Source organism: Stegodyphus dumicola, chromosome 3 (assembly GCF_044657685.1).
Source record: "Stegodyphus dumicola isolate Sdum_Otavi_A_Nest chromosome 3, ASM4465768v1".
Lineage (NCBI taxonomy): Eukaryota > Metazoa > Arthropoda > Arachnida > Araneae > Eresidae > Stegodyphus > Stegodyphus dumicola.
The window spans coordinates 275,716,150-275,788,238 of NC_140770.1; the positions used below are offsets into that span (position 1 = coordinate 275,716,150).

General features: G+C 35.2%; 1 protein-coding gene and 1 non-coding gene across 3 annotated transcripts; both read right to left on the minus strand.

Moving 5' to 3' along the window:
• Nucleotides 1–25,460: 25,460 nt before the first annotated feature.
• On the minus strand, nt 25,461–59,146 carry LOC118183075 (uncharacterized). Of its 2 annotated transcripts, none has more exons than XM_085814194.1 (5): nt 59,023–59,146; nt 38,595–38,703; nt 35,034–35,164; nt 32,855–33,008; nt 25,461–25,807 (listed from the first exon to the last, which is right to left on the minus strand). In XM_085814194.1, the coding sequence occupies exons 1-5, from the start codon at nt 59,075–59,077 to the stop codon at nt 25,582–25,584; spliced, it is 675 nt and encodes a 224-aa protein (XP_085670320.1). In that variant the 5' UTR covers nt 59,078–59,146; the 3' UTR covers nt 25,461–25,581. The 2 variants fall into 2 exon arrangements, with proteins under 2 accessions (XP_085670320.1, XP_085670319.1); XM_085814193.1 differs by lacking the exon at nt 59,023–59,146 and adding an exon at nt 55,593–55,746.
• Nucleotides 42,705–42,776, minus strand: TRNAT-GGU (transfer RNA threonine (anticodon GGU)). The gene has a single exon. It is a non-coding gene; the product is annotated as a tRNA-Thr (tRNA).
• Nucleotides 59,147–72,089: the final 12,943 nt, after the last annotated feature.

A 72,089-nucleotide genomic window follows, 5' to 3' on the forward strand; every position in this document is an offset into this window, starting at 1 on the left:
GCTGACTTTCGAGTCAGGTCGGTTAGGCTAACTTAACTCCATTTAATTTCAAGTTACTTGTTACCTTTCTGTTAGCACGAGTCTTTGCCATCTCTGAATTTTTAAATTAAATTTTTAATTTTAATAAAGGGTTATTTGCACCTTCTTTGGATTCTGTCGTACTCAAGACTTACGGATAACTCCCTACACAGTCTTCTAACAACTAGTTAGTAAATCAAGCTATCTTAGAATACGATACGTTGTAGTGTATTCCTCTCATCGCGGAAAACGATGGCACCTACAGCCATCAAATGTTTAACATTTCTAGCCCTTGGCACGAACACATGCATCTGGAAGCCAGAATTTTGAATTTACAACTTTTTTCTTTTCTTTTGTACGAATTTAAATAATATTTGATTAACAAACCCAGCGATCTGAAAGAGAGAAGTGACAACACTGTTCGAAGTAACACGTTTATCTGTACGACACGTGACTGCTGCCGTTCGGCAAAACGTAAAGAAGTAAAAATACAAGAAGTGACTCCTGTGCGCCAAAAATTGACTGGGATAATTAATTTCAAAAATAGCAATTTTGGATGCCATTTTCTACTTTTGTTCTGGGACGGTTATAATCATTCGAGGCAACAGGTTTATACTGTTACGAAATGCCCAACCGCTATAAGGTAGCTTCCCCGCAAGGCGCGCTTAGGGTTACCAGAAAATAGAAAGGAAGGAGGATTGCCATATTTGGCGCGAAAGCTTTAATTTGGTGGCATTTAGTTGTAGAGTCATTAGGATATTTTTATAGCAGGAGTGATGAAAAATGAACAATGCCCTCGCCGGGAGTCGAATCACGGACCTGTGGATATGCGCCCAGCGTGCAGACCACTACACTACGGAGGCATGCTAAAAAGGCGGGAGAAATACCTTATATTCTTCCTCTTTTGAAAGACGACTGGCCTTTTTAGGGTATCCAATAGCCAAATCCTGAGTGTGGAGAATCATCATCCACCACCCTTTTAGTTAGGGCGCTAATGTAGACATTAGGTATTTTTGGAAGCAGGCAAGATGAAAAATGAGCAACGCCTTCGCCGAAATTCGAACCACGGACCTCTGGATGCGTGCCCAGCGTGACCACTACACTACGAAGGCATGCTAAGGAGGCGAAAGAAATACCTTATATAGTGACAAAATTGGTGATATGCCATGGACGAAGAGAGAACATTCTAGAATGAATTCTTATCGGTTTACCCCAGCGTGTTCTCGGAGGCATGTCAGAAAGATATATAAGGTTTGCCTGTATGCTGAGTACAGGGGTATCGTCGAGTTTTATCTGGAGTGTGTTGAGCTTGGAGACCGATCGACCGAGCCGGGAGCTGTATTTAGTGTTTTGCCGTGAAGCTGTTTTTACCGTCATAGCCCAATGGTATGAAGACTGTGTTGCTGATTGTTTCAGCGTGTTTGTCGCAGTTTTCCGACAGCTGTAACGCATTTTTCGATCTGTCCCGAGTAATACTGGCTATTAAATTATGTTTTCAGTCTTCATCAAGTGTTGTCGTATCACTCCAAATCCAAGAAGCCTTAGAAACGCAACAATATGAAGAACAGCAAAAATGCATACAATCTAATAGGCCATACAAGGAAAGTCGTTGTGACCACATCAGATTTTGTATTATAATTATTAAGCGACTAGTGTTGTGTCAAACAAGTAGACTTGCAAACGATAAATAGCCGTAAATCCTTTAAAATTCCCAGCATCTAAACATAGCTTTTTGGGGCTGATGTATTAATGAAGTAAATATTTCAAATCTTACCTTTTAACGCATAACCGTAAGTATGTGGCAAGTCGATGAAACACCTCTAATTTTCTCGTGAAACTTGTACCTAACAATGAATTTTACTCGACGCTACGCACACTTCGAGTGAGAAAGACTGCCATCTTTCTCACCGGTTCCGCATTGGAACCGAAAATCAACGTCACGCACAACACCAAATCTGTCAAAATTAGAATTAACCGGACAAGAAGTGTCATCAGACCGTGTAATGAATAAGATAGACACTTATGCCTTGAAAGAGTAATTAGTGGAACTTCGAGCAGCCCTGGCTTCATCCATTAACTTCTGCTTTCACGCCCACCATTCCCCTTCCTCTCTCCCTCTCTCTCTCTCCAAGGAAAATACGAGTTGAGACGTTAATTTTGACACTTTTTTACCCCTCGCCGCTCCGCCAAAGGAAGACATCGATCATATGAATTTAAATTTGCGTGACTTGGCAACACACAGGATTCTGTCACAGCTTGCACTCGAGCTAGCGGGAGTTTACGCTTAAGGGAGTAGAGGCATTTTAATAAAATAACTTTGAAAGTCGAGATTTACCGAAAACGTTTGCATTTAGTATATGACTAGCGGAAGTACCCGATGCCAGTTAAGTTAGATTGAGGGTAATGCATCTAACATTTAGTATATGACTAGCGGAAGTACCCGATGCCAGTTAAGTTAGATTGAGGGTAATGCATCTAACAACGGAGAGAACGATGCAATCCTTCTCGAATAACCATGCAAAAAATACGATTCATACTCCGACATTTTTCACTGCCATGCGATATGGAATCCACATAAAAAATTTCGACAGAAAAATAAACTAATTCTCTGTCACTATACCAGCAACAATAACACGCAGTTTCTAATGATTTCCGTCTTTCCAATCAAATGATCGTTGGTCCGAAAGTTGCTTCCAATATTTCACCTATATTCAATTTTAGTCCATTAAATGTGGCAAAAAAATGGATCATAATTGATCAGAAATCAATAACACCAACAATCACACATACAGGCATTCTTCCTTACATAGAGAGATTTAGTAAAACTTACAAATTTTTTATTAATAAACACTACGATTTGAAAGAGAGCAGAACGAACACGTTTCGAAATAAAGTATTTTTGTCTCTAACGCGTGAGACTGTTGCCACTCGAAAAAATGAGTGCATTTAGAATTTTTAATTAATATCTCAGCTGATTAACCCTTTGCGGCACAGTGTGTCCGGTCTGGATACACCTAAAAATTTCCTTCTGTACGCACAGAAAAATTGAATGAAAAAGGATTTATAGATTACTCTGAACCTTCTTTATTTATAGTAGATGGCAGCTCAACACAAACCAGTCCATAAATTTTAGCCATGTTTAGTTCTTTAAGACCTTCATTTTTCAAAGAAATCTTCCAGATTTTTTTAGGGTATAAAAGGAACTGTTTGAAAAGAAATTTCTATGTTATTTTTTACGCTGTATGCTAATCTCCTTATTCTATATTAGATTAAAATTTTACGTGGAAATCTTGCCTAAAATCAAACGGCGAACCCTAGGTGAGCCCATACCGGGCTCACCGATCATCTAGGACAACTGAGAGTCTGTATTCTTTGTTTCTCCGCATCTCATCGGTCAGTTCATTGACAACAAGGCTCGTTTCAGCACTCCTTTCGAAGCTGTATTCCAGTCATTGTGCCCACTTTGGGCACACCCACAGAATTAAAACTATAAGTGCTATCTTCACAAATTTAGACTGCCTACATTTTTTTTTTAAACCAAAATTCCAACTTTAAAAGGTAGCGTGCCGGAAAGGGTTAAAGTCTTTCGATGATTGTAATAGTCGAAATTTCTTCCCACATATTTTTGGAATCGGAAATAATGTATTTAATGTTTAGCAATTTCATTTTTATTTCATCGTAATACTTATAAATCTTTCATTATCAAACTCTACGATTTAAAAGCGAGCAGTGGCAAAGCTTTTCGAAATAAAGTGGAATTTCATCTCCAGCGTGCGAAACCGTTGCCACTCAGAAAAATGAGTGAAAAAATTAGCTTTCTCTGAATTTTTAACTAATATTTCTGATTTCAGCTATTTTTTGTTTGGGAAAAAGTAGACGTCGACGTTTTCCAGGACCCAGAAAAGAATTGTAGAAAGTTTGGTGACGATAGTCCATCCAAAACCTTGGTTCACATTTGTAATTCTTTTCTAAAGTTTGTTCGAGATCCAAAAAGTTCGTAAATCGAAATTGGTTTTCGTATGTAGAATGATGTAAAACAGATTACATTGCCAAATATTATATCGGAAATCTTAAAGATACTTTGTTTTTAAACATTTTGTGATTTTGCTACATGTGGAGTAACTGCAAAGAAAATAACGTTTAATACACAAAGTTAAAAAGACAAAAAAATTTACGTAGGTCATTTTGTTAAGAAAACTGAGCATTGGTATAATTAAATTAAAATTTCTGATGTGGACACTCCATGACTTCTCTATATGGCCTTCTTTGTATGAATTCATTTCATTTAATATTAATAATTTCCTCGAATTTCATTAGAGATATATTTCTCATTCAATTATTTCAGTTCTGAATTTGCGGAAAGAGAAAAATACATGAAACCTCGAAGCATCTTCTTTAAAAATTGTAATATGTATATATCTATACAGAAAGAGAAAGAGAGAGAGAGAGAGAGAGAGAGAGAGAGAGTTATACGAGATAGCATACGACCATACGTACAGATGTCAGGAAAAAAAATCCATTTTGAGTCTATTTTACAATCTGTTTTGAAATAAACAGGTTTTTATTTTGCCCGTACGTACATATGTTATGGAAAAAATATCTGATGTGTACGCCACATGACTTCCTTGCACGGAATATTAAATAATACGCATTTTTCTTGCATTTCATTTAAAGCTATTGGATTGAATTAAATCTACTTCGTCGACAGCGCATAAACCACAATAAAATAAACGCACTTTTTAAAATTCACTACATTTGTTTACCAAAGTGACATTCTGACTCTAAGTTCACGTTCATTCATTTTATAACTCAGAATGCGCAAAATTTATATCATCTAAAGAATTATCTAACCGCTGTCATTCTTGCATAACTTCTTGCATTCTTCAAATTCGCATTTCTTCAAAATTCTTGCATTTCATTTAAACTTACTGGATTGAATTATATCTACTTCGTCAATAGCGCATAAACCACAATAGAATAAATACACTCTTTAAAATTAACTATATTTGTTTACCATAGCGACACTCAAGTGCTAGGTTCATTTAACAGCGTTATATTTCATTCACTCAGAATGCACAAAATTTATATCATCTAAAAAATTATCTAATCGTTGCGACATGTTCTATTTAAATGCTATAGTAAATTTAAATCGATGTATAAAAAAAGTTAAGCAAACAACCACAACAAAACACAAAGAAACAGTTTTTCACAGACGATTCAGTATTTCTCATTCAATTAATTCAGTTTTCACTTCGCAACAAGGCAAAAATACATAAAATCTGTAGTGAAAATTATGAAGTAAAAAATATCTGTAGTGAAAATTATGAAGTAAATCTTAAAAACTTTTTTCCTCGAATAAATTCCAAAATGGAATATTCATGATTTAATTTGCAATAATAAAAGAAGGCTTAATCTTTGTTATTGCTAAGCTTACTTTCTCTAGATTGGCAACAAATCTACTATTCTGCTGTTTCAAATGTAAACAAACATTTACTCTATTCCAAAAATAATTATGCTTAACGGTACTTAAGAACTTTTAAATTGGTAATAATTCTAAAAATATTGCATGCAGATTTACCAAAGACATGAAAACCTTAACCGGAAGATAAGAACAACATAATTTAATCGTTTTTAAAGCAAACTGTGCAAAATTTACAAACATATGAGACTAAAGAAACTGAGATCACTGAGCCGAGTAACAGAGTGGATATATACATATATTTATATACTTTTTGGTGCGGCCGATAGCAACTAAAGTACGAGGTGCACATCTACATGTTATAGCAGCCCTATGTACAAAATTTCAACGTTCTGAGGCTACTCGTTTTTGAGTTATGCGAGATACGCATACATGTACGTACGCACAGACGCCATGAAAATGTCTCTTCAGAATTCATTTTAAATCAGTTTTATAATTTTTTTGGGGGGACAAGAGCCTTTTATTCTGTCTTTACGTACGGATGTCACGCAAAAACATCTTTAAATTTCATTCGATAGCGGTCGAAATGGATATTTTCGTTGAAATATGATGCCTGAAGTTTTTTGCGATTACAATACTTCCTTTTTATTTCGTACAAGGAAGTAGAAATAGTGAAAACTCATTCAGAAACGGTATCAAAATAGGCATTTCCATTAATGCGTGATATCAGTCATTTTTCTGGATTTAAAATACTTCCTTTACTTCGTATAAGGAAGTAAAATTGATTAATTTCATTTTACGTTCTCGGAACGGATGATTTATTTAGTAGTTATTTAATTTCACTACACTGTACTGTTTACATCAAATGCAACTCGACAGACGAAGAGCTTTAGCCACGTACAGTCGATACAGTTATCAACTAAAATAGTTTATTTCAAGTTTCTGGATACGAAAATATTTCAAAATACTAGATTCTTAAACATCTTTATCTCCTTCAAAAAGAGAACCGGGAAGGAAGAAAGCAAAAGATTATCTACACCATCAGGGGCCATTCACGCGAAAAACTTCGTTGCATTCTGAATAATAACCACACGGATGTCAAAAGGATTTCCCCCTCTCTCTTTCTGGAATATAAATCCAGATATCGGGGCGGTTTGCAAAGCTTCCAATCTAATAAGCCTTTTCAAAATTCCACTTTAGCATTGACTGAGAGGTGGTAGAAGGATATTATATAAATTTATACAATGAGGAATTCTCCTTGTATCCTGGAGTTTTTTTATTTCTTTATTTTGTTCTTTCCTCTTTCTATCTTACTCATTCTTTGGGTTTGGAAAGCCCTTCTCAAAATCTCATTGGGCTTCGTTGTGCTTTTCGTTTTTTTCTTTTGGAAGTTATTGATCGGTCGTGAGGGGTGAGAGAACTGGCGATGGTATAGTTGTAAAGTCGGAAGTATGTATAGCCTCCGGGTAATATTTTCACTGCTCTTTATTCTATTTTATTTATTTTGGTATATCGGAGAAATCCTAGGTTTATGTTTGATTTTAAAACGAATATAAAAAAGAGAGCAGTAGGTTAGTTTTTCTTTCATTCATAATTTCGTGACTCATGAAAATGCAATAAAGTATCTGTAGAAGGGAGCGTGAGATGTCTTCTGGGAATTTTTTTTTTATCTGAGTGCGGGGATTGGTATTGCGGGTGCCATGTTTATTACATAACGCCGAACGCTTTTATGTATTGACTAGTACACACCATAGGAAACGTAAAGATATAACTATGCCTATGAAAGAAGAGGTGCTACGAAACTAGGAAAACCATTCATGCAACACTTTCATTCTAAATATATTTCAACATATCATTTTCATTCAGATAAAAGGAATATTTTGTTTCTTTTATCTGAATGAAAATGGTATGTTAGAAATGGTATCATAAAAAATGTACTCCGTAGTTACGAAAACTACTCATGCAGCACTTTCATTCATAATATTGTTACGAAATGTACAGGCACGGTAAGAAAGCTTCTCCGCAAAGCAGGTTTAGGGTTGCCATAAAATGGCAATGGAAGGTAGGGTTGCCACATTCGGCGAGAAATCACCCATTTGGCGACATTTGGCGGTATACCATGGACGGATGGAGAACTTTCTGGAACAAATTCTTACCGGTTTAGCCCGGAATGTTCTCGAACACAAACCAAAACTATATAAACCCTGCTGGTACGCGGAGAGTCAGTATCGAGTTGGTGTCTCGTCTAGCGAGTCAATCCCTGCGGAGTCGATCGAGTTGACAGCCGGGCAGCGAGTGCCGAGTGGGTCGTCGAGTGCACCGAAAGAGTCTCGTAGTGTATCGCGATTAGTGCATTGTCGAGAGAGCGTGTTGATCTCTGGGAACGACTGAACCGAAGAGTCGGGAGCTGTGCTCTGTGTGTCGTCGAGTGCATCGCGAGTCGTAGCGTGGAGAGTCTCGAGAGTACGTGGAATTCCGAGAACGATCAAGCAGAGTCGGGAGCTGTACTCTACTGCTTTACCGTGAAGCTGTCTTCACCGTGATAGCCTGATAACCTGGAGGTTGTGTCGCTGATCGTGTCAGCGTATTTATAGTAGTTCATCGACGATTGTAAAAACGTGTTTTGGAGCTGTCCTGACAATACTGGACAATGAAGTGTGTTTCGATACTTCATCAAGTAGTATTGTCATAATTCACTCCAAATCCTCACGAACGAAGAAAATAACGTAACAACTAGTGTCAGAAGAAAAACGTAACAATATACTTTCACATATAATTTTCATTTAGATAAAAAAAATGAAAAAAGAAAGATAAAGAAAGAAAGCTATTCAGTCCGGTAAAGGAAGATAAATTAAAGATAAACAAAGATAATAAAAGAAGAGAGAAAGATAAAGAAAGAGGTAATTCTGGTAGAAGTACAACGTTTATGATATAACGCTGAATGCTTTTATGTATTGACCAGTACACACCATTAAAAACATAAAGTTATAAATATGCGTATGAAAGAAAATGTACCCCGAAGCTAGGAAAACTATTCAATGCAACACTTTCATTCATAATATAGTATTTCAACATATCATTTTCATTCAGATAAAAGAAACATAAATTAAAGATAAAAGAAAGATACAGAAAGAAAAGATAATTCAGATAAAAGTACAATGTTTATGTTTATGCCGAACGCTTTTATGTATTCACTAGTACACACCATAGGAAACATGCCGATGATAGAAAATATGCTCCAAAGCAACGAAAACTATTCATGCTTTATTTTTATTCATATATTTCAATACATCATTTTCATTCAGATGAAAGATTTTCATCAGGGATAATAATAACAATTTTTGGACAAATGTTTGTATATTTAAATGCATTTATGATGCCTTGATTGTAAATTTTCTTTATACTTCCTTGTGCAAACTAAAGGAAGTATAGTAATCATGAAATTTTCAAGTATCATATTTCAACGAAAATATCCATTGTGACAGATCTTGAATTAGTTTGAACGATGCTTTCCAATGACATCTCTGTTCGTCCGCACAGAATAAAAGACTCTTTTTTCCAAAACGGATTGTCTAATGCATTTAAAAGAGACTGAAAAAGGATTCTTTTGTGACGTCTATACGAAATTGTACGTACGTATTTGTATGCATCGCATAGAACTGAAAAACATTGAAAGTAGTAGCCTTACACGATGAAATTTAGTGTATGGGACTGCTATAACATGTAGTTGTGCACCTCCCTTTTTGGTTGCAATTGGCGCAGCTAACGTACATATGTAACCCTTCCGTTACCTAGCTCGGTATGTTTTATGTTTCTAAATTGTGCACTTTTTGCTTTGAAAGTGATTGAATTATATTGTTCTTAATTTCCGGTTGAGATATTAATTCCTTTAGTTAATCTGCATGCAACAGATATAGAATTGTCAACAATTAAAAGTTTGACGTCTGTACACATGTACCTCGCATAACTTAAAAACGATTAGCTATAGAACGTTGAAATTTTGTATGGGACTGCTATAACATATAGTTGTGGATCTTCCTTTTTCGTAGCAATCGGCCGCAGCAAACGTGTATATATATATATATATATATATATATTCACCCTGTTAGACGGGTAGTGATCTCAGTATTTTATTCTTATATGACAGTAAATTGTGCATTTTTTGCTTTAAAATAATTGAATTATGTTATTCTTATGTTCCGGTAAAGGTTTTTATGCCTTTAGTCATTCTGCATGCTGTAATTGTAGAATTATCAACCATTTAAAAGTTCTGCTAACCCTAACAAGGCCGCCATTTGTTTACATTTGAAACTCTTAGTGAAATAGTTAATTAAGTTAGTTTATAAGGTATTTATCCAGCATTCCTATCTATCCAGCTTCCAAAAATTACCTAATGTCTCTACAGTGGCGCCCGAACTAAAAGGGTGTTGGATGAGGATTTTCCACACCCAGGATTTGGCGATTGGGTCCCCTAAAAATCCAATCGTCCTTTAAAAAGGGGAGTATATAAGGCATTTCTCTCGCATTCCTAGCGTGCCTTCGTGGTGTAGTGGTTCTGCACGATGGGCCGGTATTCCAGAGGTCTGTGGTTGGATTTCCGGCGAAGGCGGTTGTTAATTTTTCATCTCTCCAGCTTCCAAAATTTACCTAATGTCTCTAAAAATTGATGAACGAACTTCGTGTCTTTTTGCCCAGTAAGACCAATAGTTAACTTTCAATTTTCTGCACCAAAAATTTTGTCTTACGGACCGCTGGCTGAATTGCTTGTTGTGCGTAGAAACTCTAATTTTAATTGTAATTTTTTTCAAAAGCTTTTTTTTTTTAACTGTATTTGGTATTTTAGGTTTTTCTGTATTTTACAATTTTTAATGAAGGTGTTTTGAATTGTTATGCGTTTTTACCTTACCACGAAGTGAGAACTGAATTGATTAAATGAGAAATATATCTCTAATGAAATTCGAGGGAATGAGTTTAAATGAAGTGGAGCAAAAAATGTGTATAATTCAATAGGCTCTACAAGGAAGTCATGTGGCATCCCCAGCAGATATTTTTATAGTATAACTGTTCATTCATCATTTGATAAATATTCGCCAGTTTTGTTGATTTTATAACAAAACAGACAAATATTTTATCGCAGCTATTCTTCTGTTGCAATTTTCCTTCATGCCTTCGCATAGACTTTCAACGTTCTACAGCTCCTTTGCGACTTCTCGCAAAGGCTCGAACTTGAACACAACAAGTGTAAAAGATCGTTTTATTGAACATAATATTTTACATACGGCATGGATCTACGTGCTTACAGTGACCGAGCACTAGCGACGAGTGACTTTCGGCGGCAAGAATGCGAAGCCGATGTGCACACTTAACAGCTGGTAGAAATAACAACGTGCGCTTACAGTAGCGAAATCACACGAACTAAATTTTCGCTACGTCAGTTTAAATACACTCGCCCTCCCTAATTTGCACACTGGGAAAGAAATGACAGGGAAATAAGAGAAAACAAAAACGGCTAAAAATTAAAGTAACAATTAGCAATAAATTCTAGCTGGCAGAATTTAAATATCAAAAAGTAGTTAAAAACATCTGAAAGCTTTCAGATAGTATATTTTGCCTAAAGGAGCATTTTTTAATGTTCTGTGTGTTACTTTTTAAATATCATGTCCTTTGCAGTTAAACATAAACTTCAATTCAGTAGCAATATCACAAAATATTTAAAAGAGCATATCTTTAGAATTTCCGATACACAGTATCGCTCTGGAGATAAAAATATTTTTTTCTTTCCGTACACTGTTGCCATTGCTCGCTTTAAAATCGTTGAGTTTCTAAGTCAAAACCTTATAAATGCTTTACAAAATATGAAACAGATAATAAAATAATTTCCGTATTCCAAATTTGGGCTTCCAAATGCCCATATTCGAGTGGAAATGTACGTTATTCAAAATTGGATGGCCCCAGGTCCCGTTGTTTTATTACAATGCGAGAAACATGCGAACATTTATGCAGATTCTTCATTATTTAATTTCTTTAAATATAACGCAGGGCGATAATATTAGATAGCAACAATTCGTAAAGGGATTCGGACTTTTAAGGACAAAACGAAATTAATAACCTTTCTGGGCTAACGTCCTTTGGGCTAAAAATAAATAAAACCTTATCTAATTTATTAAATTTTATCAATACTTTCATAAAAATACTCGTGATTTACAAATTTTCTCATACGTGCGTATGCTGATCCAAGTAATGAAATTATAATTCATTGAAGTTAATAATTACTTTCTCAGTGACTCGTCGTCAGATTTTCATATTGAAAATCAGATTTTCATACTTCGCTTCTATATTGAAATCATCATGCTGTTTACACGTACTAAGTTTAGTAATTGCTTATTAGTTAGTTAAATTATTTACATAAGAGCAAAGTGTTATCAGTTAATTTACGTTTGGTTAAGAAGACACCAGTATTTTACAGTTCTCAATTTAACATTTTTATTGATATTTGTATGTTATGTTATTGAAATAAAATATATTACACATTTATTAATTTCTTGACAGTATCTATTCTTGTCTCTAAGTTGAAAAATGTGCACTCCGAGGGGGGGGGCGTGAGCCAGTTCTATATCTCCCGTTCTACTGTGCCGATTGACGAAATTCAACTTTCATTTTTCAATTCTCGAAAGCGAGACTTAGGATATCTTTAAAAATTATATATAGTATATCATTTTTCTAATATGGGTATTTTGACAACAAGTCGGACTTTTTCTGAAATTACACACCACATTTTTTCTATATTTCGGTTCGACGACTCAAATTACGCCAAAGTGTGAAGTTTTCCAAAAAAACACACGAGTAGTTTTTAAAAAGTTAGCTCTCAAAGCTTTAGCTCCTCCATGTTGATTGAATATGGTATATATTTATTAATATCTCTTTTTTATTAAACTTGTTTTATTAAACTTTCCTTTCATATTTCGCAATTTAAGTTTATTCCAAATAAAATTCGCCCATTTTTATGATTTATTTTTAAAATTTGTATTTTTAAATATTTTGGATAAATTTTTCGAACTAATTTTTGTATTATAACCTATGAAATTTTTAATATCATATTAAAGTAGACGTATTTCTAGGCCCACTTGCAAAAAAATTGTGTTTTTTATTCAAAATTTTTTAAGCTATACGTGAATTTATATACTGGCGCGTTTTAAAATTTGGCATATTTGTTTAAAGCGATAAATCATCAAATGTGGTTTAAGCAATTTGTTAATATATTTAGAGAGTAGGAACGATGTGACGTTTTCTCCCTCGCGCACAATGTAAAAAAGGGAAAAGGAAAATTGCTTGCCATAAATTAAGAATTTCGCCATGTGAATTTATTCTTGGCGGAAACTGGAAAAATGCGCCAAGTTAAATTTTTGAATTACTCTGTAAATTTCGGCCCACATTTTGCAAAATTTAATATTTAGGCATAAGTGGTGTCGTAGAATCGAAATATGGGATAACATTGGCTTGTCACTTCAGAAAAAGTCCGATGTTGTGTCAAAATACCTACGTTAGATTGATGCTATGTGTATATGTAATACATATCCTAAGTCGCGCTTTCGAGATACGAGAAACGAAATTTGAATTTCGTCAATCGGCGAGATATAGCACTATCCATTTTTTTCCTTAGTGTATCTGATATACCTATTTATTCGATTTCAGATGCCAAATAATTTCTTCAAGCAAGATACAACTTTAATTTCTCTAAAAGATGAGAGAGCAGCATATCCTGATAGAGGGGTGCCTTTGTGGAGAATTTTACTTGACTGCTTTCTCATTCGTGCTTACGTTTCACGGGAGGATGCCGACGGAAAATTCTAATGTAAAGAAAATCTGGACGTGCAGCCATAGATCTTGTTCAAGATTCGGCCACTGACAAAAATGCTTCGGAAAAGAAAAGTTATAGAGACCCTTAGACCGTTTAGAGCAGAAAATGTGAAGTCAATTATGTGTTTGCCGTAAATGGAATAAAGGATCTTCTAACCGCGAGATGAACATGCTGAGGTTTATATCACCAAAAGCCTGCATGGGTGAGTACGATAATTTTTTTTAAGGAAACAAACATGCTTCAAAATTATGTTTTCGGTTAATTAAGTATGGTACTTTTCCGTTTCGCCGATGCAAATCTCGCCAAGCAGATTTTATTGACGACAACATACAATATACACAAATAAAAAATGTTAGCGAATGTTAGTTCTAAGAAGTTTTTATTTTGAAGGCATAAACATTTTAATATCGTTTAAAAGTTTGTGAAAAGTCAATAAATAAAGACATTAATTTACTATGTTTTCATGGTACAACATTCTGATTCGCTATTTCATATCACGTGATTCCTGGTGAACTCATCTCACGTGAACTACCCTACAAAAATCTGATTTTCTCAGTAATTGTCTACATTAATTCCAAATTAAATCTTAATTTGGAATACAAGTTTAAATGCAAGAATTATTTCAATACATACGAATAGCTATAACTCAGGAAATATGTAAAACCGCAGTGCTTTACTTCGCTAGTACATTTTCATTAGAACTGATAAATTTAACCCCTGACTTTGCCTTCGGGTGAGCGGTGTGATTGCATCCTAATTGACTTAATTACCGCGAATGGCCTTAGGCATAAAACTGAACTATCTGGAAAACATTCTATGTAATTGTATGCCAGTATTGAAAGAAACAATCAATCTGATAAGAAATGGCTGCGACTTGTTTTGAAAATGAAGCGTAGAAGGTTACCAGTGAAGATATTCCGTTTGGCATCAGTTGTACCATTATTGGCGACTTTATTGTTTGCGCCGGCAAAACGAAAAAGTACCTTAAGTATTAATACGAATTTAACTTTTATATACAGCTTTTATTCGTTCTTGAAAGACGTTTGTCAACTGAAATGTTCGTAAACAGAAAACAGTTTCTCCGTAGGAATAAAGGCAAAATTAATTAATTCGTTCCTGGACCACAGATGATTACTTATTAGGTACTCACGTGCTGTCACAACCACCTTAGCAGAAGTCGTCAAAATTTCCAAATGTGCCAAACTATGGCAGCCATGTGCATAACTAACTAGTTATTCAAGCAACCATATTCATAACAGTCCTTCAGTCAGGCAACTCCGCTATTTTCGTATGCCTTCTTTTCGATGTATACCAAGTACCTATAGCTTTTATAGAGGAATAGAGATATTTTTTGGCTTAAACTTGATTTTGAAACGGCGGTTGTGGAATTTGTCAGCAGTGGAAGAAACTGCGGTAAACTCTCTGCAGGAATTTTGCCAGAATTTCTAAAGGGAACACCGAAGAGATGCGTTTGGTAGATATACTGTGTACTTGAGGAGAAGAATAGCAGTAAACAATTACAGAAAGATATGGGGAAGAATGTCAGTGTTTTATTTTTAATGTGCCACGTGATCCTTATTTAATAGATAAAATTTGTATTTTAGATTGCTGAAGTATTTTTTTAATATGCTGATAATGTTTGCCGACTTGCGATAAATATCGTTTGTTTGGAAATCTTTTTAAAATAAGTCGCAAAATCCACCAGCTTGAACCCAATAAGTAACGTTTATCTTCTCATCTGTGAAAAATCTTCATATTAGGCCAAAATGATTGAGTTAATACGTAAGTATTGGTTTTAATCTTTACTACAGTGTGTTTTGCACAAGATCATAACCAAAAGCTCTTAGACATCATTAAACATGAAGCAACAAAAACAACAAATAAACACAATATTAAGCAGATAAAATAGGCTAATAGATCTTTCGTGGGATTTTCCTTTTACCTTTTCTTTGCTCTAAGGCCTACTCGATTGTACTTGAGACTTACTAGTCTTCTGTTTCACTCAAAATCGCAGATAACAATTTTGTACTTTGGCTGGAATTTCGGTACTTGCGAATGATTTGTCGAGCGCGAAAGTTGGCTGTCACCGAGCTATGCTAGGTCACTGTTTTTAAGAGATTGGCCTATTTCATTGTCATTTTTTTATATATATTTTATATATATTTTTATATATATTTTATTGATTTTTTTTTGATAAAGTTGTTCTGCAGAGTAAAATTCTGCGCGGAATTTTTTGCTTTTTGAGTTTCTTTTATATTATGTTTTGCTTATTTCACTATTCGTAAGATATTGAAAAGTTTTGCATGATTTTTTTCCTTCAACGGAAAGTTGGTTAATTTTTTTATTAGGATAATTAATATTTGTATTAAGCGATATAGCTTATTTCATTGTAATTTTTTTCTCCTGAAAATATAAGATAAAATATCATTAATTATACTTTGCTTTTCAGAATGTTTTGTTTTTTGTATTCTTTTATGTTATTTCACTGTCTTTAAGATATGAGTGATTTTTTTAGGAAACAAAGTTCTTAACCTCCTTTATACCATTTGAGTTCTTAAGATTTTGCAAAGGGAAGTTGATTAATTTATTTATTAGGATAATTAATATTTTTATTAAGGGATATTGTTTATTTCATTGTAATTTCGTTATACGTAACAACTTTTTTTTTTATGAAGTTGTTCTGCAGAGTAAAATTCTACGCAGTTTTTAAATTTAACGTTTGGTGTTCCCTTCAGCCATTTTCTCGGTATATTTAAAAGCCAGACGAAGGCTGGCAGCGAAGCTGCTAGTAGCTAATGTCTTTTTTTGTGATGGAAAGAAAGACAGGTTCCATATTTAATAAATTTTTCTGAATGAATCAAAAATACACTAGTAACAATTAATTTGTATCTTTATTCATAAAAAATAAATCGTCGATTATCGAGAATCAATCGAAGATACAAGAAATGAACCGCAGATATTATGAATGTGTTGTGATTTAACGCTTATCCATATCTGGCGCTAAATCCCGTTGATTGGCGATAGTTTCATGCTCGACGGGTTAATGCATAAGTACCAAATCTCCTAAGTGTCAAAGCGTTCGAAGTCTTCGTTTCCAACCCAATTTGGCCATAATTTTTCTCCAGGGCGAATTTACGATACTGTTAAGCCACTTTCTGCCAGATTTTTTTAATGAGAGTTAAGCAATGAAAAAAGTTGAAACGATCCCTGAATCCCTGAATGTCACATATGTGGGATAGGTTATCTCAAAATAGCTCTGAAAATCATAAGTTGTGGACATGAGCGTTCATAACATCTTCCGTCATTTGAGGCGTTTATGGTTCAATTAATTTATTCGTGAAGGGAACCGTTCTCGAAGTGAAACGTTCGTGATCCGAGGTCTCATTGTAATAAAAGTATTTTACAATTATCAGTTTGTAGGGATTGTGCCTGTAATTAAATGTACACTGCGGGTAGGGAAAAACAAAGACAGTTTTATATCTCTCGTTCTACTGCGCCCATTGACGAAATTTAAATTGCTTTTTTCATGTCTGGAAAGCGCGACTTACGATATGTATTAGATTTATATATAGCATTATTCTAACTTAGTGATTTTGACACAAAATCGGACTTTTTCTGAAACGACATGCCAATTTGTTTCCATATTTCGATTCTACGACTCAAATGATGCCTAAATATTAAATTTTGTAAAATTTGGTGAGAAAGTTACGGGAAAAAAGCCATCGTTCATACTTTCAAATATTGTTAACAAAGTGCGTACACCACATTCGTCGTTATTATTACTCAACAAAAAGATGTTGTTGAGTATCAAAACGCTCCAATATGTAAATTCACGTATACGTCAGAAAATTTCGAATAAAAACCGCTAAACTCTAACTCTAAACTCTGGTAAATAAACTCTGGTAAACTCTGGTAAATAACTCTAAACTCTTTCTAATTTTTTTCAGGTGTGCCTAGAAATACATCTACTTTAAGACGATGCTAAAAATGTTATAGGTTATAATGTAAAAAGTTTTTCGAAGAATTTATCGAATATATTTTAAAACATAAATTTAAAAAATAAATCATAGAAAATGTTCGAATTATATTTGAATTAAGCCTAAATTTCGAATTCTGGAAGAAGGAATCAAGTGAGTTTAATGAAAAAAAAGAGGCATTAATAAATATATATAAAATTCAATTACCATTTACTATTGAGGAGCTACAATTTTGCGAGATAATCTTTTAAAAACTACTCGCGTGAGTTTTTACAAAACTTGGCAGTCTAGTATCATTTGAGTGGTGGAAACGAAATATTGGCATGTCGTTTCAGAAAAAGCCCTATTTTATTTCATATTACCTGTATTAGTACAAAGCTATATTTAAATCTGACATATATCCTAAGTGTCGCTTTCGAGACATGAAAAACGCGAGTTGAATTTCTTCAATCTGCTCAGTAGAACAGGAGATATAGAACTGACCCTGTGTAAAAATTGTTGTTTGCACATTGTAACATGTGGCAAATTCTCCAATAGACGTGTAAGCGAAGTATCGCTTTGTCTGAGATGAAATAAAACTTGAGAAGGATTACCCTTCTATCTGAAACTAAGTACGTTGAACCGAAGGCACATCTGGGCGTTACAAACAAGCTAACATTTATGGCGTGAGCTCAAAATTAGAATTTTTAATTAAAACTGAATCTAAGTATTTATTAGCCAAAGGTTACGGAGAGATTTAAACTCGGAAATCAGACTTTAACCTACACCAGCGTGACAGCAGTTCCGGCAGAATAAAGCAACCGAATACGGAAACGATTAACGTAGACTAACACCTAGTAACGTGGCTTTCAGCAGGTAGAACATACTCTGACTAAAACAATCTGAAACTCTCAATTGAATACATGCCAGCTAATTTGCTTTCTGGCAGGAAAACAGAAAGAAAGAAGTGATAGTATAGATTCGAAACATAAAATATCTAGTTAATTAACATAAAAATAAACACTGCAAGTTGTAATAGGAAATTCAAAACAACACGTTGTAAGGTTTATCTATTTATTTTAAACTAATACTTCTTTTTTGCGTACTTTCCTATTACTTTCTTTTCACCTACGCTTTTCATGCCTGAATGTAAATCAGACGGCGATCGTTTATTCAGATTAAGGTAGAAAGAAGTGCTATTTAAGCAAGGGTTTCGGAAGTTAGTTTTAGAGCGTGCCTGTTTATTCCAGGCCACGTTGTGCCGCCGTGATTATTAGAGACTTGATCTAGCGGCGTTGAGTGCTTCTAGCCATTTAGCTTTGTTTCGCCGGTTTTCTACCAACCAGAGCCTGGCCTGCGCGTTAATTTATCTTTTGAGCAATTAGGCTTACCTACCACATTTTGAATTTGTTCAAAACGTCACCTATTTCTGTCAAGCCAGAAGTGCTTAAACTGTGTAAATCCAAGTTGGGTAATTGTTACTTTTATGTTCGAATAAAAAGGTCTTGTACTCTCTTCTTCTGACTTTTTGTCACAAGGCTAGTTGTGCTGTTTTGTGTCACAAAGCTAGAAGATAGTTTTCTCAACAGTCCTTTTAAAGTGTATAGTGTAAGCTCCCCAGGAGGCATAGATTTTATAACGTATGGTGATAAAATGAAGATGTAGATGAGAAAGCTGAAAGTTCTTATTTTAATTAATGTGCTCCCGAGCCAGGAAAAGCAAGATATATATTTGTATCCGTCAGTACCATCATCCAGCTATCTGTAATGGTTAGTTCTATTATAGCCAAGGGAGCAATATATCTTAACACTTAATTTATCAACGTCACGATTGTTGAGTCTTCTCTTACATTTCCGGTGTACTGACATAAACCTTAATCCTCTGACTTCTGTTTTTGTTTATATGCTTCCAGGCGTAAACTACTTGACTGAATTATGTAAGGAACATATCTGGCAGAAGACATTCCTATCCGTTAATTACCGTATGTAATAAATAATTCCCGTGCCCAGTATTTCAGTGTATCTGCATAATGTTTAAATATACATATCCATTTCTGCTTTTTACCCCAAATGCGCTATTAATTTCGTTTTGGCATTTTGTGACGTTTCAAATTTTTGCCATCAAATATTTTCGATGTGCATTATATTTGAAGAAATTAAATTATGAAGATTATTAAATTAAATTATGAAATTAAATTATGTGCATGAATGCATGAATGTTTCTCGCATTGTGAAAAATCAACGGCATCTAGAAACATAAATTTTGTATAACGTACATCTCCACTCGAATATTGGCCTCTGGAAGCCCAAACTTGGAATTTATTTTATTATCTATTTCATATTTTGTAAAACTTTAACAAATTTTTTACTAAGAAACTGAACGATTTCAAAGCCAGCAAGGCACACAAACGTTACTGCATTTATTTCCTGCTTGGAAGTCCAGTAGTTGAGATGTATATGAGTATACAAAATCGTTGCCTGTTACCTATGCGTTTATTGGTGTACAGTCCCAATTTAGTCATTAGTGAACCAAGATAAGGAGATCTTTGAAGAGAACCCTCTCATTGCATAACCAAAATCTCCACCCTAGACTCTGATTGCAAATGTTTGGATTATTATTATTTTTTTTTTTTGATTTTTTTTTATTTCACCTGGATGATATTTCTCTAAAAGGCGCTAGAAATTCTTAAATTTGGAAAGCTTGGACTTTATTGGAGACCGGATAACAGTTCCTCATTCATATGTTCTGATAACGGCCGATCGGGGCTGCGCTGTGACCTGTTAAAATAAATCATTGTAGTTCCACGGTCTACGGGATAATAATAAGGAGACCGGAAAGTAATGTTGTTTTCTTACATTAAATTCAAACGAATACATTTTTAACAAGTTTTTATTTTTAAACAGTAATATACTTACCCTCGTTATCAAAAACCTTTTGCCATCTAATGTGCAGATTTTCAATCCCGGACCGATAAAAATCAATTGGTTTTTGAGTAAAATATCTCGAGAGGACATTTTGGACATCATCCAAATTTTCAAATTTTTTGCCACTAAGAAACTGTTGTAGGGATCCGAATAAATGGAAATCCAATGCTGCGATATCGGCCGAGTATGGTGGGTAAGTATGGCAGTACCTCCCACCCCAATTCATTCTTTTTTTCCAGTGTTCGTCTTGCACAGTGCGGTCTTGCAGTGTCGTGTTGCAGAATGACGTCTTTTCTGTTGACAATTGATATTCTTCGATTAAAGATTGGTTCACTCCATCCAATTGTTCACAATAAAGGTCTGCATTAACAGTTTGTCAGGTTTCAGCAATTCAAAATGAACAATTCCGCGAATACTCCATCAAACACCCAGAAGCGCCTTTTCTTGATGTAAACCCTTTGAAACTTGAAATGTTCTTCGATGGTCGACCAAGGTTGGTGGATTTGCTTCTACTTCTGCCCTTAGCATGTTGTTGTCGACATGCGCAGAAACGACATTACTTTCCGAACCCCCTATTTCGTTAAAAGATATTTTCTCCCCCCTTTCTGCATGCCTTTGGTAACGGTAGTACACTCGGGGCGTATTCGAGAGGTTCAGATTCGAGTCCCGGCGAGGGCATTGCTCATTATTCACGTCTTCCGGATAAAAAAAAAAAATTACTCGACAGTGGCGCCCGAACTAAAAGGTAGTGGATGATGATTCTTTACCACCAGGATTTGGCAAATGAGTCCCGTAATCCCCAGTCGCCCTTTACTAGGGGGAGTATGTAAGGTATTTTGTCATTGCATGCCGTCATGGAGACCCGAACGGTAGCAACACGTTCGGGTCTCGGCCAGGACATTGAATATTTTTCATGTCTCCTCCTTCCAAATAACCTAATGTCACTGTGAAGTAAGCACCTAGTTTTTTCTTACAGATTTGGAATTTCGCTATAGCCGGTTAAAATAACATTAAGTGTATACCAAATTGGATGGGACCAAAAAATCCGTTCTTTCATTGTAAATCGCGCCTGTTTATGACAAATGAATATTGTGGTCTAGTTGATTCATTTGATTATGGTAAAGGTTACCAGAGGGTTATATGCTTAAGCGGAGGGATGCCTTCTGGTAAACTTTCTAAGGGGAACTGGCTCCTATACACGTTACAGATAGGCAAGATCACGAAAACGCCCTTGCAGCCAGCCCGTTCGCCGAGGTTTGAATCCCGGAAGCATGTTTCACAAGTGCACATCAGCGTAGCCACTAAGGGAGGAGTTTCGAAAATGGACCAATGAGCTGCTATTGCTCTTTTGACGCTAAATCTTCTTGCATGTGAGCATATGTCGTTTACGTTTTGATTTGCATTTGTTTCGCAGTTATAAATATATGGCGTAATAGTAGAAATCTTGTAGTGCTTTCGTTTTCTGAGTTTAATTAATCGCTGACAATTCACTTTCGCGATTTTTATCACGCATTAATAGTTGGATTGATGTTCACTGCATATTATTAAGAGAATTCAAGTGTATATTTTTTTAATTGAGCTGAGAATGACTGAAAGGTTTGCAACGAATCTAATGTTTTCTTATTTCAGTGCTTGCATTCTTTTGATTTTGAAAGTGTAAGATTCAGAATACATATAATCTGATGATATCCATTGCTAACATTAAAAATTATATGTAAATAAATTGAATATATTCGTTGTGAGTAAGATAAATTCACTCTGTTTGATGAGTATTATTTCTTGTGTAGACAGTACATTTAAGAGCCAGTTATTAAATGAGAAATTTAACACACTAAATGTATACGAATGCGAATTAGTAAAGTTCACTTTGAATAAAATTCTGCATTGCTTATTATTATAGAACATCTTTTTCATATAGACAGCAATAAAAAGTGCTGACTTCTATTTACATATATAACTGGTGTAAATATTTTTCTCATACGCATAGTTTTATGTAAAGATTGCATTTTGGATCAGATGTTTATCACATATTTCTTTCTTCATCTTATTTACCACTTATTAAGTAATATTTCACATCGATATTTTTGCGAAGTATCCAACATGTGTTTGTATTTATTTCAAACATGTAGTGAAATCTTCATAACTGCCTATATTTGAATTAACTTCGCAATGAAAAGTTTCAGAAGCAATCGACGATGCTTTAATTATTTTGTACAGAACGTTGCGTGGCAGAAAATTTTCAACCACCTTGCTTAAATCTTAAAGCACGCGAAAGGTCATGAGACATGACAGATATATCACAGGATGCTCATTGGTCCATCGTACAAGCCACTCCCTCAGTGGCTACACAGATGTGCACTTGTGAAATATGCATGCCGGAAGGAATTGACAGTGTTTAGCGACTTTAGTGGGCTGAAATGTCTATTATCTAGTGACAATTACTATTCATTTATAATTTACTATTTGTCGCTAGCGTTACGAATTACATTTAAGGAAAATCATCAGAAACGACGATATTCACAGGCATATATTAAAAATTTTTTTCAAAAAATTTATTTGTAAGCTATATGCATCACAATAACGATTTTTAAATCAAAGAAGAATAAAAGATTGGCTAGTTTTGAGCTTTAAAAAAGTGAGTTGGAAATCGACTTAAAATAGCTAAACAATTCGTGCATCTTTTCACCCGAATTTGTGCAGACATCTCTTCCATTGTTCAGGGTATTCGTCGAACACAATAGCCACTTTGTTTTCGCTTGGTGGCTGTTACTTTAGATTCAATGCAGCGTGCAATCTCTCCGGAGAGGAAAGAGAAAGAATTGATAAAACGTAATCGCTGTTTGTTTCGGAGAAGCGTTAACTTCCAATTAATCAACTCCTTCCATTCCAACACCGTTTTGTTTGTTCTGGAGTTAGCTGAACCGAGCGTAAAAAAAAAAAAAATAAAATGATTCACTAAACTGGGGTCGAGACAATGAATCCTTACACGTGGCAAAGGCGGCGCCTTCTCTACGAACAAAGCTTTGTTTTCAACGTGCCGTGAGGCTTAGTTGCTTTAGCATGCTAAAGCTAAAGAAGATAGACGTAAAAAAAGTCTTGGGCGGGAAAATTTCACGTGAACCAGATCAATGAAAGGAAAGTGGCATTTGTTCATGCCAGCGTCCATTTGAGTGAGAATTTCATTTACAAGTTATTTTTTTTAACCCTTTCCGACACGCTAGCTTTTAAAGTCGGAGTTTTAATAGAAAAAAAAGATAGGCAGTCTAATTAGGCCTAGAGGAGTACACAAGTAAAATATTGTGAAGATAGCACTTATCGTTTTAATTCTGTGGGTGTGTCCAAAGTGGTACACTGATTGAATAGTGCTTCGAAAAGAGTGCTGAAACGAGCATTGTTGTTAATGAACTGACCGATGAGATGCGGAGAAACAAAGAATACAGACTCTGAGTTGTTCTAGATGATCGGTGAGCCCGGTCTGGGCACAGCTAGGGTTCGCCGTTTGATTTTAAGCAAGATTTCAAGGTAAAAATTTAAAATTAATGTAGAATGAGGAGCTTAGCATACAGCCAAAAATATAACATAGAAATTTCTTTTCAAAAGATTCCTTTTATACCCTAAAAAAATCTGGAAGTTTTCTTTAAAAAATGAGTCTTAAAAAACTAAACATAGCTAAAATATATGGACTGGTTTGTGTTGAGCTGCCATCTACTATAAATAAAGAAGGTTCAGAGTAACCTATAAATCCTTTTTCATTCAATTTTTCTGTTCGTACAGAAAGAAATTTCTGAGGTGTGTCCAGACCGAACACACTGTGCCGTAAAGGGTTAATCCTTGTATGAAGAAAAGGAAGTACTGCAATTGTGAAAAATTTTGGTTATCTTATTTCAACGAAATTATCCAATTTTTCTACTCTCGAATCCATTTCAACGTTGTTTTTGCGTGACATCTGTACGTATGGCAGAATAAAGGACTCTTTTTTTTTTTTCTGTGCACCTCACTTTTTCTTTGTAATCTTCCGCCCCAGACGAATATAAATATAAAAATGTAAACATTTAATTACAAAATAATATTAAAAAAACATAATATAATCATGTATAGTATTTTCGCGCATTAGGTGCTGAAATATGATCAGTAAAGACATAAAGTAAGAAATTTAGATCCAGTTTTCCACAAAGAACAAAAATTGAAATTCAAAAGTAATAAATTTCGTAAAATCCTATAAATGTAAAAAATAATTTAGGAAATGTTTTAACTAAAAAACGTCAAACAAGTAACGCCCTAATTCAAAAAATCAATGAAATTTAAAGAACAAAGAATATAATAGACGAGGAATTAAATCAATTTCAATACCACTTCGTCAGGAGGAGGAACATTGAAATTGATTGAAATCTCTCCCCCCTCACAAACAAAAATCCTTACTTTTTCTGTATCCAGAATCAGCGGATGAACCATTCCAATGTATTTTAATTATCATAGTTCACGCGAAAATTCTGGCCCTTCCCCAAAGCAAGGAAAAACCAAAGTAAATTCAAATCAAAATTTTAAATTTCAACAAAGAGAACTTTATTCAACGAATTGAAAAGTGAAATTACAAAATACTTTTTTATATTTATTTATTACTTTTTTATGAAATTTATTACTTAGGAATTTCAATTTTTGGTCTTTGTGAAAACCTTTTTCTAAATTTCTTACTTTATATATATATATATATATATATATGTGTGTGTGTGTTGGTTAATTGTGAATTTTTTGCTTTAAAAGAGATTGAATTTTCTTGTTCTTATCTTCCGGTTAAGGTTTTTATACCTTCAGTTAATCTGCATGCAATAGTTGTAGAGTTATTAACAATTTAAAAGTTGCGCTAAGGAGGGCGTTAACGAGACATCCATTTCTTTACATTTGAAATTCTTAGTAGAACAGTGAATTAAGTCAGTTGGAGCACCAACTTTAGTGTCTTTTGCCTAGTGGGACCAAAGTTAACTTTCAATTTTTTTTTGCACCGAAAATTTTATCTTCCTGCCCGCTGGCAGAATTGTTTGATTTTGTGTAGAAACTCTAATTTTAATTGTGAAAGTCTTTTTAACTGTATTTGTTGTTTTAGTCTTTTCTGTATTTACAGTTTCTAATGAAGATTGAATTTTTGCGTGTTTTTTTACCTTGCTGCGAAATGAGAACTGAATTGATTGAATTCGAAATATATTTCAAATGAAATTGGAGGAAATAGGCTTTAAATGAAGTGCAGCAAAAGATGTGTATAACTTAATAGGCCGTGCCAGGAAGTCGTATTTCTGTTCACATCAAATTTTTATTTATTGAAATAGAAGTATTCGGTACATAGATGTCAAAATCTGTTCAAAATGCGTTTAGGTGAACTCCGTTCTGCAGCATTTTCTTCTACGTTTTCTTTCAGCCTTCCAGAAGTAAGACTTCTTCGAGTTGCAGTTTCTTAAAGACGCTGATCTGCAGATGTGGGATATCCTTAACAGCCTCTTCTCTCACATTTCTGGAACAACGCTGCTTCCTCTCCATGTAATCAGTTCGATGAGCCAGTTCTAGTACGGCGTCCATGACTGTTTTTCCACATTGTCGTGCGACTGCATCGGAAGCACAAAGAACTTCGTAAGCTTGCAACCTGAGGAAAAAGAACATATTAGTCTATACCAGAGATAGGAAACATTTTTACCACGATAGCGTTTAAGTGAAGCAATTATAAAGGAGGCCGCATATGCTGATGTACTTATAAATGCGACTTTCGTGAAATTATTATAGTTTTGTGTAGTTTAATCACTATTTGGAAGTAATGCAAAAAACATTAAGTCGCTTTGTAAAGTTTATCGTACGTTTTCTAACAGTTAATTTTTAGTTAAAGTTACTTTCCTGTCCATTCTTAATTTCAGCTTACAACTTCCGGCCAAAACGTATTTACAGAATCGCGGTCCAATGCAAACGAGGAAGAGAAGTATTTAACTTTGAAGTTCTACTGACGTCGTTAGAGAGCCAGATATTCTGAGCAGCGCGATTTCGTCTTTTAGGCTAGTCTCTGTCTTAAGCTATTATTACGCTCGGCCGTACTTTTAGGCCCTTGATAGCTTCGCCGTTAAGCTCCTTAACGCTTGATAGCGTTAAGGAGCCAACTCTGTTAGAATCTTGATAGCTTCGGCTATATCATTTTAGTTACGTTTAGTTAAGTTTTACTTCTTAATATTCCTGAGTTCAAGCCCAAGTGGAGGCTTTGTTGTAAACTCTAAGAAGGAGTTGTCTGTTAAATTTATTTTGAATAATAAAGGTTGAGTTCTGCTTTCTGTCTACTGAACTAAGCTATTATTCGTTTACCAGTTCTTAAGGTTGCTCATTCTTAGTTGTAATTTAAAGGTTGGAGACTTATTAAAATAAAAACTTGCAATATAAAATACTTTTGTGTTCACATAAGACTAATAAATTATTATAACATTAATAAATGTTTAATGAATAACTACGTGTATTTAACTATCTTTTCAGATGAAAAGATTGAAGTGGGAGTATTTTTCAATAAATTTATTACATTATGAAGAAAAGCAATTAAAAGCAATAATATTAAGTTATAAAAAACCAACATGGCAACAATATATGAAATAATGTTAAAATTCGATGGAAAATTTAATTTTGTGCGATATTTGCATTTGCTTTTTGCCTGAAAAAGTAACTGAATATTTGTATCAGGATTCGTAACGCGCAGCGTTAGTCAACTCTCTAGATGTGCATCTGTAATTTGCGCTCTTAAACTAGTTTTAATTTTTGTCGTGAGAGAAAATGTTGACTCGCAGCAGTAAGTTTGGTGACTTCTGTACATATATGTCTCGCATAACTCAAAAACGATTAGCCATAAAACGTTAAAATTTGTATATGGCACTGCTATAACAACTAATTGAGCTTATCCTCTTTTCCACTGTAATCGGCAAAACCAAACGCGTGTATATACATGTTACATATGTGTGTACCCACCCCCTTACCTGGCATAAAAGTCCTTACTCGGCCTTGATTTTCGCAATCGTTGGCCGTAGTTAGGTACTTCCAAATACGGATATGTTTTAAATGACGAAGATATTCTTCTTTGGGCAACGTCAAATTTAAAAACAAATTAATTTGGACAATTAACGAAATCTGAGTAAATAAAATTTTAAGAAAAAATAAATTATAAGAAGTTTGACTTTCGAATGAGAAAATTGGATCGGGATATTTAATTTTAGAATTAGAAGTTGTTGATGTTATTTTCAACTTGCTTTGACGAATCGTTTAATTAAATTAGAAAAATTCGAGGAAATGAGTTTAAATGGTGTGCTGAAGAATTATTATTATTTTTGGGAGCTTAAAATATAGACCCTACTAAAGACGAAGCAGCGAATTCTTGCTATGTCTTGAAATAAACACGGCGAAGATTATAACAACCTTTTTATTTGCTGCTCACTTGGTGACACAAAATTGTATGTACAGTAAAAATGGTTCGGTTTGTGCCATTATGGCAAAGCCTCGAGGGCTATCTGCTTTAGTGTAGGGATGCCTTTGTGGAGGACTTTCTAAGGGAACTCGTATACCCGTTACACATGGGAAAAAGCATAAAAACGCACATGCAGCCAGCCCGTTCGCGGGATTCGAACTTCGGACCGAACTACCAGTGTTCAGCGAGTTTACCGGTTCGGCGCAGGGGGACCTTGCAATAAGAATGAATTAAATTTTAACTACACGACTCTCTCCTATTTCAATCTAAATCCGATTTATCGGCTGCGTCTAGACTTTAAATCTGAATCTAGACTATTAATACAGAGTAAAGTAAGTGGCTAGCACAAAATATTCAGCAACGGAGCTACTTAGAAACACGCGACATAAAATCGTAACTAACTCTTCTACCGGAACTCTTAAATTCTGCTACACAAATATTATTTCCGAACTCATTTAGATTTGCATATACGTCATTTAAATTTGCATTCTGGAAGGAAATTCAAATCAAAAGGAAAGGAAAGTTAATTGTGAAGGCGGTTGCTAATTTTTCATCTTTCCTACTTCCAAAAATCCTAATGAATCTACAGTGGTGTCAGAACTTAAAAAAGGGTGTTGGATGATGATTCTGCTCACCCAGGATTTGGCGATTGGTTCCCCTAAAAACCTCAGTCGCCCTTTAAAAAGGGGATTATATAAGGTATTTCTCCCGCCTTCTTAGCGTGCTTTCGTGGTGTAGTGGTTAGCACACTAAGCCGGTATTTCAGAGGTCCGTGGTTCTCGCGAAGGCGATTTCTAATTTTCCATCTCTCCGACTTCCAAAAATCCTAATGAATCTACAGTGGTGCCCGAAATAAAAAGGGTGTTGGATGCTGATTCTCCTCACCCAGGACTTGGCGATTGGGTCTCCTGAAAACACCAGTCGCCCTTTAAAAGGGGGGAGCATATAAGGTATTTCTCCCGCCTTCCTAGCCTACCTTTGTGCTGCAGTGGTCAGCACAATGAGTCAGTGTTTCAGAGGTCCGTGTTTCAATTCCCGGCGAAGGCGATTGGTAATTTTTCATGTCTTTTGCTCCCCCAGCCCCCAAAAAAATCCTAATGTGTCTACAAGCCATAGAAGGAAATCGCGGTGTCCCCATCAGATTTTTTTACTTTGCACGGAAAATATAAGAAACTGCAGTAGTTTATGGAATATTACCCTCTTTGGTCACATAAACTCTACTAGATCCTGCTTTACGAAAGTGCTTTACGAAAACAAGTGCTTTACGAAAACACCGACCACTTGCGGTGGAACTTAGAATTGTGACACATAAAATTTAAGACTAATTTAAGAGTAGTGCTGGCTGGCACTTTAAGTTAAGGCTAACTAGGTTGATTCGACAACCTTGACGTGATAATTATTTAAATGGCCAAAATGCGTATTATTCGCGTAACAGCAAGGTCAGAATCGTAGCATGGGCTGGCTAGCAAAAACACGCTCTGAATAAAAAATTCACTCGTTTAAATACTGACTTCATTTAACTTTAAATTTACATCCTGGCGAGGAAATGCGATGGGAAGTTGAGGAGTTCAGGAAAGGTAACAAAAATTTGAATAATTCGTTAATTGAACTAAGGGAAACCCTATATCGTAGATGAACTAATGCTGTGTTAAAAGAATTTTGGAGATGTACTGGTCTTCGATACATGTCGTTAATCCATTCCAGTTCATCAGAAGTATACCAGATGAATTTTTTTGAATAAGAAATAAAAGGGAAACAGTTGATCTGTTGTTATAAAATATTCTATTGTTATTATTTTTACACTGTTTAATAATAAAATAAAATTCCATACGGTGAAATATATGCTGTATATGAATGAATACTGTACATCATGCTATACAAAAATGCTTTTCTGCTATCCAGATGAAAGGCAATTTCTCAACATGTTGTAATATATCTGATCTTTATTAGATAACTGATTTCATTTCTTCCCTAACTCTAGCCGATTAAACAGAGATTTTATTTCTCACAAAAATAGATAAAACCATTTTCGGCAGACAGTAGCGGAAGTCCGAAATACCCATGATATCTTCATACATTTCCACATTCTTTTTTCTCTCCATCTCAATAGTGATCCTAACAATCCCCTTCGTTGCTTGATACTTGTCATTAACTTTCCTAAAACTCATTATTAACGAATTTATAAAGCGTTTGTATGAAAAATACAAAATCACTTGAAAATTCAGAGTTACAGTGCTGGTTGCTAACTGGATAGTAGCAACAGATGTACTAACACTGATGTGCAGTCGTAGCATTGTCTCGAAAGAGGTAAACAAGCGTAGTGTGCGCAGACGTGACTGATCGAACTCGAGTTGTGTTGCAAACAAGTATCGGATATCAAACAAAAGTTTTCGCTCCCAAACAGGACGTATATTTAGTTCGACCGCCTCCATGAGCGCAAACACGCATGCGCCATTCGGAACGAATTGTTCTCAAAATAGGGTGGAAGGATGGGGAATGTCTTTACCTCCAGCATATACAGAGAATGTTGAGACATTTTTGTAACGACTTTGATTTTCTACATGAATTTAACTATTAATTTTAAAATACAAACGTGACTGGCATCCAATTGGAATAAGGTTTAATTATCGTCTGCAATATTAAAAATATACTTTTATTTAAAATATCTCTGAGAAATAAACAATGCATCGAAGGTTATAATTTTGCGCTATATGGAGAGAAATATTCTTATTCAGTTTGTAGAGACATTAGGTTATTCTAAGCAGGTGAGATGAAAAATGAGCAGTGCTCTCGCTGGGACTCGAACCATGGAGCTCTTGAATACGCGTCGAGCGTGCTGACCACTACACCACGAAGGCATGCTGAGAAGGCGGAAAAAATACCTTATAATTTATTAAGAAAAGCTGTGAAAAGCATGGTTTTAATATTGCTACACGTAAAATAAGTGACATAATTAATATGAAAGGAAAGAAATGGGCAAAGTTTACATTTGAATGAGCAAAAGGGCAGACCCAACAAAGGTACGTACAACTCTTATTAAATCTAAATTCGCTTCTCATATTTTAAAGGTAAATCCAGCCCCCCAAAGAGCTTTTGCAAAATCTTTAAATATCTCTGTAGGAACTGTGAACAAAATTATAAAATCTTTTAAATCTAATCAAAACAAACAAACAAAAAACATGATGTTCGTCGCCTAACGCCGAACCATGTTTCTCGGCTTAAGACTATGTGCAGATTCCTTCATGAAAATTATTTGGCAGGTGAAAGATAGAAATTTATAGTTACAATTCATTGGGGCTTGGATATACTTATTCGATTGCACTAGAAAAAGATCGATTTACTACCGAAATAGAGAAGACTTAATATATATTGGTTCGGAGAAAATAAGGAAAGGGTTTCTAAAGGTTTTGTAGTTATTACTGGATTCTCTTATAACGTAGAACTTAAAGTAATGAAAGTAGAAAAAATGTTAAAATAAATTCGGATTAATATCAGAAATATGTTTTAACAGCTATTTTTTAGAAGAAATTCCGTCTCTTTATCCAAACAATCTTCACTGTGTTAAGTTCCGTCAGGATAAGGCTCCAAACCACACCTCTAAATTTACTGCTGTAACCAATCCTTTAACATAAACTGTTGGACTAACTGTAACAACAAAGATGCCCTCTGGTGAGCAGCCAAAGAAGGACTTCAGTAAAAGCCAAGTGTTTAACCTGATAGGTTGTTTCAGACTCTTGCTTTGTAATTTTCTTAAAGTTATATGTAATGTCCGCTCGTAACTTAAATTTGTTAATATTGTTACGTTTTTTTTTCTTCTTCTTTACGTTCGTAAGTACGGGTTCGCGCGGATTTGGCGTGAATAACGACGAAAGCACTTGATGAAATATCGAAACACACTTTATTTAGCCAATATTAATCAGGACAGCTCCAAAGTCACTTTTTTCAGTCGTCGAAGATCTACTATACACTCGCTGGAACAATCAGCGACACAGCCTCCAGGTTATCAGGCTATATCGGTGAAGACAGCTTCACTGCAAAGCACTAGAGTACAGGTCCCGACTCTCTTCGGTCGTTCTCGGAACTTAACACACTTTCTCGACGATGCACTAACCGCGATACACTAAGAGACTCTTCGATGCACTCGACGACCAACTCGGCGCTAGACTTCGAGACGCTCGCTCAATGACTAACTATCAGCTCGCTGGCACGCACTGATTGCGGACCAGCAGGGTTTATATAGCATTCGGCTTGCGTTCGAGAACATTCTGGGCTAAACCTTTAAGAATTCGTTCCAGAAGGTTCTCCATCCGTCCATGGCATACCGCCAATTCTGTCTCCAAATGGGCGATTTATCGAAAAATGTGGCAACCCTCCCAAGCCTTGCCACTTTATGGCAACCCCAAAACTGCTTTGTGCGGAAGCTATCTCATCGCGCCTGTACATTCCGTAACAATATATACAGGTTTAAGTTACACACATAAACCTGTAATTGCTATACTATAAGGAACTTTTATATGACTGTATCCAACACGACCCCTCATACTGCTCTATTTTTTGAAACAATGGGAAATGAAACCGGAATTGTGGCTATTCCCATTAAGTGTATCCCACTCAAGTCCCGTGATATGTCTTCTACGGATTTTTACTTTTAAAACAAGCTGGTTATAAGCTTCGAAACATTGGATAGAGTCCGGAAGACTGTGAAAGAGGAAGTGGAATAAAATCAACCTTGATGTTTTAGGGAAAGGATCTTTATTTTGGAATCAAAATGTAATATGATAGTTCAGAAAAGGGCTATCAGATCGAACATATTAGAAAATAAAATTCTAAGGTTTGTTTACATATAAATCTTTCCAAAATCGTTACAAAAATAATGTGAACACCCTCTGTAAGTTTTGTCTTTTTGGAGAAAAGAAGACATTCACGTGGTAGCAAGTAATAACGCCCTTTTTGGACGAACCTATGCGTTTTTGCAGAATGCCAGCCAAAACTGCGTTTGAATCGGTCGGACTATACCAAGTGGGTCGCATTTCAGAGCGAACGCATACCGACGTAGCCCTGCCTGTGAAGCAGAAATCCATAAACAGGTGGGTATTCATATTGTGAACAGATGATTATCTTTTTTTGCTGAAAGAAAAGACGTTAAAAAAAAGCATGATTTCGTTAAAGAAAGGCCTAACTGGCAAGAACAGAAAGTATATTTACAAGCAGAACATTTTCTTCCTATCTTCTTCAGAAATCTCACCGGGACCTGCGTCTACTTCCATGGAATCTCTGTAAGCTGTATACACACTCCTTGTATGGTTGTAACATTCTTCCATGAAGCTCTTTTTGATGCATCCCGTGTTGCTTGCAAGAGCTGTTTGAAAGTAAGAGATGAGTCAGGAAATATATGCAGTTAAATGCTTAAACGAAATGCTTAAACGACATTTCAAATTACTCCTCGAAGCAATGTTTATTTTAAAAATATTTATTAAAAATTTGAAAATATAAAAAGATAAAATAAAAATTTGAAAGCTTTCAGATTTTATATTACGCCCAAAGGGGCGCTTTTTCTAACGTTTTGTGTGTTACTTTAATTTATTAAATATCGTGTTCTTCACACTTAAACCATAAAATTCACTTCAACAGCATTATCTCAAAATATTTAGAAGAGCATAGCTTTAGAATTTCCGATACACAGCCTCGCGCACTGAAGACAAAAGAATTTTTTTTTCGCAGTGTTGCCATTGCTCACTTTGAAATCGTTAAGTTTGTTAATAAAAAATTCGTTAAAGTTTTACAAAATAGGAAATAGATAATAAAAAAAAATTAATTCCAAATTCTAAATTTGGTCTTCCAGATGCCCATATTCGAGTGGAGGGCTACGTTATTCGGAACTGAATGTCTCTAGGTACCGTTGGTTTTTCACGATACATATATTCATGAAGATTTTTAATTACTTAATTTCTTTAAAAATAATGCAGGCGTCTAATATTTGGTGGCAAAAAACTGTAAAGTGAAACGCCGTGTTATAATGAACCGTTGCAAAGTGCTAAAAAGGAATTACTAGCCCTTCTGAACAAACTGCCACTTTTGGGCTAAAAAAAATCAAAAAAGTTAAAAAAAATGTTGTTGTTTTCCTATCAAATTCCAGTTTAACATCAGAAAGAGATTTCTGATCCGCATATATCTACTGTTACACGAGCTTCTTGAAGCTTCGGAAGAAATCGTTTCTAAAGCCTCAAAAACACTTTTCCAGAAATCTTCCACAAATTTGCCAAGCTAACTAAAAGTCGCCAAATATGGTCAACTTGGTGGCAACAGTTTGTCGCCAAGGTCCATGTTTGCCCATACTTTATGCTTTCTTTGAGATATTGTTTTCGATTTATATAGTCAAAATTGAAAGATCTAGAGCTTTCTAGAGCCATTTATAAAAATATTCATGCTCAGGGATGTACTTAAATATTATAGAAAGGATAAGCAGGTAGGTACAGCAACCACCTTGATAAAAGTCGCCGGATTTTCACGATGTACCAGTAACAACCAGGCTCATACTCATTCTTCAGGCTACCATGCTCATAACAGTCCTTCAGAAAAAAACGAAGCCAGTCGCACTGTCTGAGCTAAATCGCACTGTCACCTGGTGCTGAAGGCTGTTGAAAACGGCAGGCGTAAAACTTGCGCTCCTTGCCACGAGGAATTTTGTGGACTCGGGCTGATTATAGGTCAGAGAAGTGAGGATTAACAACTATAACAACCACTCTGCTTTCTGTATTTGTTCGTCGACCATTTCTATAAAAATATAACTGACGCCGAATAGTGCGATTTAGGGATAATAATGGATAAGAATAACGCCAGAACACACTTAAGATCCTCTCTTTGGCTTTATATAACCCCAATTTTGAATAATCTAGCATGGGAACTTCTATTGACTTCCCGATAAATTGACTTCCCGATTATTGACTTCCCTTCTATTGACTTCCCGATTTCCCGATAAATTGTAAATTATATCGGATTCATAAAAGTTATCTAAAACTAATGAATTATATGCTGCAAGGATTCGAATATTTTAAAAATTTAAAGGCTGATCCAGGACACATGTCAGTTGATACCAGTAAGAAAAACCCACAGAGATCAATAGAAACCAGTAAAAGTCAGTAAGGATTAACAGAATTCTATGGGTACCAGTAGAAAGTTTTACTGGTTTCTATGGGGCATTTTGAGACTAGTAAGAAGAAACCCACAAAAGCCAACAGAAACCAGTAAAAGTTAGTAGAAATGCCACAGAATTTTATGGGTAACCATAAAAAGTTTTACTGGTTTCTATGGGGCACTTTTACCGAGGCAGGTATGGCATAGTACGAAACTATCGGAAAATAAAAAGGCAAACGTGAGCTGTTACCTTCATGAAGTCTGGAGTCCTTTCGGCAGACATCTTGCAGAACTTCAAGATATCCAGTAATCTCTTCAAGATTATCTGAAGCGCATTTCGTTGCATGTTCCTGCATACATTTGTACAAATTCACTAGAATCCTGAAAAAGGTGTCCTTATTTAATTGAGACATATAGCCGGAGGCGTTTTACGAAACGTCTGAACTTAATAGAAATAGCATATATGGAAAATAAGCTAAATAATGTAGAAAGTTGCCATAGCAATTAACATGTTACATATTGATTAACCAGCGGTATTCATCATTATCGAATCAATAATATTTTCTAAAATTAATACCGTATGATAAGAAAAAATGGCGATCAAAGAACATTTGTTTGAGAATCTCAAAAAATATCACAATATTTACATTTTTGCATATTTCGATTTTACGACTCAATTATGCCTAAATATGAAATTTTGTAAAATTTGGTGCGAAATTTACGGGGAAATTCACAAATTCATGTTGGCACTTTTTCTTCACCTTGCGCCAAGAATAGTTCACTTGGCGAACTTCTTAATATATGGCAACCTATTTTCCTTTTTACACTGTGCGTAAGGGGAAAGAAAGTCACATCGTTCTTTCTTTCAAAATAATGTTCGTTATATTATATGTTTATGTTAGTATTTTTAAATTTTTTTTATCTTTTTCGAATTTCAGTTTAATTGTTTAAGCTGCACGGTTTCTTTCAGATAACTTTTTAAAAATTTCTATTTACTCATTTGAACTGTGTAGTTTAAATAAAAGGTGCATCGTTTATTATTATTATTTTTTTTCAAATAGTTTTCTTTGAACTATATTTTTTAGTCATAGTTATTATTTTAGGTGATTTTTGAATTTTTAGACTTTAATTTTTTGTGTTGCATTGTCTCTTCAGATTATCGTTTTAAATTTTCTATTCATTCATTCGAAGTGCGCATTTTAAATACATTTATTAATATAAATTTTTCAAAATTTGGTTTTATTTATTTGATTTGAGTTTATTTCGGAAGAATACTTTGTGGCCCAGACTACGATGCGTTTGAAAACTGCATATATTAAAAGAGAAAATACAGTAAAGCACAGTTAACACGCCTTTCAACGTTCCATTCAGAAAAGATATATAAATAAGAGAGATATATATCCGGCATTTTAATTTAGGATGACTTTCATACATTGCTTTAAACAGGTTTCTCATTGTGCCCATTGCTTTACACAATTTTTTCATCCTATTTTTAATTTCTCTAAATGTTGTTCATCTTTTATTCAAATATTTTATTTTTCAAAAGGGCCTACAAACGGCCGAGCGGGAAAGTCGCTGAGTACTGTTAGTTCGCTCCGAGGTTCGAATACCGTCGAACGGGCTGGTTGCATGAGCGTTTTCGTGGTTTTTCTTATGTGTAACGTGTATACGAGCTGGTTTCGCTTAGAAAGTTCTTCACGAAGGCATCCCTCCTTCAAGGCAGATAGAGTATTTGGTCAGAGCTTTTATCAGTCTTTACAGGCTAAGCATTTTGAAGGGGTTAGATGAAAGGAAGGTGTGGTTTCATCAAGAGGAAAAACGTCTTTAGCTAATATCTATATACGTCGCTGGATAAATTCAGGAATCTTTAAATAATTCGACTAACTCATGGGATGCTCCGTTTATGATATGATATGATGTTCTATGAAGTAAATTAAATTTATACAAACGCCAGGTCTTCTTTTATATAGTCGAAAACCAGTCTCTCTTTACTTTAATCTGTAATGATATCGTTTTTGGTCTTTTCCGTTAGCACAAATTCAATTGCTGCTATTTGCTAGTATACACGTCCAAGTGTTTTCCCTTTGAACACCCAACTTCCTTGAAGTAGATTCCCCTTTAAATTTTTGCTTCCCCGCCCTAATTTCCTTCTTTCCTTCTACATTTGTTTTCAGTGGTGACACAGAATTAAGATTTTTAGATTGTTACACTTCCATAAATTTTACATTCTTGTAAAGTTTTTTAAAATTATCAGTTGCATTAAATGCGTTTTAACTGAAGACAGCTTCCAGACAATTTAACTATAAATAAAGTTTAAAGCAACGTCCAAAGGATAAATTTCTGAATTAAAATACTTTTGTTAAATGAGAAAGAAATAAACCACTCGAGCAGCGCTTATTCTGTACCCCCAAGTGACCCAATTTTTATAAAAAAATCTTAATCATATTATTTAGAGTTTTTAAGCCTAAAAATTTCTATATTAAAAAGATGTTTTTATATAATCTACAACAAGAGAGAAAATTACTACTTAAAACATTCTTTATAAGATGATTAATGTAAAAATTTATGTTTAAAGCTGTGACATGACCCAAAGTGTCAACATCTTATTTGCTTAAAAACATTGTAAAAATAAATATCAAACTAACTTTTCTCAGTTTTAGGCAATTCAATTTAAATGAAGTTAAAGTAAAGTAGCAGACGATAACACGGCGAAGGTAAAATTTTACTCTTACAAATATTAAAAAAAAAGAGGAAAAAGGAAAGAAATTTAAAAAAAAGTTGCAAATTTGAATAATATCATCTATAAATAAAAAAAAATAGCTTTTCATATAGTATTAATAAATATTTATTACGCGTCACTGAGGGGGAAAAATTCATATAATTAATTCTCCGCAAAAATTTATTCGAAATTTAAAGTTAAAAATAGCTCTGGCAATTCTGTGTAACAAAATGCATCACATTTGGCGTTATTATCACTCAAAATACATAAGATGCCAAATTTCAAACCGCGCATATATGTAAATTCGTGTATATCTTGGAAAATTTTGAATAAAAAAGTCTAATTTTTTGCAGGTATGCTTAGAAATACACTTACTTTAAGATGATAGTAAAAATTTTATAGGTTATAATTCAAAATTTTTCGAAAAATATATAAAAATTATTTAAAAATACAAATTTTAAAAATAAATCATAAAAAATGGGTGAATTTTATTTGGAATGAACATTAATCTGAAATGTGAAAGGAAGAATAAAAAAAGTTTAAGAAAAAATGAGATATTAATAAATATATACCAAATTCAATTAACATTGAGGAGCTAAAATTTTGAGAGCTCATTTTTTAAATCTACTCGTGCCATTTTTACAAAACTTGGTATCGTCATAGAATCGAAATCATAGAGTCATAGAATCGAAATATGGAAAAAAATTGGCATGCCACTCCAGAAAATACTGTCATATTGTGTCAAAATACCTATGTTAGAATGATGATATATATAAATCTAATATATATATTAAGTCGCGCTTTTGAGACATGGAAAACGCAATTTGAATTTCGTCAATCGGCCTAGTAGAACGGCAGATATAGAACTGTCCAATGTGATTTTTTTCGCAGTGTAAATTGAACTGAATGACCTTATTAACTGAATGTTCATTAGCTTACTTTTCATTAGCTTCTGGCTGGAGGAAGTGAAAAAGTTTATCCTTTTTTTTCAACTGTTTAATCTGCACAACAGAAACAAGATCATGATGGTTTGTTTAGTAAAACTGAAGATACCGCTGAGAAATAAAGGAATTTATATTTTAATTAACTTACAGACATGCTTCCTCGAATGCCTTTTCGGTTTCTGGAAATTCAATATTTTTTTCAAGTTCACATATTTCCCAGGTGTGTTGGTAGCAGTTATCATCCGTTCCTAGAACTCCTAAATAATAAAATTAAATACAAGAGTGGTCTATAATACATAGATGACATCTATTTTACTATGAAGGACACACTTCTTTTTAAAGCATTTAACACAAAAAGCTTTCCAATAACGCATGAAACCCTAAAACTAGGTAAAACAGTCGATAGATGCAATACCAGGTTTTGTATACCGTTTATTTTATGCGTATTTTTATGATAGCTTTTTAGCTCAAATTTCTGAAATATTAAAAAACATTTGCATATTCTCCCCCCTGAGGTCTAAATTATTGGTAAATTACATTCGTTTGATTATTTTAAACTTTATTGAATTTTTATTGGCAATTTTGTACTAGTATAAGATATTTTCTTCCTCCTTTCTGCATGCGTGGGTGGTGTAACGGCAGCATACTCGACGCGTATTCGAAAGGTCCAAGTTCGAGTCCCGGCGACGGAATTGCACATTTTTTATATATTCAGTATATAAAATAACCTAATGAACCTACAGTGGCGCCCGAACTAAAAGGGGGTGGAAGACGATTCCTCTACACCATGATCTGGCTATTGGGTCACCTAATCCCCAGTTGCCCTGTAAAAGGGGAAATGTATTTTCTGCCTTCTTTCTGTATGCCTTTGTGGTGTAACGGTAGCACACTCTGCGGGAATTCGAGAGGTCCCTGTTCGAGTCCTGGTTGGGGCATTGCACATTTTTAACGATTCCTGCTTCAAATAACCTAATGACGCTACACTAGCATTTCATCCTTTTTATTCTTCCTTACATTTATTATCTGAAACGTATTTTGCGCATATTCTTCGTTAAGCTATCCGGACGTGGTAAGCGCTCTCGTACTTGAGAAACTTTCCAAGCATCTTGTTTCACCTTACTTCTACTATTTACGTTCCTACTCATTACAGCCTTGTGACCATTTGTATATTATTCTATCACTTCGAACTTAGTCACAAGCTTCTTCCTTTCAGAACGGTATGCAGATTTCGAGAAGAGAACAGGGATTTAAGCAGTTAACTGAAACCGATAGTGGGTCAGTCGATTGGTAACCTGCAGTTGTCTTATATCGGATGTCTGACCCTGATTGATTTGAAGTTTTGCCTAAAGAATGGAGCCGAATCTGGTCATAAGTACGGTAGATCATAGGAACCATTGTAGTAACAATTTGATTATCCACGCTGGAGTACGTGACGACGAGAAAAGTCCTATCCAGGACTGTAGAGATTTATTTAGTTTGATTAACAGTTAATGTTTAGTTAAAGTAACTTTCCTTTTAGTCTCGTTTCCACCAGTGCTTTCCTGCCAGAATACTAATTATATACCGCTCGGGTATTCAAACTGAGAGGGAAAGAAGTACTGTTCAAGCTTTTTAAAGCATGTTATAAAGGCATGTTGTTGATTTTAGAGTATGTCGTATACTGCCTGAAGGCCACGTTGTTATTTTGAATTACTAGCGATTTGATTCTGTGGCGTTGATTGCTTCTAGCCATTAGGATTGTTTCCGCCGGTTTCTACTCATCAGAGCCTTCTTACTCATTGAATTATCCTGTGAGCTATTAGGCTAGTTTAATTATATTTTACTAGAAAGCCCGGCGGTCATACGAAATGACCGCTGTTCTAGATATTATAAATTGTAATTAAAATGATTTGTGCAAAGATGTCTGCTAATTCAAACTGAATTACCCAGGGCAGGCGGCGAGGACGCCCTTTTGCTTACTGCCCCTTCTACTTGCTTAATTGCTTAAAGTAGAGTGCTATCAAGGAAACCACTGGCGGTACATTTCATAAGAGCCACCACTAGCTCAATAAATAAAGGTGATTTAAATAATAAAATTTTAATTAGCATGTCAAGGATCTCTTTGTACCCAACATTTCTTGTGTAGATCTTTTCCTTATTTTTAAGCTCGCCTTGCAGAGGACCATCCATTATTTTTAATTTTACGCCCGTTCTTTCACGAAATCTTGAACAGGCAACATAAAGTTGACCGTGTCCAAATGTAGGCTCAGGTAAAAAAATGCCAACACGCTTAAGCGTTTGTCCTTGAGGATGGTCATAGCAAAGGCAAGTTTTACAGGAAATTGTCTACGTCTCAATTGAAACGGCAACCCTGTGCCGTGGCAACTTCACCCCATTGGCTAGTACAGTTACGCAAGCAACCCATAAACTATCGGCGACAAACAGACACTTGAGCCGCATATAATAAAGATATTTATTTATTTCATTTGATTTGTTTTTTCATCGTTGCCAGTTTTTGCCGGTTGCATATTTCCGAAATCTATTATATGTAGATGTTAAATTTATTTATTAAATGTTAAATACACGTGCTCTTGTATTTTTAATTTTTCCGGCTTAGCTTTCTCATAATATTCGTATTCGTCACGCGCTGCACTGCACGGGGAATAAAACAATTTACAGTTACGCAAGCAACCAATAAACTACCGGCGACAAACACTTAAGCCGCATATATATATAAGATTTTAAGGTCAACATTACCTGTTTGAGTTAAGCCTGAAGTGTTAGAATTATGAAAACGCAAGTGGGGCCATCTGTGCAATTATATTAGTTTGAATAAAGAGTCTTTTGCACTCTTCTTCTGACTTTTGTGTTGTATTAAGGCTCGAGGATAATTTCTCATACAGTCTGTTCAGAACTCCGTTAGCTTATGCTTCCTAAGAGAATGAGACTCTATACAGTAAGTTTACGGTGAGCCTGGTGAAAAGTAATGAATTGTAGTTCCTCGCATGATTATTAAATAAATGTGAACTTTAGTTTGAATTAGACTTGTAGGGTTCTTCACTCTTTTTATCCAAGGTGTACGTCGAGGAACCTAGTGAACTGTGTAGCGACTTATCGCCGAGTTCAACTGCCCTTTATTTCATTCAAAATAAGATAACAGTCGGCCCCTTTCTCGAGCTTACAACGAAGCCTCTACTCGGGCTTAAACTCAGAATAAGATATAATAACTAAACTATAATTAACTAAGTGAGACTTAGCCAAAGCTAAACACGAGTATCTAATGTAGTTGGCCCTTAATTTAAACTAGTTGGCGAATATCAAAAGGCACGTAATAATACAGTCGAGCGGTAACAGCTTCAACAGAGAGTTAACCCGAAGGCAAACACGCGCTACTCAGGATTCCTAGCTCTCTCTCACGAAGTAAGCTGAACCTTCCTTAAATACTTCTAATGCATTTGCATTCAACGCAGTTCCAAAATCTCATTCTGGTAGGGAGTTGTAAGTGGATACAAGAATTGATAGGAAAGCGACTTTGAAATGAAAATAACTGGTATAAAATTAAAATATACGTTATGGATTTTTATATCTCTATTTTGTCTCTTAATAATCAAGGAGAGACGCAGTACAGTTTTTAATGTTAAATGCTATTAAATCTTGATCTGCATGCAGTTATCCTTTCCATCTCGATAATTCGGGAACGGAAGTTAGCGGTACTTTTTAAACTTAGGATGTCGGTGGTACTTTGTGCACTTATAAGATATTTCTCCCGCCTTCTAGCGTGCCTTCGTGGTGTAGGGGTTTGCATGCTGAGAGCGTATTCCGGAGTCCCTGGTTTGATTCCCGGTGAAGGCGTTGCTCATTTTTCACATCTCCTGCTTACAAGAAATACCTAATGTCTCTGCACTGGTGCCCGAACTTAAAGGGTGGTGGATGATGATTCTCCACAGCCAGGATTTGGTGACTGGTCTCCTAAAAAACCCCAGTCGCCTTTTAAAAGGGGAGAATATAAGGTATTTCTCCCGCCTTCTTGGCATGCCTTCGTGGTGTGGTATGCACGCTGAGTGCGTATTCCAGATGTCTTTGGTTCAATTCCAGGGGAAGGCGTTGCTTATTTTTCCTTACTCCTGCTTTAAAAATAACCTAAGGTCTGTACTCACTTAGGAACGGAAGTTGTGCAGCTCGTGGAACGGAAGTTAGTGGTTCTATACAGCTAGCTGTATTGGTCATATTGTAGAGTCATTAGGTTAATTGGAAGCAGAATGGATGAAAAATATGCAACCGCCTTCGCCGGGAATCGAACCACGGACCTCTGGAATACCGGTCCAGCGTGCTACCGTTACACCACGAAGGCACGTTAGGGAAGTGGGAGAAATACCTTATTAATTCAAAATATTAAAGCTAAAACAAAAGTGCCATGCTACAGCTAATAAATCTGATCTTTCGAAAGTCGGATGTTTTCTTCGCTCCCTTCTTCCTGGTTCCTCCGATGTCCATTTTGGGGAGAGCTGAAGTCAAGACTCATTCATGTGAAGAGTGCCCGCCCAAGGCTATACACGGTATTACCGTCAGACCTCGGCTCAATATCCGTCAGATATTATATTAACATTACTATGCATTATATTAATTTAGAAATCTAACAACAAAAGTCAGCGTTATATTTGCAAATTTTCACAGGACTCGTTTCAATGGTTTTACAGAACCATCATCGTCAGCTGCCAAAGTGCAAGTGAAAAATTCATCATAAGAAAAGAACGAAATAGTTCAGCGGCGAAAGTGCATTTTTCATTTGCACTTTGGAAGCTGAGGATGACGGTTCGGTAAAACCATCGAAACGAGTACTGCGAAATTTGCCAAATATAACGCCTCAAATTTGTTGTTTGACTTCTAAATTAATATTTGTTCGGAGTGTTATTTTTACCTAAATTATTTCTATGCATTATTATTGGAATGTAGTTTTCTTTAAAAGAGATAATATTATGACAGTTGCTGGTATTTTATCGATGACTACTTTTCCTTTGTTATATTCTCACTACAACTGTGTTCTTCGGAAATTAAATTTATTGTCTACTTTTAGACGATACAATTAGTTAAAAAGGGACGCAAATGCGAACGGAAATGAAATATTATCATATATTGCAAGAATATTATTGGTAAAGAAATCACTTGACATCTAAAACAAAGAGAAAATTTAAACTTGCTAACGGAAAATAGAATGACTTCTCAGAAGGCTTCGAATTAAGTGAGCTAATTAATAAATGCTCATAATCTGTTATTAACAGAGAATGCAGATATATTTTGAAATGTCTTTAAAAAATGCTATAATATCTTTAAACACATTTAATGGTGCAAAATTATAAAGTTATGTCATCGGTTTCATGAACAAAAGCATATTCTTGTATGTTTAGATTTAAGATATATGCTGTTCTTATTTTGATTCTTGTTTACAAATTCACCTTTGCTTACAAATTTATCCTAACTATGATTCAATATTTGAGATTTTTGTAATTTTTCTATGTGATGCATATCTGCCTGATGATGTATTATTTCATTTCAAGTTTAAACCACAGCTTGCCCTCGTATATAACAGTTAGATGATTTTTTATCACTTAAATTTATACAAACTAACATCGAAGTTTGAATGTTATGTATTCCCTTGTTCAAAAATGTCGAAAAAAATTATCTCACGTTCATAAAACTTTGAATAGTTGAATTAGACTGTTAGAGGTAGTTAGCGTATTTTATATAAAAGAGTGAGTGAGTGAGTGCACCGCTATGATGGCTTCCGACCACGGACATGAACCAAACGGAATTATATACCATCACGGCGGGGAAGACTCCAGAGTAACAAGGTTGAATATTATAAACTAATAACAGTTTCTACATATTGTTAACTGCAAGGCACTAAGCGTTATTCTGGTTATCTGCTTTAAATTCTGAACTTTTGAAACATTATAATATTATCCACGGTTGTTTCTGCTTAGGCAGTGTTCTGAGATTTTCTCTATTTTATCAAGGGCTATTCTGTTTTTGAGTGTGTTAGTCGTCCACATTGCCCAGGCACAGTCCGCTGGTTTCTTCAAGTGCCAGGTTCTTGTATGTACACAATGGAAGTAATAATGGTCCGTGTCGCCTTCTTCTCCGCATTCGCAGAAAGGAGTATCCCTAAGTCTGAATCTGTTCAGGTATACTGGGAATGGTCCATGACCTGTCAAGAACTGTGTTAGGCTAGCACAGTGGGTCTTTATTTCCATGTTAACTTTTGGCAGTAAGCAAAATGTCCTTCGTCCTACCTCTGCCTCTGTCCATCTACTTTGCCAATTTTGTAGCAGACTTGTCAAAGTTGTTCTCTTAATATGAGACCAAGGAAGTTTAGTTGGTCTTTCTAATATATCTGTGCAGTTGGCTGCCTGCTTGGCCAGTAGGTCAGCGGCTTCATTGCCTTGAATCCCTGTGTGAGCGGGAACCCATTTTAAAGTGGGTCTTTGCGAAATAGGCATTGTCAGAACCTGTTTCTGAATTCTGTATACCAATGGACTCCGGATATTTTGACTTGCGATAGCCGCCAGACTTGATGCCGAATCACTGAGTATGGAGAATTTCTCCTGTTGACATGTGTTCGCATATCTAATTGCAGCACTGATAGCTAGAAGCTCTGCTTGGTATACCCAGTTGTTCGAGCCTAATTTCCTTTTCCACTCGAATGTTACAACTCCATTTTCTAGTCTACAGAAGGCGCTGCCCGTGCCGTTCTCAGTTTTGCAGCCATCTGTGAAAAGGTTATTACTGTACCTCTGAATTGGTTGGTCGTTTATACTGATACCGTCAGAGAGATTAAAAGCTGCTGGATGAAAGTTATTGCAGTTGTTTTGCTCCTCGTAGTCCGAGTGGTGATAACTATGACCCCAGAGTGTTGAAGTTTGACCCAGCCTGGTAACCCTTACGATAGCTGCCTCCCTTTCTACTATCAAATCTAGGGGAGGAATTCCTGCTAGTTGTTGTAGGGCTAGTGTTGACGTGGTACGGTAGGCCCTGCATACTTGAAGTAGCTGCTGTCTCTGAATAGAGAGCAGGGATCTTTTCATATGAGAGGTAAGTTCGCCACCCCAGATTGCTGCTCCAAAAGTTATTACTCTTTCTGTAATGGTTCTATGCCAAATTTTTAGTAGCTTAGATGAGATACCCCATTTATGTGAAGTCATGCGTCTCATGTTGTTGCTTAGGATGCTAATTCGAGTCTTAAGAGTCCTGACATGTGGCATCCAAGAAAGTCTGTTGTCGAGTAATAGCCCAAGATATTTCAATTGGGGGAAACATTTTACCGGTATCCCATGGAGTTTAATGCTTGAGTTGCGTCTTAGCTGCCTGCTGCGTCCTATGAGCAAAGCTTTAGTTTTCTCTGCCGAAATCTGAAGCTTATGTGCTCTGGCCCATTGGGAGAACAGATCAAGACAGTATTGAGATCTCATTTCGAGGTTACTCCTTCCTGCCACAACTAGCATAAAATCGTCCGCATAGGCTATGATTCGAGCGTAATCTACGCTCTCAAACTGATGAAATGCCGAGTTTGCCAGTATATTCCACAGTGTTGGTCCAAGGCATGACCCCTGTGGGCATCCTCTAAAGACATTTTTGACATAAATGCCGCTTTCTGATGTTACTTGTACACTTCGATCTTGAAGGTACGAGCGAAGGATGGTAATAATGGCTGTTGGGCACGCCATGTTGTGCAGCAAATTTATTACGTCTGGTCACCAAAGAGAGTCAAAGGCTCCCTTGATGTCAATGGCTATTGCCAGTGAGTTCAAATTGTTATCCTTGTTCTGTTTGATAGTGGCCATTAAGTCTTTTATGGCATGTTCAGTTGAGTTGCCCATTCGGAATCCATATTGGTTGGGATGCAGGGCGTTGTTCCTTTGCAGGAAGAAGTCCAATCTGTAAAGAATTACTCTTTCCAATACCTTACCGAGCGCTGGCAGTAGACAGACTGGCCTGTAAGATGTAGGTTCTGCCGGAAGTTTGCCTGATTTTAGGAATAACGCCACTTCTGCCAACTTCATATTTTTAGGAAAGTACTGATGTTTCCAGCAAGCTGAAATGACCGCAAGGAATAGTTTTGGGAATTCTCGGTGTATCTCTCTAATGATGATATTATCAATTCCATCCGGACCTGGAGCTTTTTTGGGTGCCAGAGTACGTATGATGTTATCCACTTCCATTTGCGTAGGAGGGAGTTCGTCTCTTCTGGTAACTTGGCGAAATTTCATACTGTAGGTTTTTCTCGCTTCCTCTTGCTCCTCTAAGAAACCCTCTTCATCATCATCAGGAAAAACTGCATTTATGATCTCACTGATTACTTCGATGTTGGATGAGGCAGTGCTATTCACCATAGGCGAAAGGGTCGTAGGACGAAACACCTTGTTACATGTTATCTTTTGAGTAGGTCCAAAGGCTTTAGTGACATTACTACAGTAAGTTCTCCATGAGATTAACTTGGCCTCTTTAATTTTTCTTTTATATAAAGCTCTGGCTTTATTGTATGTTATCATTTTGAGTTGCCGTAGATATGGATCTACCGTGGATTGAGCTTTTCTGCGAAGTGCTCGAACTCTGCTCCTCTCTATGTTAAGCTCTGGTGACCACCAGGATATCGAGTGTTTTGCCTTTACAGATTTCAAACGATATGCTTTGTGGGCGGCTTGCACTATTTTTGTAACTAGTAAGTCGTAGAGATTATCTAAGGAGTTTCTGTCCTGGCAGTTGTTGAAATCTTTGATAAATTTCTCTACATGCGCTCGAATGTGTTCCCATAAAACGGAATGTCCTCCAAATGCCGTTTTGAATTTTTTCTTTATTATGTAGTCTATAGGAGTATCCAGCCTGTAGGTAATAATTTTGTGATCACTGAGTGACGGCAGGTCACTCACTGTCCAATCTTGTATGTACGGAGTTATATTGGGAGTTGATATTGTTAGATCTGGCCACCCTCGAGCTCTAGATGTTTCAAAGGTAGGCGGTGAGTCCTGAGCGTTGATGACAATGAAATGCTTACTGTCCAAGAATTCGAGTACCGCAATTCCCCTTCGGTTCTCCGAGTCAGCACCCCATAGTTTACTGGTGGCGTTAAAGTCTCCTGCTATGATACAGTGTGATGCCCCAGTTAGAAGGTTAGAATTAAGTTCCTCTAATAGAGAGGTAATATTTTCGCTCGGGGGTAGATACGCAGCAATAATATCAATGCTGCAATTACTAGTGACTAGTCTGATGGAGACTGTATGCTCTGTGATTTTCATTAGGAGAGGGGAGAGAGGGCCACTGTAAATAATCGCAGCTAGCTGATTCTTTTAGAGAAACGTTCTGCTGTGTGTTGGAACACTAGGAATCACTCCGTTGTAAACGTATGGCTCTTGGAAGATTCCGACATTGGCAGCAGTATGTGTCATTACTTGCAGCGTATTTATGGTTGCTGCATAGCACTTTGCAAGTTACACTGTAAAAATCGAAGACCTGCTATATGTTTGTTCAGTGTCATCTTGGTTTAGTTCTTTGCAGTGGTCCTTCTCAGACTCTCGAAATGGGCTCCATACACTGGGCAGGAACTTGAATTAGCTGGGTGATCTGTGCTGAAAGAAGTCCCCTTTTCAGAATTACTACTGCAGCAATTAGTGCAACTCACTTTTTCCGAGCTACACTCCTGCGTCGGGTGGCTGTTACCACACTTCGCGCAAACTGGAGCGTTTTTACAGTTCCTGCTATAGTGACCGAACTCCTGGCAGCTGTAACAGCGAATGATCCTAATGTACGGACGGAGAGGACAAGACTCAAAACCCACTAAAAGACGGCCTAGCTTAACTAGGTGTTCTGCTGACTTAGGGTCTATGTCTATCACCCAGTTTTTCCTTCCGCTTTGCCCGGAATGGCTTGCTCGTATTTGAAAAGCACTGGGATTGAAATTGGGCAGTTGGTCTACAAGTGCTGCTGTTAGATCTTCTTTTCCTAGATTCTCAGGTACTCCAAAAATAATTACACTTTCCCTTCTTGGCTTGGGCTCCCGAAATTCAAGTGTCTCTAGTAGTGCTGGCCTGTCCTCGATTGCCTGTTTCAGGCGTAGCAGGTGAGCTTTTTCTCGACACCGGATGAGAAGCTCTCTGGGCCTTGTCGGCCGAATCTGCACTAAAGTGATCCCTAGCTGGGAGGGTTTCAAATCTGCCGAAAGTTGAGCTTTAATCCCTTCGGGTGTCCGTGTGGAGTTCTTTGACCATAATAATAGAACGTGCTCCGATAGAACTAGAGAAGATCTTGAAGGTGGAGAAGTTTTCCGCTTCTTTCGTGTCACCTCAGTGAAGGAATATTCTTCTGTGGACTGTTCTTCTGGGGCTGAGGATTCCACTGCTTGATAAGACTCGGAATGTTGAGGATTCTCGTGAGATGGCTGTAAACTGTGTGCGAGTTGCTGTTGTTGCAGAGCCAAGACTTGTCCCTGTAGCTGGGCGAGATAAACCTCTTGTTCCGTTAACGTTATGCGAACGGTGTTCACAAAAGATGTAAATTGCTTTCTTTCAGAAGCGTTTAGCCTGCGAGATTCCTTTGCTTGTAAGATGAATAACTGGAGTTGATTACAGATGTGGTTAATTGCTTCCAACCTGGAGTTAGGTGTCGATGTGCTAGCAGCACCTTTAACAGAAGGGGGAGAATGTTGAATATTATGCTCCGTGCCGGCTGGTGATGAGGGAGTATCCAAAGGCATAGTAACTAAGAGAACACAATGAAGATGCTTTCAGAGCATAAAAAACGAATGATGAGATGAATGATGGATACACATGCACCTGCAATATTCCAAGAATACTCAGTTTACGCGATAGCACTGTAAGGAAAGGTAGCGGAACACAATGAACACACTTCACGACGCTAAACTTAAATGAGGAGATGCACGATCAGATCGCATGCACTTGGGCTAGAGTTCTAAGCATGTACCGTAGCAATAATAGATTAGATAGTTGCGAGAACACAATGTGTGCACTTTCACGGCACTAAAGTGGATGAGGTGATGTATAATGAAACCTCATAAGCTAATAGACTTTCTTGTATATTGAGTATGGGCTGTAGCACTATAAGAGGAATATATATATATATAAGAACTCCACAAAATACATCCCTCAAGAATTCCAAGTCCCACCCACTACCATAAATTTCTTGACCCAAGTCTTACCGACTGATATAATTCAAAGCCCCTACTGCCGCTAAGAATTTTCGGACACCCTACACTTCTGAGTCAGACACGAAGAGAACACATTGCCAACTCCCCCACTAGAAAGAATGTAAGTTACTTAATACCTTTCTGGCCTTTATATCTTCATGTACATTCACTGATCTTATTTATATTATTTTCTATTTTATTTTTATATTATTTTTATGTTCTCTTTGATTTGTTTTTACAAAGTTTGCATTATTTATCTTTTTTATAATCTTCTATGTTTATTTCAACTTTACTTTGATTTCGATTTCATAATGACAATTTCCAATGTTTAATTTCTACAAATAATATAGTACTCAAATACATAAAGATGATAGTGTCGGGGACGGTTACTCGAGTTTTACAGGATTTCTCTACAGTAATTGATTTTTACTCCAAATTGAATTGACTAAAATGCTTCATGAGAATAAGTTCTTTGAGTTACAACTATTCGCGGAAATATTTGGCCTGACTAGAATTGCCGGTTTGGCTTTAACTTATAACTCGAGTAAAGACGAAACACTTTCATATTTACGTATTTTTATCAATTATTGATCATTGAACGGGTGTTGGTTTGTTCCCCTTGAAAAGTCAACTAATTTCCGATCAATGACAATAATTACATGTTTTAATTTTTACAATTGTAATATTATTCTTCGTGATGATTTAACTCCAGTCCCCGTTAAAACATTATTAACATTTTGCTTTCAAATTACTTCAAAACATCTTTCAAAATATAACTTACCAGTATGGATGCACACTTTTAAAATAATTCTACTTTAATTAAACTTAGGAGATAATATAATCAATTAATCAATACTGTTTAGGAAATAAATTATTATTATTATTATTATATATATATATATATTTGTTTTATATAAAATGTGACGCACACACTTTAACCTTATATACTAAACAGTTCTAAGTAAGCACAGACTGATAATCACGCACACTATTACGCAGCACTGAATAATAACAAAATGACTATTAGAACACGATGCACACACTTTCTAGGACTAAACTCGAAGGAGAAGATGCGCAATCAAATCACATAAACTGACAGTAAAGTATGCACTATAGCACTATAAGATGAGATAACTGCAAAAACACTATACTTACACAGCACTGAAAATTTGATTAGGAGATGAATGAAGATATCTCACAAATAAATTATCTTGCATAAATATTGAGTTTGCGCTGTAGCAATATGAAAGAAAAAATTAAAAAAAAAAAAGAAAAAGAAAGAGCAATAACGTATGCACACACTCACGGTAAGCACTGAATAAAAATTACGCGCTCTGTACACTGAAAAAAAAAAAAAAAAAAAAAAAAAAAAAAAAAAAAAAAGACGAATACTTGAGCACAATACACGCACTTTTCACTGCCCTAAGTAAGTACTGAATAATATTCACACGCACTATATCAAAGCACTGAATAATATGATTAATACTGGAGCTCTTCGTAGCATTAAACTTGAATGAGGAGATGTACAATCAAATCGCATACACTGCCGATAAAGTATGTACCGTACTGCGAGAACACGATGCACAAACTTCCGGTATTAATAATGAATAAGGAGATGTATGGTGAAATTTCAAAAATCTTCTTTACATATATTGAGTATGTGCTATAACACTAGTTCGGACTGGGGTATGTAAGAGGTAAATACTTCGTAAGCGTTAAAATCTCTTTCAAAATAAGCAATACACACACTTTTACAGATATGAACTTGATGAGGAATTGCACTGTAGCACTAATAGAGGAAAATACTGCTTGAGCTGAATGCAAACACGCACTTGGCACGAATGATGTGTAGTACTAATAGAAAAAAAAATCAAATACACTGACAGTCGTAAGATGATTACTACTCTTATGTGGCCAAAGATGGCGGCTGACAATCTTTTCCTTCTTGTTTTGAAGAAAAAATAAATAAAAGCGAATTTGGAAGGGGTGAATTTAGAGTAGTATTCGATTACAAGCGCACCCCTGCGCTGCCTGTGTCCGAGATTGAGAGGAGGGGAGAATGCTAAAAGTTCTTTTTTCTTATCAGCAGAAGGAAGGAGGGTCGGGTAACCGCGTTACTGTGTTAAAGTAACAACGGTCAGGAACACAAGCCGGGACAGTAATACTTAGAAAATTAATTAAATAATCAGTGAATAATGATGAAACTTACACTACTGAGGTCCTAGTGCTTTGCTGTAACTGCAGATACAAAAAAATCTCTTGTAAGGCTGAATATTCCGTTCACAGTGAAGCAAAATGTGGGAGCAAAATTCATATGACCTCTTATCTCTGCGTATAGACGCGCTCTCTTTTATATAGAAGAAATAAATGAAGTGACACCATCTTGGACAGTTCGTGTTTTAGTTGAAGAGGAGTTAAAGAATCTTCCGAGCATTCGGGGAAGTTTGGTATTGTAAGCAAGGATCTTTTGAGCAAAGATATTTACTTTTCCTTGATCCGAAACAGTTCCCTGTTATGCTACAGCCGCTTTTCTTGCCAAAGTTTTTGCTCTGTGATCCTCCTATTCTTCCTTATCGAGATGGTTATAAAGATCAACACTATTGACAATTTAAGCTGCCAAGAAACGACGCGACGGCCAACTGCCCCCAACCGACCTTCAAAAATGTAAATTAATAATAAATTAATAAATAAAGGCATTTTCCCAGAGCTTCCGGGAACTCTGGAACGTCTGTGGTATTTTCGCGCGTATGACTCAGAAGGTGCTTAAGTAATACACTGAATCCTTGGTTCACGAACTTAATTCATTCCTGAAGATAGCTCTCTATCTGAAACATACGTAAACCGCAACAATTTTATCCGGAGGATTTTGCGCAAATTGTATTAATCCGTTCCCAGGTTCCAAATAATTGCTTAGAAAAGAGTATTTTTATTTTGCATGTAAGTTCGTAATGCGAATTTAATGCAATTTTTTATTGATCTGAAGATAATTTATTATTGAAACTGTTGTTATTTATTAAGTTTAACACACAAAGGTTACTAATATATAGTACATAATATTCAACGCAATACCAAAGATATAAAAATCTAATAGAAATACCACATTAACTCCTTGTACGGAATATTAAAATATGTACGGCCTATTAAATTATACACATTTATTGCACTTCATTTAAAATTATTTCCTCGAATTATTATAACTTATTGTAATTAAACAAAATTCCGAGGCAAGTTGAAAATGACATCAAAAATTGATAAATTTTGAAAACAAGGATCTCGGCCAATTTTTGTCGTAAGGGAATCGAATTCCTTATAATTTTATTTTATCATAACAAGTATAAAACTTCACTATATATCACCCGGAGACTGCATTAAAAGTTAGATTTTAATGTTTGTGGAAAATCAATTTTTAAACAGCGTGATATGATCCTGCCAAAACATCAATACTTTCGTCGTTTCTGTAAATTTTTTGTAACTGGAAGCATATGACTACGAGCAATGATTGCAAAAATATAGGCCAAGTCGGCTAAGGGGCGACATATATATATTATATATATATAGATAGATATAGTTATATTTTTTAATAAAAAAGGCAGACATCAACTTTTCTTTTTAATTTTTTAACTGTTTATGGTATAATATTACCTTAAACCTTAACTGGAGGGTAATGGAGGATTTTGAAGAGTTAATGGATTACTTGTAAATATTATTTTGTAAAAATGTATATTTATCAATACTGGATTCTTTCCTTTTACTAAAGAAGGGCCAACTCTTTTCAAAATTCTCAATTATAGCCCGAATTGAGTGAAGATTTTTATCTAATTTTTCTAATTACCTTACCTTTGGCCAGTATTTAGTTAAAGTTTTGATTGAGCTTGTAACTTCAGTTTTAAATAATGCAGTCTAGTAAAAAAAATTTCTAACAATAATTCTCCATTTCAATTTGTAATTTTCTAATTCAAATTGAATTAATTTAATTAATATCCGAATTTTTTTTAATTTTTATTTTTACTAAATAATTTGTTTAAAACCATTTTTTCAAAAAAAAAAAAAAAAAAAAAAAAAAAAAAAAAAGTTTACATCTTTAGTAGTTTGCAACATTTAGTTTCACAAACAGTAGCAGTTCAAATTTTATACTTTTTACACTTTTTAACTATGCTTCAAAGTTAGCAACATTTTTGCACACAAAACAAGCATTTTACATTTTACATTAAAAATTTACAGCATAGATTTTTTACAATAGCTCTCACAGGTAGCAGCTTTACACTCAACTTTAAATGAGCCCTCTATTTTTAGACAGCAGTAACAAACTACTCAAACTCAGCTAGTTTAGCAAATGCTTGTAGAACTCAGAAATTCAAATATGTAGATCTAGGTAAGTTAAATTGAAACTTGCTATTTACTAGTTTTTATTATTTTTATTATTATTTTTATATTTTATAGTTAATTATAGTTTATTTTAGGTTTACATTCATAATTCGTGTTGGGGAAGTGTCCAGTAGGCAAGACTTTCTAAATTACTTTGGTTTTCTACTCTTAATTGACTTTTAATTAATTTTAATTCAAGTTATTTACTTGCTCTTTTATGAAAATTCCACAGTTTAAATTTTGTTTTTAGTAATATTCACAACATTTGTTTTTATTTTTGGTTTTGAATTTTACCTTTGTCTATATGGATAACGAAACACGAATTGAGTAATTAAAGAGATGCGTTTGGAGGCAACTTCCCCTGGATAAGTCTGCGTCCTACCTGCTCAACAATTATTCACTTATGCAATTTTTGGGAATAATAAATTAAATTTTTTGGAATTATATATATTTTTGCATGGTTTTTAGATAAGTGAAATTAATTTACATATGCTCTTAGAATTTAAATGATATTGTAAATTAGTTCGCAGCAATAATACTTATTTTTAGTTTTATTTTTATTTCTTTGCAATTTAAATTTCTTAATTACATTTTAATTTTATATTTACTTTAAACGAATAGAGAATATTTATTAAATTCAAATTTCATTCCTTGCAGCAATGGTGCAAGAGAATTATTTAAATTTAATTTACTATTTTCTTGTGAAGCAATATGTACATTTTTAACATTTTGTGTGTTAGCTTTATTTATTAAATATCATGTTCTTCGCATTTAAACCATAAAATTCAATTCAAGAGCAATATCGCAAAATAATTTTAAAATGAGCACATCTTTAAGAATTCCGATACATATTCTCGCGCGCTGGAGATAAAAATGTTCCTTTTACGTATAGTCTCTCGCTTTGAAATGCTTGATTTTGTTGATCAAAAATTTGTTAAAGTTTACAAAATTTGAAATCGATAATAGAACGAATTCCAAATTTCAAATTTGGGCTTCCAGATGCCCATATTCACAGTAGGATTACGTCATTCAAAATTGGATGGCTCTAGGTAACGTTGTTTTATCGCAATGTGAGAAACATACATACATTTATGCCAATTCTTCATTATTTGATTTTCTTCAAATATAATACAGGGCGATAATATTCGGTGGCAGCAGTCTGAAAAATGAAACGAACATTCAGAGTGATTCGATGCAAAATCGCGAAACGAAATTAACCCCTTCTGTGCTAACGCCATTTGGGATAATAATACCATTCGTAATTTTGCTAATAGATTAATCTAATATAGCAAATTTGGAATCTTTCCTTAGGCACTGAAAGCCATTCATCAACTGCTCAAAAGCGGAAGAAGAAATGCATCAGAAATATGCTATACAAGCTTGTTATAACTCGTAAAAGGATTTAAAGACATTTAAGTACAAAATACGATAATTGCTTTAGAAACTATTCTAATTCCATATAAAGTTTGATATTATTTTCGTATTTTACACGCCAGTTAAAGCAAAATAAAAGAGAAATTATCTTCGATTCTCGTTGCATTAGCAACAGCACATCAAAATCTCTCTCGTAATTTCTATGACTGATTTATTCAGCAAAGTATTTCTTACCTGTCGAAATGACGACCAAAGCGGTTGCGATGAAGAACCACATCTTGTTTTCCATGAATGTCTGAATTTGCTAGGAACGAATCTTTGCGCTTAATATCTGGCCACTATCAAGGAAATTAGTTTTTTATGCACATCTAATTAAATCGCGGATATAAATAATCAACTTCCTTCATAAAGTTCATGCTTGCCGGATGTAGTGAAGATATCGCCAATCACACTTTAATCCAATCGAAGGTCATAGGAAAAGTTTTTCAGTTTTGTAACTTAATCATAAACTACAATAAAATGCAATTTAAAGAAAAAGGTTTTTATAAAATAACCTGTTATCTATCTCTCTCTCTCTATATATATATAAAGAAGCATGTATGTGTTTTTTTGTTCGCGATTCACTCAGTCACTACCATACCTTTTATCATCACCAAACATTCTACAGTTACCTCTTATGGGTCCTGGGAACGATCCATGTCCGCTTTTGTTTCCAAAAAAAGTAGCTAAAATCAGAGATATTAATTCAAACCTCGGGAAAACGCTAATTTTCGCCATCATTTTTCCGCGTGGCGAAAGTCTCGCACGCTGGATATGAAAATCTGCTTTATTTCGAGAATTGTTGCTGCTGCCGGCTTTCAAATCGCACTGTGAATAAAAAATTTCTAAGTTTTACGATGAAATAAAAGTAGCATTGCCAAACATTAAATACGTTATTCCCGATTCCGAATATTCGTGGGAAGCCATTTCGACTATTGCCAACCTCGTATGACTTAAATCTGCCGAGATATTAATTAAAAACTCTGAAAACCTAATCTAAACTATAGTTTCGCACACATTTTTCGGAGTGGCAACGGTTTCGTGCGTTGGAGTTAAAAATGCTTTATTTCGAAGTGTTGCTTTCATATCGTAGAGTTTGTTATTCAAAAATGTGTAAGTTTTACAAAATCTATACACATAAAGAAGAATGTCTATTTAAGTGTTTGTTGGTTTGTTCGCGTTACTGGTATCTGATCAATAGTGATAAATTTTTTTTTGCTACATTTAATCGACTAAAACCAAGTATAGGTGAAATATTCGATGGAGCTTGAGCTTTTACGACAATTCGAATAGAAAGACGAAACTCGCTAAAAACTGCGTGCCATTGTTGCTGATATAATGAAGGAGAATTAGTTTATTTTTCTACGGAAAATTTTTATGTGGGTTCTATATTACGTTAGAGTGAAAAATGTATGACTAAGAATCGTATTTTTTGCATCGTTATTAGAGAAGGATTACAGCGGTATCCTTGTGTCTGTTGTTAGATATATTACTTTCAATCTAACGTAACTGACATCGGGTACTTCCGCCAGTTTAAAATAAAGGTGATCATAAATGCGCTAAAAGGAAAAAAAATAATGCATCGTATGGTTTAACGCGAATAATAGATCATACAATTCTATTTACGGAATTCGTCTAAGATGTTATATCCCCATTAATAAAAGAGTGGTTCCTATAATTAATTTAAAAATATGGTTTATAAATTTGACAACGGAATAAAAATAATAAGGAATTAAAAAAGGTAATAACTTATAAATTTCGCAATCCAATTAAATTCAGAGATTTCGCGATTCAGGCTTTTATATTTGCAATTTAAAATTTCAGATGAATTTCCTAAATAGAATTATTCAGTCTCTTATTCACATTAAATTATATGATAACTTACTTTTCTTCGTTTAGTTCATTAATTATCAGATTCATTTTAAACAAAAACTTGCTATATAAAATTCTTTTTCTTTAATTGCAAATACTTTTTTTCTGTTTTTACTTTCTTCTACGAAGTAAAGTCTCCTTCTAAAAGAAGTAAAGTAAAAACAGGAAAAAAAGAAACTGATGTGCACACCACATGACTTTTTTATATGGAATATTAAATTATACGCAATTTTCCTGCATTTTATTTAAAGATATTGAATTAACAATTAACGAATTTGGAATTAAATCTACTTCGTCGATAGCGCATAAACCACAGAATAAATGCACTCTTTAAAATTCATTATATTTATTTTCCATAGCGACACTTCGATGCTAGGTTCACTTAACAGCATTACATCTCATTCGTTTTATAACTCAGAGTGCACAAACATTATGTCATCTGAAGAATTACCACAAGTTCCATTCAAATACTATAATAAATCTAAAACGATGTATAAAAGAAATTATACAAATAAAAAAGAAACAGTTTTTCACAGACGATTCAGCGCCGCATACCTGTTGCGCATGCGCTACTAATTAATTCCGTTATCACTTCGCTGCAAGACAAAAATACATAAAAATTCAAAATATTTTCATTAAAAATTGAAAGATACAGAAAAATATAAAACACCAAGAAAAGTACAGTTAAAACAATTAAAAAAGCAAATTTTTACAGTTAAAATTACAGTTTCTACGCAAAAACAAGTTAATAACTTAAATGATAATTCCAGAATGAATTAAGCATAATTTAATTCGCAATAATAAAAGAAGATGTTATAAGGTATTTTCTCCCGCTTTCCAGCGTGCCTTCGTAGTGTAACGGTAGCACGCTGGGCCGGTATTCCAGAGGTCAGTGGTTCAATTCCCGGTGAAGGCGTTGCTAATTTTTCCTCTATCTGGCTTAAAAAAAAAAAAAAAAAAAAAAAAAAAAAAAATTATGTCTTTACAGTGGCGCCCGAACTAAAAGGGTTGTGGATGATGATTCTCCACACTCGGGATTTGGCGACTAGGTCCCCTAAAACTTTAGTCGCCCTTTAGAAAAGGGGAGTGTATAAGGTATTTTCTCCCGCTTTCCAGCGTGCCTTCGTGGTGTAACGGTAGCATGCTGGGCCGGTATTCCAGAGGTCCGTAGCTCGATTCCCGGCGAAGGCGTTGCTAATGTTTCCTCTCTCTGGCTCAAAAAAAAAAAAAAAAAAAAAAAAAAAAAAAAAAAAAAAAAAATACCTAATGTCTCTACAATGTTACTTTGCTGTTGCGAAGCTTAGTTTCTTTAGATTGCCAACAAATCCACTATTGTGCTAAGTTTCAAATGTAAACGAATATGGCTGCCATGCTAAACAAAAATTAAGCTTAACCGCACTTTAAACCTCTGCAAATCTCTGACAAATTCAACATTCACCATTAGTGCATAGTAAACGTCGACATTTGCCGGTGTAAGTCAGAAATAAGGATATTTGGCAAATATTTTGGACATGCACCAGGCGAGTATGTGAATGTTGACATTCACCGGTGAATGTCGACATTCTTCAAATCTCGGTCTTTCACAGTAACATATATATATAATTAAAAAAGTAGTAAAAGATAATTTAAAAATAGTGTGACTAAGTTAGTCTAAAATAATGCTTTTAGCTGCTGTTTTTTAAATACAATATGTATTTTATGTGCATCGATGATTTCGGATATTAGCTTATTTCAATAGAAAATAAGCTCTTACCTGAAGAGGCCATTAGCAAACAATATAAGAAGAAAGAACACATTCGGGGTTGCATATTGTATTTGCAACAAGCAGCTCCCGGCTTACTTCTGACTTATTACAGGCAAAATAACTGTATAAGGGACAAAAATTGCTTTGTATTGCGTTTTGCAATTAAAATGCACTGGGCGTTCTTTGTGGCATAAAGAAGAATTAACAGGATATCCTCGAAGTCTGACAATTGCATTCAATAGGCAAATAGCGAAATTCGGATCCTCTCCGCCATTTCTGTAAACAATAAAAAATATGAATGTTAGTTTCGCAGCAGGGGGCTAGAAATGCTTAGTAACATATAAAGGTCAAGTATTGTCTGGATATTTGCTACTCAGTTTCGTAAACACCAGTTGATGGATCGATTTGAAAGTTTGCAAGTAGGGAAACAATGGTAAAATAATTTCACATAGGTAGTCAAAGACTATTATTCGCCGTTTAAAACAGCAGCTTGTCAAATACAGTGAATTCCATCCTTGTTGTCTAAGGAAGTGGACAGAGTCTGAAACTACATGTAAAACGAATGCACTATCTGAAAGCATCTGGAATAAAATGTTTTCAACTAAATTTTAAATTTAGATGCTAAATATTTATCCAAATATTATATGAACAGTAATAATCACAAAAAAAAAAAAAAAAAAAAAAAAAAAAAGGGGGGGAATCGCAAAGTAAGGAATCGCTCAGAAAGTACGAAAACTTTCCAATTGAAACAAAACTTGAGAATAAATACTGACAAACTTTGCTCATCCTTTCATTTCCTAAATATATTTTGACGCATCTAAAGAAAAGTACTTATATTGGTATGTATATTATTATGAGTTCAAAGGGGCAATTTAGACAGAAGGACAATTAATTTTGTTTTGGTATTTTGCGTCGATTCACGATAAGCGTTGTTTCACCTTTCAAACGGTTGGCACCCAATATTCTCCCCCTATACGATATTTAAAGAAATTAAATAATGAAGAATCTGCATGAATGTATGTATGGTTCTCACCCTGTGATAAAACAACGGTACCTAGAGCCATCAAAATTGGAATAACGTAATCTTTCATAGAATATGGGCATGTGGAAGCTCTAATTTGAATCTGAAATTTGTTTTATTATCCATTTGACATTTTGTAACACTTCAACGAATTTTGGAATAACACACTCAATGATTTGAAAGGAAGCACTGGCAACACTCTACGGGGGGGGGGAAGATCTTCAGCGCGCGAGATTCTGTATCGGAAAAGATCTTATGATATTAAAATTTTGTGATGTTGCTGTTGAACTGAATTTTATGGTTTAAGTGCGAAGAACATGATATTTAATAAATAAATAACACACAAAACGTTAAAAAAACGCCCATTTGGACGTAATTTAAAATCTGAAAACTTTCAGATTTTTTTTTATTTCCAATATGGCAGGGCATGTGAACAAGACGGAAAACAAGTAGTAGAAACAAACAAACAAATAAAAAACAAGAATAAATACAAGTAGTGGAAATAAGAGATAACCGTCTACCCAGATGACAGCAGGACTGCTTACACGCGGACACGCGAACTGCTTACAATGACTATATCAGGTTCAATGTTCCGTCTTACTTTCTTTGGGAACATGCACAGACCTGAGTCGGAACAGGGAGCTTACTAAAGCTATGTTCAATAAATGTGGGAAGTAGACAGGATACACCGGAAGGTATACAAAACCCTTTATTTTGCACTCTTTAAAATAATTTCCGTACTTCGGAATACAGAGACCAACTACTTGTGGTCTGAACGTAAGAATAAAAATATAACTCTAACTTAACTTTGGAATAATAAACGTGGAAGATTGGCCTTATATTAACAGGAAGCCGTATGTAGTACAGAGAACTGTTAACACTACAATACGTTTAAAAATTATCAAGAGGATTAAACCTCTGGCCTGGAAGGCAAACAGCAACCGAGTAAAGCTTCTAAGGCAAGCGGCCTCTTCGACTAACTCATTCCTCTCTCTCGCTTGGCAAAAAGCCACAACTTAAGTACTTGGCGTTCGCCAGACAAATTTTGCATAAATAAGTTAACGCTTTTAATTCTGGCCGGAAGTAGAAAATAAGAAGTGATAGTAAAGATTTAAAATAAAATAAACGTAGTAAAACTTAAGATCCTTACATACTTCCCGCCAGAGTTAATTAGTTTGAAACTGAGGTCTAAAACGACCTTGTTGAAAACTTTTAGATCTAGAATCTAACGCGAGGCCAATCTTCTACAAACATTTCTCACTAGAAACTAGAAATTTAAAAAAAAATTGTTTTTACAATAGCAGCTCCATGGACACCCAATTTTTCATCTGTACTGCATCTAAACAGGAGCTTTTATTCAAATTGGGTTCCTTCCAGAGATCTGGAAGAAAAACTACTTTAATGAAATGTTACACAATGAAATGGCAAGTAACATGCATATTTATAGTTCTCTTAACATTCTTATTTCATTCATAACTATTTTAATTATCTCTCCCCGTGCTCTCTGACATGTGTTGTAAAAGAACACCAAACACGAATGTGTTTATGTATACGTGTTCAACACTGCCTCCTACAATCAAAACACTAACGTGTTAAGATTCAACATAACCAGACCTCGTAACACACCCTATCTTCAACTCTAACCCTGAGGTACTATTCTGAAAGTGGCTAACTCTGAAGTGTAGCGTCAGAGAGCCTAACTACATTCATTCAACCTTTAACACATATTCACCATAATTTGGTCTTTTTTCAGTCACACGAATAAGTTTAAAATTTTTTTTTTTTGCATTACTTTCACTTTTACCATATCATAGTATTTCTTAACATTTAAAATTACAGTTCACATTGTATATAAGAACATATTAACATGCCGTTAATTTTACGCATTTTAAAACATACATTAGTAGTACATTGTTAACTTCTATTCTTTTCAAAGCAAGTGCCAATTCTTCTACATTGAAATACTACATTTCAAAAAGTCTTTCAGACTAAAACTTCTTTCTTGCCAGAATGTTTTAAATAAAATTTATACAATAACTTTTACAATATTTAAGTATTTACACATTCCTATTATACATCAACTTTAGTTTTACGCGCGAGTAATTGAAAAACATAATACCAAAATCGGTAACAACTCATTTCTCGCCTTTTTGGCGATAAAGGTAGACCTGACATGAGGTAAAACTTCTTGAAATCTGCCACTTGCAGTAAGAATGAAAGATTAACTTAAGTTTGCAAAGTAACATAAAATTTTACTTATCTCTGTGATATTCGGACATTCTTTTCTGAGCCCAGTCCTGGAAGGTAGCGCAGATTCTGGTTTGATTTATCCTCCTTCTTGTGCGGGCTCGCCCTTCAGTGCCTTCCTCTAGAAGCTTTCTTTTTTCTCCAGTTGGTTCACCCTTGAATACCTTCTTTTTCGCCTCTGCCTGTGGTCTTGGCCGTTTGATGGCAGCTGGTCTTGGCGGAACCGGGACACATCTTTCTCGTTCCTGCTTGGACCTCGTTGCTGGCCGTTCAAATTTTCCTTGTAACTTTTCCTCCGCCGCTGGTGGCCCTTCCGCAGTTCGGTGACAGTTGCTGCGGAGAGTTCTGTCCGATGAGTTGATCTTCCGTTTGGAACCCGGGTTATAGTTGCCGTTATTTCTCCTGGTTTTCTTTACATTCGTCGTACTTCTCCCTTCTTCATTCTGGGGGTGTTCGTGAGCTCTCTTTTCTGGACGGTGGAACGGCTTCTTTTTCTTGTTACCTTCAATTTTCCAACGGGGAAACTTTCTTTTCAATTGCTCCTGCCTCCTAATGGCTTGTCCTTGTGCTTGACGTTGTTCCACCTCTGGAGCTTGTGCCTGCCGTGTCTGCCGTGCTGGATCCTGCAAAAGATCTTTGAAAATTTGCATTTTATTACGATCATAGTAGGGTTTTATTTGATCAATGTTTGCGGAGCATGTTTCGCCATTCCTGGCTTTTAACACCACTACAGCGTGAGTTATTTTTTCTATGACATATGGTCCTTCAAATCGTGGAAAAAATTTGGCAGTTTTATCTTCTGGTGCTGAAGAAAGTGAATGCTTAATTTTTAACACTTCATCCCCTACTTTATAAGTTACTCCCCGTCGTTTCATATCATAATAAAACTTCTGTTTTCTCTGTGCTACTTCAGTATTCTTTTTTGCTTCTTTAATTAATTTTTCTATATCACCCATTTTAAATTCTGGGGCTCTTTGTTGCACATAAAATAATTTATCTAACGGCGTTATAATCTTTCTGCCTAAAAATAACTCAGCAGGAGTTCTGCCCGTTGTATCATTTTTTGCAGTCCTAAGGGCGAAAGCAAATTGATTGACATAGTTATCCCAGCTTCTATGAAAATTTTTAACATAACTACGGATAATTTTCACTATATTTCTATTGACCCGTTCCGCTATGTTTGATTGCGGCCGATACGGTACCATTTTTAAATGACGTATGCCCAGTTTTTGGCACATGTCTTCAAATACGTTACTTACAAATTGAGGACCATTATCCGATATAACTTTTAGGGGCGCCCCGTATTTTAAAATATATTTATTTAAAATAGAATCCGTAACTAATTTCGCGGAGGCTCGTTTTAAGGGAACAATTTCGGTCCACTTACTGTAATGATCAACCATAACAAGGAGATAGCGACTTTTATTTAACTGACTTTTTGGGAAAGGGCCCAATAAATCAATGCCAATTATTTCATTTGGAAATTCGGATTTAATACTATTTAGAAACCCGGCCGGGCGGAAATTAATATAATTAACTGCTTGACATGTTGGGCAGGACTGGACATACGCCCGTGTTAACTTTTGCAGTTCAGGAAAATAGACTGCCTCGCGTACGCGTTGGATAGTTTTTCGAATACCAGCATGAGAAGCTAAAGGGCTGTCATGGAGCTCCTGCAGGATATTTAATCTAAGACTAGCTGGGATAACAGGTCGAAATTCGTTGTTGGAATTCGTAGTTTTTGTATAAAATAATAGACCATCTATTAGTTCGTAATGGGCCGCCCTATTTCTTATCGCCACAATATCTTGGTGGCTAAAATTTTCAGGACCCTTTAAATACTCATAAATGCTTCCAAACTCAGGATCCTTACCCAGTTCGGTTATTACAGTTTCTCGGGAATTTATTGTACATGCTGTGAGCATTGCCACCTTTACAGTATTACCTTCTTCATCTATTTTAATTCTGGATAGGGCATCTGCTAAGATATTTTCCTTTCCGGGTGTATGCTTGATTACCAGATTATATTCTTGTAGCTTCAGTGCCCATCTTATTAACCTTGGGGATAAGTTTTTCCCTGAGTACAATCTAGTTACCGCCGCATGATCAGAGTACACTGTTATTGGCGCCTTTCCAAAATAGACTCGGAACTTTTGTACTGCTAACAGAATTGCAAGTGCCTCTCTCTCGGTCGCGGAATAGTTTCTTTATGTTTGATTTAAAGTTCGGCTAAAAAATGTCACGGGCTGCTGATTTTGTGGAAGTACCGCTGCTACCGCATAATCCGAAGCATCCGCTTAAATTTCTAAATTCTCATCCTTTTCAGGAAATTTCAACACAGGGGCTTGCGTTAATGCTTACTTTAATTTTTCGAACGCACTATTGGCTTCGGCCGTCCACGAGAATCTTGCCTTTTTCCTTTTTAATTTTAACAATGGTTCAGCAATAGCTGCAAAATCTTTTATAAAGGACCTATAATATGAACAAAGTCCTAAAAAAGAAGAGAGCTTCTTCGCCGTGTTTGGAGTCGGATACTTTTGTACAGCAATTATTTTTGATTCGTCTGTCTCGATTCCTTTCTGAGATATTTTGTAACCTAAATATTTTAATTCAGGGGCTGCAAATTTGCACTTTTCGACATTAACTTTTAGACCGGCCTCATTTAATAAAGAAAACACCTGTCTTAAATCCTGTACATGTTGGTCGAGGTTATCACTAGTAATAATGATATCGTCTAAATAGATAAATGTGGACTTTCCAAGAACAGGCCTTAACACAATGTCCATACATCGCTGAAATGTTGCCGGTGCCCCTGAAAGGCCAAACGGCATACGCAGAAATGCATAAGTGCCAGACTTGGTTATAAAAGCAGTCTTAGGCACGTCCTCCGTCTAACCCCTATTTGAAAATAACCACTCGTTAAGTCTAAAGGCGTCATATATTTGGTAGACGTTATGTTCCTTAGAATGTCTTCAATATTAGGTAACGGATATACCGGATATTTAGTTATGGAGTTTAATTTACGATAGTCAATCGCGAAACGTCACCTTTTTGGATGTGTTAATGGATAGTCATTATTTTTCTTACATAAAACCACCGGGCTAGCATAACTACTTGAGATGGGCGTTATGATCTTTTTACGTAGCATATCGCTAATGTGCCATTCTATAATTTTTCCTTTATTCTTATCATACCGGTACGCTTTGTGGCGAACTGGCATTGAATCTCCGGTGTCAATACTATGGTTAGTAACTTGAGTAAATCCTGGAATATCACTAAATAACGAAGCAAATTCACTTACCACTTGTCGGATTCTTCGTTGCTCTTCATTAGGCAGGTGGTCAAGGTTTAACATCGGCGGTTCGGCCTTTTTTTCTCGAACTGGTTTCATCGTCAGCTTAAGGGACGCTTCATTAAAATCCAGCGTTGCTTGTGCCTCTGAAAGAAAATCTATTCCTAATATAATATGTGCTTGCAAATTCTTTACTATAAAAAACATAACCTTTACTTGTTCGTCCTTGATACGGATGTATAGTGGTAATTTACCTATGCACTTACATCTTTCTCCTTGCGCAGCTAACACTGTCGTATTATCCGAATTATATATGCGATATTTACGAAAATACTTCCTAAAAAAATCTTCTGCCACACAGGAACACTGCGCGCCTGTATCCAGGAGTGCGGTGGCTGGGATATTATTCACCAACACTTCAATCTTCGGAAGAGTCAAATTTGTCACCATTACTGTATTTAACTTGAAGGAAGAGGAGTTTTCTTGGCCTTCGGATTTCCGAACCCTCTCGTCAGCAGAAATCCGTTTTAGTTTAAATCATTTTTCATTTCCATGCTTTCCTTCTTTTTCCACTGGCTTTGAGACTTTTTCCTGGATTGCTATTGAACTGTCGACGTTCGCCGGCTGTTTTTGAATGCTCGGGTTTCCTTGCCCACTGATTCGCTTTGCTTCCGTAGCCGTGTGCTTGACTTTGCTGTGGTCTTGGCGCACCAAATTAGTTTCGTTGTTGATATTGGCGTCTTCTTTCAATGTCCGCCGTTCTTCTACTTTCAAACTGGATTGCTAGCTCAAATAACTTTTCCAGTGTAGTCGGATTCCTTAATTCAATAAAGTCTTGCACTTGGGGAAGTAACCTCGGCAAAATCACTTGAATTATCTCAGGATCCGGACGGTTTCCATAAGAGTTTGAAGACGTGAATTTTTCTTAAAATAAAGCTTGAGAGATTTTCGATTTTTTGCTGATATATGCTGAAAAGTTCCGTTTCTAATTTCGCACGAACGATCCCTTACGACAGGGAAGGCTTTTACTAGGGCAGTCTTGAAATTTTCGTAAGTATAGGTGGGACTTCCTGCTTGACCCAAGAGACTTCTGCCTATACATTTGAACCAGTTAAGGGCTTGGCCCCTCAAAGCGCTGGTAGCTAAGGTAACTTTTTGAATTTCTTGCACGGGGTAGAGCATGAAGTGGTCATCCAATTTTTCCAAAAAACTGGTTACCGGTGAGTTTCCATTAAATGTTGCTTCTGGTTTCATCGAAGCGCGCATGGTCTGGACGATGTAACCAAATCCTTCCAGGGCGGCAGCTGGCATTTCTGGATTCTGAGCCACTTCTGCAGGCAGCACAGGTTCTTCTTGAAACTCGGCCATGGTTATTCTTCTTCTTTGGGCGCCACTATCATGTTCAATGTTCCGTCTTACTTTCTTTGGGAACATGCACAGACCTGACTCGGAACAGGGAGCTTACTAAAGCTATGTTCAATAAATCTGGGAAGTAGACAGGATACACAGGAAGGGTATACAAACCCTTTATTTTTTACTCTTTACAATAATTTCCGTACTTCGGAATAGAGAGACCAACTACTTGTGGTCTGAACGTAAGAATAAAAATATAACTAAACTCTAACTTAACTTTGGAATAATAAACGTGGAAGATTGGCCTTATATTAACAGGAAGCCGTATGTAGTACAGAGAACTGTTAACACTACAATACGTTTAAAAATTATCAAGAGGATTAAACCTCTGGCCTGGAAGGCAAACAGCAACCGAGTAAAGCTTCTAAGGCAAGCGGCCTGCTTCGACTAACTCCTTCCTCTCTCTCGCTTGGCAAAAAGCCACAACTTAAGTACTTGGCGTTCGCCAGACAAATTTTGCATAAATAAGTTAACGCTTTTAATTCTGGCCGGAAGTAGAAAATAAGAAGTGATAGTAAAGATTTAAAATAAAATAAACGTTAGTAAAACTTAAGATCCTTACAACTATTGGTGTGAGTACTCATCGTAAGCACAGGAGAAGACTGGTGCACAACTTGGAGAGTAAAGATAAATGCAAGCAAATCACGACTCATAATTCTCAGCAAAATGAGAAAGCAGCTGACAAACTATAAAGAATTACTGCTATTCCAAGAACCTGTACCGATAGTAAATCAAGCTACGTATCTCGGGATAATCCTTAATCGCAACCTTACTTGGAGTAATCACATGAAAAGTGTAAAAATAAAGCAATTGGCAATATAGGCAGATTTTTTCCAGTGCAATAGAACTTCAATTATCCGAATCAGTTGGGACCGGACCCTATTCGGATATTCAAAAATTCGGATAATTGGATTTTTTTCCCAAGAAAGGTCCACGTACACTTTAATAAATTAATGTACGTACTGTATGTTGAAAATGAGAGAAAGAAACTACTTAAGAAAAAGAGGTTTTTAATAAATTAAAATGAAAACGCAACACTTTTACGTGTTATATAGCATACTGTACAGTACTTACAAGTGCTAAAAGTTGTTGCTTGCTACACATCTCGGTCAAAATAAGCTGTTTGACAGTCTTCTTCCGTTTTCGGACAGCAAAGTCGTCGCGCATCAGCTTGACAATAAGAACTTGCATGTGGTCACGCTTGGGTTGAAGCTCCATTCGCTTCAAAGCAGTTTCAAGGCCGGCAAACACTTCACTAGTTAATGGTCTCGTGTCTGCTTCAACTTCGACATTAAGGTCATCTTCCTTCCCGAGACTTTCTTCTCTCACACTTTCAATAAATTCATCATCATTTAGAATTTGAAAGACAGAGTATGACGAATCACACACCATCCATTCTGCTGTATCCTCAGTACTAACTTTTGAACATGCAGGGATTTTCAAAAGAAGGTTTCTTAATTCTTCAAATGACACGTCAACCTCATCTTCTCCTGTCTCTTCCCTTTCTTGAGGTTCTTTTCCCGTTTTCTCCTTTTCCTTTCCTTCATCAGCTGATTCTGAAAAATTCTGAAAGTGATTCGGATAATCAGTGATTTGGATAGTCGGAGTTCGGATAATTGGAGTTGTGCTGTAATTGGAAAATTCTCCAGTTTTAGTTTACGTACGAACAGACATATATGTACTGCGTGTACCCGGTTTCCTTGGAACACGGCCGAAAAAAATACAAATCCATCGACTTCAAGTGGTCCAAAATAAATTTGTACGTATTATAACAGATGCTGATTTTCTAGTTCGCAGCGAGCTATTACCTAGACCTAAAATCTGAGACTATAGCTGACTACCTAAGAAGAACAAATGAAAATTTCTTCAACCAACGCCATCTCATGTGACCTTGCAAATTATTCACAAGTGTTTAGCTACGAAGTTCTACACTGAGACAGAACAATCCGACCTCTAGCTGCTCACATCATCATCAATGGTGATCAGAATTTTGTAACTTAAAAGGTTCTTCAGTGGTGGTTGCTTCTGTATATAATATTTGTCAAATTTCACTTTTAATACTTGTTTTTAGCAAATGAAAGAGTTTTCAACGGAAAATAGAATGACTTCTCAGAAGGCTTCGAATTCAGTGAGCTAATTAATAAATGCTCATAATCTGTTATTAGCAGAGAATGCAGATATATTTTGAAATGTCTTTAAAAAATGCTATAATATCTTTAAACACATTTAATGGTGCAAAATTATAAAGTTATGTCATCGGTTTCATGAACAAAAGCATATTCTTGTATGTTTAGATTTAAGATATATGCTGTTCTTATTTTGATTCTTTTTTACAAATTCACCTTTGCTTACAAATTTATCCTAGCTATGATTCAATATTTGAGATTTTTGTAATTTTTCTATGTGATGCATATCTGCCTGATGATGTATTATTTCATTTCAAGTTTAAGCCACAGCTTGCCCTCGTATATAACAGTTAGATGATTTTTTATCACTTAAATTTATACAAACTAACATCGAAGTTTGAATGTTATGTATTCCCTTGTTCAAAAATGTCGAAAAAAATTATATTACTTGTAAATATTATTTTGTAAAAATGTATATTTATCAATACTGGATTCTTTCCTTTTACTAAAGAAGGGCCAACTCTTTTCAAAATTCTCAATTATAGCCCGAATTGAGTGAAGATTTTTATCTAATTTTTCTAATTACCTTACCTTTGGCCAGTATTTAGTTAAAGTTTTGATTGAGCTTGTAACTTCAGTTTTAAATAATGCAGTCTAGTAAAAAAAATTTCTAACAATAATTCTCCATTTCAATTTGTAATTTTCTAATTCAAATTGAATTAATTTAATTAATATCCGAATTTTTTTTAATTTTTATTTTTACTAAATAATTTGTTTAAAACCATTTTTTCAAAAAAAAAAAAAAAAAAAAAAAAAAAAAAAAAAGTTTACATCTTTAGTAGTTTGCAACATTTAGTTTCACAAACAGTAGCAGTTCAAATTTTATACTTTTTACACTTTTTAACTATGCTTCAAAGTTAGCAACATTTTTGCACACAAAACAAGCATTTTACATTTTACATTAAAAATTTACAGCATAGATTTTTTACAATAGCTCTCACAGGTAGCAGCTTTACACTCAACTTTAAATGAGCCCTCTATTTTTAGACAGCAGTAACAAACTACTCAAACTCAGCTAGTTTAGCAAATGCTTGTAGAACTCAGAAATTCAAATATGTAGATCTAGGTAAGTTAAATTGAAACTTGCTATTTACTAGTTTTTATTATTTTTATTATTATTTTTATATTTTATAGTTAATTATAGTTTATTTTAGGTTTACATTCATAATTCGTGTTGGGGAAGTGTCCAGTAGGCAAGACTTTCTAAATTACTTTGGTTTTCTACTCTTAATTGACTTTTAATTAATTTTAATTCAAGTTATTTACTTGCTCTTTTATGAAAATTCCACAGTTTAAATTTTGTTTTTAGTAATATTCACAACATTTGTTTTTATTTTTGGTTTTGAATTTTACCTTTGTCTATATGGATAACGAAACACGAATTGAGTAATTAAAGAGATGCGTTTGGAGGCAACTTCCCCTGGATAAGTCTGCGTCCTACCTGCTCAACAATTATTCACTTATGCAATTTTTGGGAATAATAAATTAAATTTTTTGGAATTATATATATTTTTGCATGGTTTTTAGATAAGTGAAATTAATTTACATATGCTCTTAGAATTTAAATGATATTGTAAATTAGTTCGCAGCAATAATACTTATTTTTAGTTTTATTTTTATTTCTTTGCAATTTAAATTTCTTAATTACATTTTAATTTTATATTTACTTTAAACGAATAGAGAATATTTATTAAATTCAAATTTCATTCCTTGCAGCAATGGTGCAAGAGAATTATTTAAATTTAATTTACTATTTTCTTGTGAAGCAATATGTACATTTTTAACATTTTGTGTGTTAGCTTTATTTATTAAATATCATGTTCTTCGCATTTAAACCATAAAATTCAATTCAAGAGCAATATCGCAAAATAATTTTAAAATGAGCACATCTTTAAGAATTCCGATACATATTCTCGCGCGCTGGAGATAAAAATGTTCCTTTTACGTATAGTCTCTCGCTTTGAAATGCTTGATTTTGTTGATCAAAAATTTGTTAAAGTTTACAAAATTTGAAATCGATAATAGAACGAATTCCAAATTTCAAATTTGGGCTTCCAGATGCCCATATTCACAGTAGGATTACGTCATTCAAAATTGGATGGCTCTAGGTAACGTTGTTTTATCGCAATGTGAGAAACATACATACATTTATGCCAATTCTTCATTATTTGATTTTCTTCAAATATAATACAGGGCGATAATATTCGGTGGCAGCAGTCTGAAAAATGAAACGAACATTCAGAGTGATTCGATGCAAAATCGCGAAACGAAATTAACCCCTTCTGTGCTAACGCCATTTGGGATAATAATACCATTCGTAATTTTGCTAATAGATTAATCTAATATAGCAAATTTGGAATCTTTCCTTAGGCACTGAAAGCCATTCATCAACTGCTCAAAAGCGGAAGAAGAAATGCATCAGAAATATGCTATACAAGCTTGTTATAACTCGTAAAAGGATTTAAAGACATTTAAGTACAAAATACGATAATTGCTTTAGAAACTATTCTAATTCCATATAAAGTTTGATATTATTTTCGTATTTTACACGCCAGTTAAAGCAAAATAAAAGAGAAATTATCTTCGATTCTCGTTGCATTAGCAACAGCACATCAAAATCTCTCTCGTAATTTCTATGACTGATTTATTCAGCAAAGTATTTCTTACCTGTCGAAATGACGACCAAAGCGGTTGCGATGAAGAACCACATCTTGTTTTCCATGAATGTCTGAATTTGCTAGGAACGAATCTTTGCGCTTAATATCTGGCCACTATCAAGGAAATTAGTTTTTTATGCACATCTAATTAAATCGCGGATATAAATAATCAACTTCCTTCATAAAGTTCATGCTTGCCGGATGTAGTGAAGATATCGCCAATCACACTTTAATCCAATCGAAGGTCATAGGAAAAGTTT

Bases quoted from the DNA above. Each gene is read 5' to 3' on its own strand.
- LOC118183075 (XM_085814194.1), bottom strand. From the start codon at position 59,077: ATGCAACCCCGAATGTGTTCTTTCTTCTTATATTGTTTGCTAATGGCC. The intron at 33,009-35,033 runs GTAACAGCTCAC...ACTTTCAAACAG, and splicing joins GGACTCCAGACTTCATGAAG to CTCTTGCAAGCAACACGGGA. The intron at 25,808-32,854 runs GTAAATATACTT...CTTTTTCCTCAG, and splicing joins AGGAAGAAAATGTTCTGCTT to GTTGCAAGCTTACGAAGTTC.